The sequence below is a fragment of the Salvia splendens genome, unplaced genomic scaffold, assembly GCF_004379255.2.
Source record: "Salvia splendens isolate huo1 unplaced genomic scaffold, SspV2 ctg806, whole genome shotgun sequence".
Classification (NCBI taxonomy): domain Eukaryota; kingdom Viridiplantae; phylum Streptophyta; class Magnoliopsida; order Lamiales; family Lamiaceae; genus Salvia; species Salvia splendens.
This window is the reverse complement of record NW_024599483.1, coordinates 1-71,263: the sequence shown is the minus strand read 5'-3', so window position 1 is coordinate 71,263 and position 71,263 is coordinate 1. Positions and strand designations below refer to the sequence as shown.

The 71,263-nt window shown below is 38.6% G+C and overlaps 5 protein-coding genes, 2 long non-coding RNA genes, 1 other non-coding gene and 2 pseudogenes across 11 annotated transcripts; 5 read left to right on the top strand and 5 right to left on the bottom strand.

Annotated features, from left to right (window-relative positions):
• The first annotated feature begins 7,812 nt into the window (after nt 1-7,812).
• On the top strand, nt 7,813-12,806 carry LOC121791418 (homeobox-leucine zipper protein MERISTEM L1-like). Of its 2 annotated transcripts, XM_042189372.1 has the most exons (11): nt 7,813-8,116; nt 8,295-8,403; nt 9,683-9,957; nt 10,039-10,345; nt 10,432-10,875; nt 10,965-11,066; nt 11,152-11,352; nt 11,440-11,614; nt 11,691-11,962; nt 12,042-12,137; nt 12,223-12,806. In XM_042189372.1, the coding sequence occupies exons 3-11, from the start codon at nt 9,737-9,739 to the stop codon at nt 12,592-12,594; spliced, it is 2,190 nt and encodes a 729-aa protein (XP_042045306.1). In that variant the 5' UTR covers nt 7,813-8,116; nt 8,295-8,403; nt 9,683-9,736; the 3' UTR covers nt 12,595-12,806. The 2 variants fall into 2 exon arrangements, with proteins under 2 accessions (XP_042045306.1, XP_042045307.1); XM_042189373.1 differs by lacking the exon at nt 8,295-8,403.
• Nucleotides 12,807-23,519: 10,713 nt separating this feature from the next.
• Nucleotides 23,520-25,049, bottom strand: LOC121791415. The gene is made up of 3 exons (XR_006048562.1): nt 24,762-25,049; nt 24,607-24,680; nt 23,520-23,588 (listed from the first exon to the last, which is right to left on the bottom strand). It is a non-coding gene; the product is annotated as an uncharacterized LOC121791415 (long non-coding RNA).
• A 4,849-nt stretch (nt 25,050-29,898) lies between these two features.
• Nucleotides 29,899-31,859, top strand: LOC121791413 (tryptophan synthase beta chain 1-like). The gene is made up of 5 exons (XM_042189368.1): nt 29,899-30,235; nt 30,320-30,676; nt 30,766-31,199; nt 31,285-31,379; nt 31,460-31,859. Exons 1-5 carry the CDS (start codon nt 29,921-29,923, stop codon nt 31,663-31,665), a joined length of 1,407 nt encoding a protein of 468 aa, XP_042045302.1. The 5' UTR covers nt 29,899-29,920; the 3' UTR covers nt 31,666-31,859.
• Nucleotides 31,860-34,977: 3,118 nt separating this feature from the next.
• Nucleotides 34,978-36,504, bottom strand: LOC121791410 (vacuolar protein sorting-associated protein 28 homolog 2-like). 3 transcript variants are annotated; one of them, XR_006048561.1, is made up of 2 exons: nt 35,147-36,332; nt 34,978-35,031 (listed from the first exon to the last, which is right to left on the bottom strand). XR_006048561.1 is itself a non-coding variant. In XM_042189366.1 (2 exons), exon 2 carries the CDS (start codon nt 35,827-35,829, stop codon nt 35,200-35,202), a length of 630 nt encoding a protein of 209 aa, XP_042045300.1. In that variant the 5' UTR covers nt 35,830-35,905; nt 36,375-36,504; the 3' UTR covers nt 34,978-35,199. The 3 variants fall into 3 exon arrangements, 2 of the variants coding, with proteins under 2 accessions (XP_042045300.1, XP_042045301.1); XM_042189366.1 differs by adding an exon at nt 36,375-36,504 and having other exon boundaries at nt 34,978-35,905; XM_042189367.1 differs by having other exon boundaries at nt 35,152-36,332.
• Nucleotides 36,505-39,430: 2,926 nt separating this feature from the next.
• Nucleotides 39,431-39,889, top strand: LOC121791416. The gene is made up of 3 exons (XR_006048563.1): nt 39,431-39,460; nt 39,556-39,651; nt 39,805-39,889. It is a non-coding gene; the product is annotated as an uncharacterized LOC121791416 (long non-coding RNA).
• A 3,566-nt stretch (nt 39,890-43,455) lies between these two features.
• On the top strand, nt 43,456-48,697 carry LOC121791408 (annotated as a pseudogene).
• Nucleotides 48,698-48,791: 94 nt separating this feature from the next.
• Nucleotides 48,792-48,863, bottom strand: TRNAW-CCA. Its single transcript has one exon. It is a non-coding gene; the product is annotated as a tRNA-Trp (tRNA).
• A 4,528-nt stretch (nt 48,864-53,391) lies between these two features.
• LOC121791409 lies at nt 53,392-58,677 on the top strand (annotated as a pseudogene).
• A 637-nt stretch (nt 58,678-59,314) lies between these two features.
• On the bottom strand, nt 59,315-62,064 carry LOC121791417 (derlin-2.2). Its single transcript, XM_042189371.1, has 6 exons — nt 61,672-62,064; nt 61,259-61,358; nt 60,519-60,733; nt 60,342-60,425; nt 59,863-59,916; nt 59,315-59,554 (listed from the first exon to the last, which is right to left on the bottom strand). Exons 1-6 carry the CDS (start codon nt 61,768-61,770, stop codon nt 59,372-59,374), a joined length of 735 nt encoding a protein of 244 aa, XP_042045305.1. The 5' UTR covers nt 61,771-62,064; the 3' UTR covers nt 59,315-59,371.
• Nucleotides 62,065-67,116: 5,052 nt separating this feature from the next.
• On the bottom strand, nt 67,117-67,873 carry LOC121791414 (15.4 kDa class V heat shock protein-like). Its single transcript, XM_042189370.1, has 2 exons — nt 67,597-67,873; nt 67,117-67,518 (listed from the first exon to the last, which is right to left on the bottom strand). The coding sequence occupies exons 1-2, from the start codon at nt 67,709-67,711 to the stop codon at nt 67,274-67,276; spliced, it is 360 nt and encodes a 119-aa protein (XP_042045304.1). The 5' UTR covers nt 67,712-67,873; the 3' UTR covers nt 67,117-67,273.
• Between the last annotated feature and the right edge of the window lie 3,390 nt (nt 67,874-71,263).

Genomic DNA, 71,263 nt, shown 5'->3' with positions numbered 1-71,263 from the left:
TAGTTGTCTTACCACAGCCAATGTGTTATGTATTGCTCGTTATTTATGGACCTCACCCCTTCTATTGGTTTGCCGCCCTATTCACACCCCACATCACTTCGCTCGTCGCTTCCTTCTCTTGCACGCTTGTTGCCTTACCCATGATCGTCGCCCTCCTCATATTGTAGCAGATGATATCCTCATTTTCACTTGTGACAACTCCTCTCTGTCATCATATATTTGTAAAAAAAGGATACTATGATGTGTTGAATCATATCCTGTGAGAGTGTGTTTTGATAATATCTCAAGATGTGTTTGAAAAAGGTTTTATAATTCATAAAACTGCTCAGTTGAAATTTATTCCACAAATAACAAATACTAGTAATGTTTTTTTTAACTAAACCACTCTTTGGAAAAAATGTAACTCTTAATTAAGTTATTTAGTAGCGGACATAAATTAATAAGGAACATAGTTAAATTTAAAGAGGAATCTCGGATGACTCTAATTTGGAATTGGACAGATAGTCAAAATTATTTACCGTAGTGGCTTGAATAATATTCATGTTTTGGCTTGTATTAAATTTCGGTTTGAATTTAATTAGAGAGAGCTCAACAAATATGGTCTAGTACAACCTTCATGGATCCCTAATTTGGCACAGCATAACTTTATACTTCCTCCATCCCATAAAAATGTGGGCGGATGATATGGCACGGGAATAAAGACAAAATTGGTAAAGTAGGAATAAAGACAAAATTGGTAAAGTAGGAAAGATGAGAAGAGTAGTTAAAGTAGTGTTAGTGGATAGATAGTGAGACCTACATTATTATTAGTATTTTGATGGTATAAGTTGTAAATAACTTAATGTATAGGAATAATATATTGGGATAAGGCTGCGTTATATTGCAAACTTTTTAAATTACTAACTCTGTTAACTCATCAACATAGTGTGTTAAAAATGTCAACTCGATGACATTAAAATATCAACATATAATGTCAACGCAATATATTGAAATGTCAACAAAATTATATGTTGACATCTTAATATCATCGTGTTGACATTTTTAAAATAATGCGTTGATTAGTTAGCAAAGTTAGCAACTAAAGAAAGTTAGCAATTGCTCACACAACTATTGGGATAACTTTCCATAAATGGAATGCCCATCATCACACAGAGATCTTGTAGGCTGAATTCGGTATTTCCCTCGTGTTGTTCGACCAATTGCAACACTACTTCTGGATTTGAAGATAAACACCTAGTTGAGGTTCTAGGTTCTAGGGGTCGGTCGTTTCCACCTGTATGAGGAATGAGAAAAAAAACTTTTAAGTTTATATTTTTCAATGAATAAGATCTACTTACATTTCCGTATACTAACTAATGACCGGATAATGATAGGGATTGCAAAGATATGCTAAATCAAATAAAATTAAGCAGATATTGTTGTGATGTGATCTTGGGAGAGATTTTGATGGGATCTTGTGCGATATTTGCTGGCTCGAGGGCACTATCCAAGGAGTCATTGTTGCCAACTCCAACGCAACGAACCTCCCTTTTCTCAAAGCCGAGCGACCCCATCTCCCCGATCCATGGCAGCATCCCGCTCAATACCATTAACGGCATGATCAACAACAACTACCCGTTCCACGTTGTCCTCACTGGCTCCTCCTCAAGAACCCTCATAAAAAGTAATGGCAGCGACAACCAACAAGCCTGCATGACAGCGGAGCAACTGTCACATGGCATTGGCAAGATACGAATAATGTTCTCTCTAGCAGAGTTTGTGTAAATGATTAAGTTTATCTTCATTGAGTTACTGCATAGTTTATTAATTGAACTAATGAAATGAAATGCCATTATTAAATACAACTAATGATATAATCATTTTGCATTAGAATATTTATTTCATGCATCTGGTCCAAGGTTTGAGTCGCTTACGAAATGCATAAAACATTGTCAAAGAAAACTTTTGATGTGAGCTCCGGTGGTCTTGGAGATTCATGATCCAAGATATGGTCCGTTGCTCGTTGGAAATTCGACTCGCGGAGGTTGTTGGAACGCGGCATGGCTATCAAATGTTAGGGGCGCCTATGCGGACTGAGATCAGCAGCTTCCATACCTTCGAGAGTTGATTGCTCGAAGCACTGGTGTGATGGAAGTTGGCAGGGAGTAACCATTTGAGTCGAGCACTTGATCAAACAGTTGGCAGCTCCTGTCATGAATTCTGTATAATTCAATTTTAAGACTTTGTTGGTGGAATTGGGAGGTCGTCATTTGTGGACAATGGTGACGTCACAATCGAATATGAACGCTTCGATTGTAAGTCGATAACTATTCGAAAACAAACACTTTGCTACAAGAATTCGAATAGGAAAATCAAGCGTTAAACTCAAGAAACAGAATCTTCAATACTAAAAAAAACCGTGTGTTCTATCACTTTGATGCAGCCTTATATAGGCGATAAAATAACTACAAAGGAGAAAATCTAGCTAAACATAATCTAAACCTATCTTTAATCCCAAGGAACTAATATAATAATACTAATCCAAAAGAAAGAAATAAAATAATATATTAACACAAATTTGAGTATATCCCTTCTGCAGCTGGCGAGGAATATTACTCCTTCAATTCTTGTTCCCAAAATCTCGGTTAATCAAACAACAAACGGGCTGCAAGTTTTGCTCATATCCACGTGTGTTACACATCCTATATACGAGCCCTTGTGCAACTTCTCGAAATAGCTGGGCTTGTCGACGTGTAACGAGCCCCTCGGCCATTTGGAGCTCGCCCGACTCTGAAGTTGTATCTTCACTGCTTTGATTCACATCAAGTTTCATCTGTCAAATATTAATGTGAGACAAATCTTTTTGTTGGAAAATAGAATTGAAATACGGAAATGCAAATACCAAAATCAAAGAACGAGAATATCCTAAGGACTACTACATTTTTGCAGACTTGAATTGCTCTTATTCAATAATATGCCACCCTTTAAATTGAGCATTGCAAAATATGTACATATGGTAAAACTTGGGCTTCAAGTATTCTTGACCTCCAAGTATTCTTTAACTCCAAGTTTATTAGTGAGTATTTGATTATTTTTTTTTCTTTCTAACACTACACATGTGAAGACTTTGTTTTGCTTCAATTTCAGGGGTGTTTGACCGGCTTATAAGCTTGTTAACACTATTTATAAATTGTTTTGAAGCTTATAAGCTTTTGCAAATTGTTCAGTAAAATAACTTTTGAAAAATATATTACTACAAATAATAAAAATATGCTTACCAAACACAACTTTCTCAAACCCGATTTATTTGTTTTAATGTTTATACATCTCGCACTATGGTTAATAAGTGAAATCCTGTCAAAAATCAAAGCAAATCTCAGTCATTGGATCCTTGGATTGGAAGCAAATCTCAGTCATTGAATCCTTGGATTGGATGGTTGTGATAATCTACATTATTAGCCTAAGATGCTACATTATTAGCTGAGCTACATTATTAGACTAAATTGCTACATTATTTTACTAAAATGGTACATTATTAGCTAAGTTACATTATTAGACTAATAATCTACATTATTAAATAACACGTGACATTAATCTAACCATTAGATCACAAGATCCAATGTACTACAAGTATTTTGATTTTGAACCCTATTTAACTTATGAATCTAAATACTATCCTTATACATCTCTATTCAAAATACTCTATTAACTTTTAAATGCATACGCACTTTGAATTTCATCTCTCTTGCCTTTTGTTTTCTTTATCTAATTTATGATTCTTTCTCATACTTATATTCACACACTTTTATTACTTATAAACTTTACAAGACATTGACTGTTTACTATCTAGTTTATGATTCTTTCTCGTAACTTATATTCACACACTTTTATTTGCGCCTTATAAGCTCTTGAAACATGTTACAAGCTCATTAAAATAAACTGTCAAACATCCCCTTAATTAGACATGTTATGCTGTTTAGCATGAATCATTACTGCCTGTCTCATAAACATTGATTGATAAGTAGTACATACTAATTAATACTACATTTTATGCTAATTAACAGTGGTACATCCCACGTGCATGTTATACATATAGTTGAGTAAAACACTAATTAACACCATATATATGTTGGGTGTGTTACATGCACACCAATTTCATGCATACTATCCAACATTGTATTTATAAATGAATTATTAGAATGCGAGATTAATGAAAGCGCGGAGCAACATGATTAGATTTTGCATTGCAATCATCTACTAGTATTAATTTCATACACCTCTGATCCGACTCAATTTTTGGTTCCTTGCTATCTTTCATTATTTTCTTACATCCACATTGCACATTTTACTAATGAAACAGAATGCTCTGGAGACCGTCCAACATGATTTTATTTTGTTTTACACACATTCATTCATTCATTCATTTCCCACACCCAATCCCGAATTCTATAGTATTTCTTACTATACTGGAAATACTGCATTTTTTATTTTATCGTAAGTAATTCCGTATGTATAGTAAATTCTTAATTACGCGGATACTAATAAAATGAAACACGAGATTTGAATTAATGCGCATGGGGACAATTATATTAGACTTGAGCATCCGTTTAATCGTGCATATAATTATCTGGAGAAGTGTGCGTAATTACAAATCACAAAACCCAAAAGAAAATTAAAAATAAACGGATCCAGTAAGAATGTCCACAATGGTGACCCTCAAGGGCCACCAAAGTTGGCCCGACCACCAAATGTGGCTTTCCTGGGCTCGCCACAATGGTAAATAACAAGGGCCACGAAATGTGGACCGCTCCAAAATAAAAATTAATTTGTTTGCTTTTTTTAATGATATTTTTTAATTTAACTACAATAAATTTTATTAGACTATAATTTATGATATTTATACAACAAAAATTTTCTAGTTTAAAAACAACAACCCGAAAACTCATATCACTCTGCGGCGCTCCCTCTACGGTTGCGGCGCTCCCTCTACGATTCCAGACCTCTTCAACCAAATCAGTCTGCAGTGTTGTATGCGATATTTGGCTCCGCATATCGGTGTACCGCTGGATCAAGTATTCATTAGTACGTGGTACACCCATCTGCAGGGGCTCCATGACAAAACCCGAGCTCGAACTAGCACCATCTTCCGGTGCCCATCGCTCTGCAGCAAATCCTTCGTCAGCTATTATCATATTGTGCAATATGATACATGTAGTCATGATGTCTGAGACATCATTTTCGTGCCATTGTCGAACCGGGCACCATATAATGGGCCATCGCGCTTGGAGGACACCAAAAGCTCTCTCAATATCCTTCCTAGCACCCTCTTGTTTTTTCACGAAGTAGGTTTGCCTCTGCCCAACGGGTTGTCGGATCGACTTCACAAACACGGCCAGCTAGGGTATATCTCATCTGCCAAATAGTATCTCATGTTGTACTACGTGCCGTTGGCCATGAATCTAACTTGCGGACCCTCACCCCGGCACTCGTCATTGAACGGGTGGGACGATCGTAGAACGTTGATGTCGTTGTTCGACCCAGCGACACCAAAATACGCATGCCAGATTCGCAAGAGGTAGTCAGCAACGGCTTCCATGATCATCGTGAGATGTCGGCCTTTGAAACCAGAAGTGAACTGCCCCTTCCAAGCCACCGGGCAGTTCCTCCACTCCCAGTGCATGCAATCGATGCTCTCCAACATCCTTGGGAAATGATGTGCAGTCCCGTGCATATCAATCAGTCTCTGGCAATCATCGGCCGTTGGCTTCCGTAGATACTCCCCTTTGAAGATATCCTTAATGCCCCTACAAAACTGCCTCAACATCTGTAGGGCAGTTGTTTCGCCCATCTGAAGGTATTCGTCAAACATGTCAGCGGGCTCGGCATAGGCAAGCTGCCTAATTGCCATCGTACATTTCTGATATGTCGACAAGCCGGGTCGACCGGTGGCATCATATCGCAAGTTGAAGCACTTGAACCGCTGCGCCAAACACGTCGCTATATGGACGAAGAGTTGTTGCGATATTCTGAATCGCCGACGGAAAATCTCTGGCGGATAACTGGCGTTCTCGCTGAAGTAGTCTTCCATCAACCGGCGGTCAGCCCCGGCATGGTCACGGTCGATATACCGCCGATGATAGAACGACCGAGGGACTGCCACCGCCGCCGCCGCCTCGGCCTCGTCAGCTTCACGTTGCACCGCTGCAACCAGGTTTTGGAACTCCAGATCTACCGCTTCTTGGTACCGTTTATCGTCAGAATCCATATTTCAGAAGTTGAATTGAAATAGATTGGAAAGAGTGGTGTTTGAATTGGGGTAGAAAAATTGAGGGAAAATGGTGTGTATTTATTAAAAAAAAGAAGCAAAAAAAATATACATATTTTTCGGTGGTCGGGCCGCGGCTCTCAGCCCGCTGCAGTGGTGGGCCGCGGCTCCCTCTCAGCTCCCAGCCGCCCGTCGTGGCTCTCTGCCAGCGGCGGATCTAGGTGGGGTCGGATGGGGTCGGCCGACCCCACCACCATCGTCGTAGAATTGCCGGATATTACCCTCCCTCAACTGCCGACCCCGCGGCGCCAACTCCCCTGCCCCAAGTCTCTGGCTGACTGGCTCGCTCCTGTGAGCTAAATCTGCTGCGGAGAATAAGATAGAAACAATTGATTCTTACCAAGTAATTGGGCTTCATAAAATGGGCCTACCTCACATACTAATTAAGGTGGCACAAGTTCCAATATATTTTATATAGCAGGAGTAGTACTAATTAAGTTGGCACAAAATGGGCCTATCACCCATTTGTTTAACGCCTAATAAGTATTCATAAAGCATTTAAATTTTAAATTATTGATTTAATTGTTTTATTTGCCTTATCCTTAATGAGATTAAATTCAAAATGTTATAGAATGTGATTAATTAGTACTCCATCCGTCTCATAGTAGATGTTACACTTTCCTTTTTAATTTGTTTCACAAAAGATGTCACATTTTCTATTTTGGAAAAAGTTCCTTCTCACATCAATTATAAAATTATATATTCTCTCACCACTTAACACACAAAATAACATCTCATAAAATCTCGTGCCATCTCTCAAGTGTGACATCTACTATGGGACGAAGGGAGTATTAAAGAGAGAATATAAATTATAATTTTTTTAGAGGATTGATCGTGTTATCTTACTTTTAGTAATCCCCATTGGTTTGTCGAAGGATTAAAATGATCTTACTTCAGTAACGAAAAAATAACACAATATATGTTGAAAGAGTGTTTTCAATAATAAAATTTGTGAAGTCAGAGCTACAAAATAAGATAAAAGATGATTGGTTGAATGCCATTTTAATGGAATAGAATGAGAAGGAGGGCGTTTGCAACTATTCCCAATGAAAAAATTTGAATCGATTTCAAAATATTGATATTCGTAAAAGTAAACTATACCGCATAACAAAAGATTGTGATATTTATATTTTATGTATTTTTACATAAATATATCTAATATTATATTTATTATCTTATTTAATTCTACCCACGATTATTAAATCCTGAATCCGCCAGTGCTCTCTGCAGTGGGGGCCGCGCACCCGAGCCACGGGCCGCGGCTCCCCCATTGTGGACACTTTAAGAATTGAGTTGTATGGAGAGTGAGAGGCGTAAGAATTGAGTTGTATGGAGAGTAAGAGGCGTGAGAAATAAAAGGAAAATAAAAAAAAAGGTAATTAAGTGGATTTCACCATTGCGGCAGAGGAAATTTAAACATCATATACCAACCCAAAGGGCCTTGCCATAAAACCACCCCCGCCCGCCCCCGCCATAAATGCTATCGCACCCTCTCTATACGCTCTGCAATTACTCCATTCCTGCCTCATCTTCTTCTCCATCATCTCTCCTTCTTCTTCATCATCGCCTTCATGCCTTTTTCTATCTCCTTTTCCTTTCTCTCCCTTTCATCAACAATTCTTCTTAAATTCCCTTCACAAGAAAGCCTCCATCTGCAATCAAACTAGAAAACACTTCACTGCCTGCCCAAAACTGCTTTTCTCCAATCCCTTTAATCTCCCAAATCAGTAGATCTCTACCTTCAATATTTCGCCAAACCCTAATTCAGGATTAGGGTTTTCTTCTCCTTTGTTCTACAAAGTTTCAACAAAAGTAAGTCTACTCTCATATTTTGCATATATTCTTATAGCAAGTTCTATGCTTGTGCGCTCTCTAAAACCTCAATTCTCTCTCTTTCAAAAGAAAGGAAAAAACACCGTAATTCTCGCTTTTCTTCTCACATTCTTGTATTCCTAATTATGTTTTTATTTTAATTTTATTTCTTGGACAGAGTGAAAAGATTTGAATTTGGACACCGCCGAAGATCTCATGGGCGTTATATGAAAAGCCGTTTTAAGAAACTAAGATACAGCTAGAACGTCAAGAGACCAGTTCACAATGTAAACCCCTTCTCTGCAATTTCTTTTAGAATAATGCTATGCGGCCACATTATGGCCAGCCATAAATTAATTAAATATAAAAAAAAATTGATTTTTTTTCAAATTTTTGGTTTAATACTACTTGATTTTACTTTTATATCATCTTCATTATATGTTGCTCAACATGTTAGTGTTGCTCTTTCGTAGTTTTTGCTCAACTTATTACTACTGTCATTTCTTGATTATTGCTCAACGTATACAGTAATTCGTGATATTAATGTGTTTTACGTAATGGAATTCAAGGATAAGTATCAACTCACAAGTCCATTCACACACATATAAGTTTATATCGGTAATTCTAATTTTTTTTATACGTGTAAATGGGCTAAATTAACTCTTTATGGCCGGCCACATTATGGTCATTTAGCATCACTCTTTCTTTTACTCGTTTTAGTCCTTTGGCACGTCACGACAGTGGAGATGAAAAGTCTTGTTTTTAATCCAAAAACCAAGAAACAAAAAGTCCACAAAACCTTAAAAGAAACAACAAAACAAAAGTCCATCCCTCTGCCATAGAATCTACTAACTTTTAGAAACCCAATAAAACTTTATATATAAACCCCCATTTCGCCGGAATTAGAGAGAAAAGTTTCTAGGGTTTATATGGTCCTTCAAATGCTCGGACCAAAACAATAGTGGGTGAGTTTTAAGAGTTTTCTTTCAAATTGGTTCAGGATTACAAGAATCTTTTCTTTTTTTACCATCTTATTTAGAAATATTTTGTGACGCAATACACTCTTACCGGTGATTTCGTTGTACAATCTTTATTTCTTAATGTAGATCTGATTAGGACTTGAGCTAAGTTTAATTGCATCGTAATATATGTAGACCGGTCTTTGCCATTCTATCTTCTTCACCGGGGAGAGTAAAGATAGATCTGAAGACCTGACGGCATCATTAACACTATAATCACATCCTATTCTAAATTGGTTTTATGTTTCTATTTTTAATCGAATATTCTACACGCTTAAATGAATGCAGCTGACCCCCGTTTTCTCGCTAGTAAATGAGATTCAATTCCATTTGCTTAGTTACATTTTTCAGTCTCGCGTATTAATTTGCCTCCAAATTAATGCCTCCCTTCTTCGAAAGAATTGCGTGTATACATAAGCGTGTAAACAACGGGAAACTGTACAACTACAACACGCAGTTTTAAAGCAAAATTCATTCCATTTGGTATTGCAACTTTTCAATTCCTAGCTCCAATTCATAAATCCTAACATCATTATTTGTTTGGCAGATCTTGATTCGAAACAACGGCGACTTTAATAGCAGAAAAGCAGCAGGTTGTAAGATGTTTCAGCCAAACATGTTCGATAGCCACCATCACCTGCTGGATATGGCGCATAAAACACTGGAAAATGAGATGGACTTGATTAGAGACGACGAATACGAGAGCAAGTCCGGGACTGATATTATGGAGGCACCATCTGGCGATGATCAAGATCCCAATCAACGCCCAAAGAAGAAGAGATATCATCGCCACACACAGCATCAGATCCAGGAAATGGAATCGTAAGCTCACTACTACTACTACTACTACTTTCCATCTCTTGTTATCTCCCTTTTCTATGCTTAAATGAGTATTTTTGACAGGTTCTTCAATGAATGCCCCCACCCAGACGACAAACAGAGGAAAGAGCTCGGCCGACGACTTGGATTGGAGCCTTTGCAAGTTAAGTTTTGGTTTCAGAATAAACGTACCCAAATGAAGGCCCAACATGAGCGTCACGAGAACACTCAACTAAGAAACGAAAACGACAAGCTTCGAGAAGATAACATACGGTACAAAGAGGCTCTCACCAATGCTACTTGTCCTAGCTGTGGAGGCCCAGCTGCGATTGGCGAGATGTCGTTCGATGAGCAGCATCTCAGAATCGAAAATGCCCGCTTAAGGGAAGAGGCGAGTAATATATAGTATATGATTCATTTTTTTGGTTCACTATCTAAATAATTAGGTCTATGTATATGATGTTTGTTAATATGCAGATTGATAGGATATCTGGTATTGCTTCGAAATATGCTGGGAAACCAATGCTGTCATATCCTCATTTATCCCCGGGAGAAGGAGCATCGCGGTCGCTTGATCTTGGAGTGGGGAGTTTCGGGGGTCAGGTGGGTATAGGTAGGGAAGTTTTTGGAGCTGCAGATTTTCTCAGGTCAGTATCAGGGCCTACTGAGGCTGATAAGCCAGTGATAATCGAGCTGGCCGTTGCAGCAATGGAGGAACTCATCAGAATGGCTCAAGCTGGAGAACCCTTGTGGATTCCAAGCATCAGCAATGGTGCAGAGATGTTGAGTGAGGAGGAATATGGAACAACCTTCCCCCGCGGAATTGGTCCCAAGCCTTTAGGATTGATATCCGAGGCATCAAGGGAGTCGGCTGTAGTCATCATGAACCATATAAACCTGGTCGAGATCTTGATGGATGTGGTAGGATGAGCCACCGTTTCATTTTTCAATTAGTACATAGATAAATTAAATGCCTAGTCTCTGATGCTTGGTTTGAATTGTGATTTCAGAACCAATGGTCGAGTGTGTTTGCCAGCATTGTTTCGAGAGCAGTGACTGTGGAGGTGTTGTCTACTGGTGTTGCAGGCAACCACAACGGAGCTTTACAAGTGGTATGTCTGCTACCATGATTACTTTGTTCATTAGTTATATGTTTATATAGATTTGGCTGAGTGATGTGGTTGGTTCTTTAATTAGATGACTGCTGAATTCCAAGTGCCCTCTCCTTTGGTCCCAACGCGGGAGAATTACTTCGTGAGATACTGCAAGCAACACCACGACGGGACATGGGCCGTGGTTGATGTTTCTTTAGACAACTTGAGGCCTGCTTCCATTTCAAGATGCAGGCGACGGCCGTCTGGTTGTTTGATTCAGGAATTGCCTAATGGTTACTCTAAGGTATGACTAATTGATCAATGTAGGTAGGCATATGATCTAATCAGCAGAATCACATGGTTTAATGTACATATATGTTTAATTTGGTAGGTGACATGGGTTGAACATGTAGAGATAGACGACAGAGCAGTCCACAGCATTTACAAGCCATTGGTTAATTCGGGACTAGCATTTGGGGCTAAGCGCTGGGTTGCAACTCTTGACAGACAATGCGAGCGCCTAGCCAGCGTGATGGCGAATAACATCTCCGCAGGCGATGTTGGAGGTACAATTCCACCTTTTTTTTAACTTACTTTCAACAATTATTCATTGAAGTAATCCTAATTATGCATGTGTTGCAGTGATTTCATCTCCAGAAGGTAGAAAGAGCATGCTGAAGCTAGCGGAGAGGATGGTGATGAGTTTCTGCAGCGGCGTGGGAGCTTCGACCGCTCACACATGGACGACACTCTCAGGGAGTGGCGCGGATGATGTTAGGGTGATGACCAGAAAGAGCATGGACGATCCAGGCAGGCCGCCTGGCTTTGTGCTCAGCGCTGCTACTTCCTTCTGGCTCCCCGTCTCCCCCAAAAGAGTTTTCGATTTCCTGCGCGACGAGAATTCCAGAAGCCAGGTATTTCATCTGCTTATGCAATTCTGTTCTCATTCATTACAATCTGCAAGTGATTCTAATCAACCTACTTGGATCAAAGTGGGACATTCTCTCAAACGGCGGCCTCGTTCAAGAAATGGCACACATTGCAAATGGACGTGATCCAGGAAATTCGGTCTCACTTCTGCGCGTCAACGTAAGATTAACAAATAACAATCCATACTTCTAAATCGCTCTGTTTATAGTGGGGAACTAAAACATGAAGGTGTTCATATTTTCAGAGCGCGAATTCGAGCCAAAGCAACATGCTCATACTTCAGGAGAGCAGCACGGACGCAACGGGATCGTACGTGATGTACGCTCCGGTAGATATCCGCGCTATGAACGTGGTCCTAAGTGGCGGCGACCCGGACTACTTGGCCCTCCTCCCCTCGGGTTTCGCCATACTCCCCGACGGGCCCAGCAACGAAGCCGGGGGAGTTCCTGAGGTGGTGGGATCAGGCGGGTCGCTGCTAACGGTGGCCTTCCAGATACTAGTGGACTCGGTTCCGACGGCGAAGCTTTCGTTGGCATCGGTAACAACCGTTAATAGCCTCATCAAATGCACCGTTGAGAGGATTAAGGGCGCTGTCCTCTGCGACACTGTGGTGTAACATTGGAGCGAAGGGGAGAAGTCAAGAACGCACCTCGCGTGATCCTTGCAGAGCAAGGGGTTTGGGTTCGGGTATTGACTCTTGAGATCAAAGACCTGCTTTTATTTGATGTGTATGCAAAAACTGCTGCTGCTATGTATTATCTCTGTTCTTCGCCAACTAATTCCTTTTATTTCCTTACAAGGTTTTAATTACCCCTAAATTCTTGCTTCTTTTTAACTAGCTATATGTAGTAGTAGTAGTACTAATTTATTAGTTGCATTTTGCTTTATCAACATGTGCGCCTCTTTATGTGTTCAGTACTGTTTCGAAAAGGCAACGGAAGTGTTTAGGCCATTCACAATAGGGGACGATACAAATTGTCGATCGATCGACGGTTTTGCATGATATCTGCGATCAACAGTGCCCCCCAAACTGCCGCTCTATACTCTGCGCCGAACGCTACCGGCGCCTATTGCAGGCCTTACAGCCGATAAAGTGACGATCGCAGTTTTTTTTTTTTTAATTATTTCTTAAATTCACACTATAAATACCACTTGTCATCTCATTTCATTCATACCTATACTCCAATTTTTACACATCTCTCTCTTTTTCACTCTCCACTCGAATGGATCCTTATGATGACGACGAGATTGTGGGTGCCTTAGAGCGAGCCATGTTGGAGTGCGGTATGCGCATGGAGCGACAACAAAGGCAGCAACAATTACAAACTTACAACAGCAGGTCCCTAAGCCAATCAGTCATTGGGTGCAGGTCTTCCAAGAGCATGACTTAGCTGCCGTACGGCTGTACTTGGACTACTTTGTGGCTGAACCACGGTGGGGTCCAACTAGTAGTAATTGTACTCACTTATATTGTCGTTGAATAAATATGATTGTTAGCCGGGTCAGCTCCATCAGATTCTGGTTAATTAGGTATACTCAAGTTACAAGCTAATAGGACTAGAAATTTCTCTTTGCCTTTTTATGGGATAAATTATTTGAGCAATGCCCTACAAGGGATCACGCGTGTCCATGGTCTGTGTACCTAAATCTATCGCTAAGCCCATTAAGGGCTAAAATTATTTGTTTTAATTGTGATAAACTCCATCCGTAAAATAGTCTCATTTATAGTCAATTTGATCAACGCTTTCTGTACCCCGATAGCGGCTTCAGTGGTAACGCCCCACTTTTCGAACCCTAAAGTACATGTATTTAATGCTTTTGATATTGCGAGGTCTGCGAATTAATTATCGAGTAAAATTGTTGAATATGTGACGTGGCTGCTCGAATAACTGGATACGGGGATAAATTAAAGGTTTTCGAAGAATTGATTATTTGTTATGAGAGCTAGAAATTATGAAATAAATTTCAATGCGAATTTAAATAATTTCCTTTCCGTGAGGAATATTTATTGGACTCAATTCCATGTTGGATCCGATAAATTAAATAAATAATATGAAAGTCCAGTCCGTGATAAATAAATTGTGTACAGATTTATTTAAATAAATTAAATAAATAAAATGAAAGTCCAGTCCGTAAGAATCTGCACAGATTTTCCTCCTCCGTGAAAAGATATTCCTCTTCCGTAATCTGCAAATAAAATACCAAAAACCAATATAATTTCAGCTAAATCACGTTTAACCAAAAAAAGGAAGAATTTGAAATTATATTCCCTAATCCCACGTTGAAACCGCTCCCACCTATCCCACAAATCTCTCCAACTTCTCAACCAAATCTTCTTCCTCTAAATTTATGCTCCTCTATAATAATTGCTGCATCAACATCCCTGCAGCAAACAGAGGAAAGTCTTCAAATTCCTACTCAAGGTATTGTTTAAACTCCATCACTATTACACGTTTTTGGCTTTCTAAACCAACTCGTCAAACTCATTCGATCTTTTCCGACAGAGACCGAGAACCCAACTCGACGCAGGGGAAACTACCGTTCATTCGCTCACAATTTGCTCAAAATCCGTTCAAGGTATATGATGGTTCCGCGAGTTTTTGATGTTAGTAAATGCTGGTAGAGAATAAAGACTACGACGCAACGAATTTACGTGGTTCGATTTACTGAAGTAAATCTACGTCCACGGGAAGAAGGGAGGGCAAGATTGTATTGCTTGATCTGGGATTACAGCTTACAACACAGACTTGCTATATGATATTTTATCTCTAGAGAGCTTAACCTTTTTCTATCTGATCTAAGTTCTATTTATACATTGAACTAAGATCGTGGCTTGCATCACCACTAATGATGGTTGTGGATGTCGTGGAGGTCATGGAGGTCTTGCATGTAGCGTAGGTCATGGCCTACGATCGTGGCCTGAGTTGACACCACGTGGTAGTGGGTGTGTTGGAAGTTGTGGAAATCCTGTATGGGTCCACTAACTCCTTGTTCGGTCGAAGACTGAGACCGAACTGCATTGGTTGCCGATCTGAGAGTAGAGCTTGATGCCGACCTGAGAGCAGAGCTTGATTGGTTGGCTTTTACCGAGCTGTAGGCTGAGGCCGAACTCTTACTGAGACCGAACTGCTTTGGTTGCCGATCTGAGAGTAGAGCTTGATGCCGACCTGAGAGCAGAGTTTGATTGGTTGGCTTTTACCGAGCTGTAGGCTGAGGCCGAACTCTTACTGAGACCGAACTGCTTTGGTTGCCGATCTGAGAGTAGAGCTTGATGCCGACCTGAGAGCAGAGCTTGATTGGTTGGCTTTTACCGAGCTGTAGGCTGAGGCCGAACTCTTACTGAGACCGAACTGCTTTGGTTGCCGATCTGAGAGTAGAGCTTGATGCCGACCTGAGAGCAGAGTTTGATTGGTTGGCTTTTACCGAGCTGTAGGCTGGGGCCGAACTCTTTAGTCGTGCCGGACTGATACTCTTTAGTCATGCGTCCACTAACTCCTTCTTGGGCTTTAGGCTGATGGGCCGTCATTGCTGTTGGGCTTGTTTAGTACGCACCCCATCACTACCCCCCCCGAAGGGCGAAGTGAATCACTTCGGCGAAGTGAGTCACTTCGGCATTCTGGATAAAGGCAAGGGGGAGGCTGATGTCAGGGGACGTGCCTTGCATTAAATGCGACAGTAAAATCCGGCCGTTGAATCCTGAAAAGGTGGGATTCGAAACGGTGCGACGATTTTGAAATCTTCGCCGAATCTGATAAATACCTCCTTTCTTCATCATTGAAGCACTTTTGCGACTGCTTCTTCTGCACTCTCTCTTTTTTGCGAAAATTCTCTCTCCGCTTTCAAGAATTTCTTCAGACTTTCTTCACCTTCAAAAAGTAAGAAAAATGTCTTCTTCTTCTTCTTCGGAGTCGGGTAGCGGTAGGAGAGGCGGTAAGGGGTCTTCTGGCCGGAAAGAGTCCGGGGAGAAGACCGTAGAGTATTTCCATAGTATTTTGAGTAAGGATACTGTGATATCCCTACCCGAAAAATACTTTTTTCCTGGGGGGAAGGTGGTGGTACCTGACGGTGATCATAGGGCTGACTCCCCGCCGGAGGGTTACGCCACCGTGTACGAGGCCTGCTTAGAATGCGGGCTTCGTTTCCCCCTCCCTTCTGCTTTTATAGATTTACTAGATTTTTTTCAGCTTCCTTTAGGCCAGGTGACTCCGAACTCTTGGAGGCACTTGTCGGCCTTCGCTGCCGAACTCCGTAATTTAGGAAGGGATTTGTCTTTGAAGGCGATCCTTAAATTCTTTCAATTTAAGAGGAAGGGGTCTTGGTTTTACTTGATCCCTGTACAGCCCTTTAGGGCCTTTTGTAAAACGAAGTGGCCGAAGTGGCAAAACCGCTTCTTCTACTATGATAGGACCGCGGCTCCTAGTTTTCCCTGGAGAGGGCCGAAGTCCGTTATCCGTCATCCTCGGCCTGAACCGTTGGACGAGCTCGATGGCGAGCTCAACAAGATTCCCATAGTTAGGAAACAATACACGGAGTCTGAGCTCGTCAAGGGCGACGTCGTGTTCGACATCTCGTCTTCGGACGAAGAGGCCGAGGGTGAGGATTTCTCTTTATCTTTATGCTCTGCTGCTTTAACGAAGAAAACTAACCTTGTTTTCTTGCTTTTTGGCAGTGTACATGCTGAATAAGGCTATCCGAAAGTCCTCCGAGCTTGTGGAGCCGGAGAGGCAGAGAGCCCCTCGCTCGGCGTCTGAAGCCGAGAAGGATCCGAAGAGGCAAAAAACCTCTTCTTCGGATCCGAAAGAGCCGGAGTCGTGTTCGGCTAAAGGGAAGGGGAAATTTCATGAGTCCCCAAGAGTGCCGGGGAAAGACCTGGTCATCTCCGAGGTGGTTGCAGACATCCCGGAACACGTCCCTGAGCCTTTTCAATGGCCGACGAATTTTGTGGAGGTAAGCTTTCTGACTTGGCTTCTTTTCCACATTTTTTGATGGCCATTCTGTTGAGTTTTTTCCTTGTTCATCTTCAGAGAGCCAAGCTCGTCTCCGTGGAGCTCTCCAAAGCATCCCACGACTACGAGGAGATGCAGAAGAAGTTGCATCTTGCTCGTAGTCTGGCCGAACAGGCTGAGGCCAAATTTGAGAGGGCCTGAGCTGCTAGGATCTCGGCTCAGGATGAAGCCCGGTCAGCCAAAAACCAGCTCATCATCCTGCAAGAGCAGACGAAGCACCGGGAGGCTCAGAAGGAGGCTGCCGCCGTGGCTGCCCAGGGGGAGGCTCTCCGTGTTTACACGGAGAGACTCTTTTTGAGCAGCCAGTTCTCGGCCTTTGTCGGTAGTCTGGTAAGGCTAATTACCGATAAGGGCGAGCAGGGGGCCGACGTCGTGTTGCCTCTGTACAGCCGAGAGATAGCAGCTCGGCTTCAGAATCTGCCGCTCCTTGAGGAGCTCGCTTCATCCTCGGTCCTGCTTTCTGCAGACCGAGTCCGGAGTTGTCGAGCTGATCGGGACGAGAACCTGGAGGCTATCTTTGCCTCCGTGGGACCCGTTTCACCCGCTTCGACTTACAACGGAGAGGGTGAGGCCGAGCCGCTGGAGCTGGAGGCCGAAGTCGAGCGGGCCGGGCATCCGGAGAAGGAAGCCGATCAGGAGGCGGAGGCGAGGCCGGCAGGATGCGAGGCCGAGGCTGAGGTAGCTCAGGAGAAAGAAGCTGAACCAGACCGAGGATCCGGAGACGAAGCTGGCGGAGTATGATTTCGTCTCCCTTCTCTTAGTCTAGTTTCTTCCTTGTAAAATGGCCTTGAAGCCCTCCTAGTGTAAAAAATTTTCCTTGTGAATGAAAAATTCTCTACACTTGTCTTCGTATAGCTTTTCGTACTCGCCTTTATTCCTGTTGTATTTTACTATCTGCTCGGTACAGCTGCCGAACTAATATAGCTGCTTTGTACTCAAGGAGATGGAGATACTTCACTGGAAACGGCTGTACTCTTCGGCTTTAGACGAAGCTGAGAAAAGAGCTATAGCCGATCAGACGAAGAATGACGAGCTTCTGGCTCGTTTAGTGAAGCTGGAGGCCGATAATAAGGACTTAGAGTCCGATAAGAAGGATCTGGAGGCCGAGCTGAATACGACCATTGCTGAGAGGACTGCGTACGAGGATTACATCCGTGTGCGCGGGGGAGTGACCATATCAGATGTTCAGAGTCGAGTTGACGAACTGTGGGAGGAATATCATGTACTCCGGAGGAACAATGCGCTGGAGAGCTTGGCTTGCCAACAAGTTGTGAAATCATTACGGCGCTGGGCTTCTCGGTACGACATCATTCTTTCCCGGCGTCCCGCAATCGAGAGATTCCTTAGGCATTTCCCGCCAACAGATGCTCGCACTCCAGATCAAGCCTCTGGTTCCCTTGTTCAAAATCCTACTCCAAGTCAACAACGAACTCCGGAACAGCCGGAAACGTCAAGACGAGAACGGGCTCAGGAGCAACCGGAATCGTCAAGACAGGGACGGACTGAAATTCGCCGAGGAGTTGTGACTATGAGCGAGCAAGATCAGCAAATGCTTATTGCAGAGACTCTTCATCGCCGAGGGGTTAGAGCTTCTGGGGCTCGCGGAAGAGGTGTTGGGTCGAGGATAGCGTCTCGTCGACCTGCTTATTCTTCATCTGCTCGGAACAACCGAACTCGGCTTCCAGAGGATTTTGCAGATAGGTGGCTTAACTTCAGCAACCCTGGACAGTAGAATAGTCCTTTGTAATAGCGTAACGCCATTTTGTAGGGTAGCTGAGTTGTATGCCGAACAAGATTTGAAAAATGAAATTTTGTTTTCGCTTCTAACACTGTATTTACAGCTTAGCGAAAAAATTTCATCGTACTCGTCCTCGGTCTTATGAAGTAAACTTCTTTGACCGGACTTGGTCCTTGGTCTTATGAAGTAAACTTCTTTGACCGGACTTGGTCCTTGGTCTGATGAAATAAACATCTTTGACCGGACTCGTCTTTGGTCTGATGAAATAAACATCTTTGACCGGACTCGTCTTTGGTCTGATGAAATAAACATCTTTTACCGGACTCGTCTTTGGTCTGATGAAATAAACATCTTTGACCGGACTCGTCTTTGGTCTGATGAAATAAACATCTTTTACCGGACTCGTCTTTGGTCTGATGAAATAAACATCTTTGACCGGACTCGTCTTTGGTCTGATGAAATAAACATCTTTGACCGGACTCGTCTTTGGTCTGATGAAATAAACATCTTTGACCGGACTCGTCTTTGGTCTGATGAAATAAACATCTTTGATCGGACTCGTCTTTGGTCTGATGAAATAAACATCTTTTACCGGACTCGTCTTTGGTCTGATGAAATAAACATCTTTGACCGGACTCGTCTTTGGTCTGATGAAATAAACATCTTTACCGGACTCGTCTTTGGTCTGATGAAATAAACATCTTTGACCGGACTCGTCTTTGGTCTGATGAAATAAACATCTTTGACCGGACTCGTCTTTGGTCTGATGAAATAAACATCTTTGACCGGACTTGGTTTGTGTTCTAATTTGGCGATTTTTGTCGCCGGGATCGAACTTTCCCTTGTCCTAATTCGGCGAGTTTTATCGCGTGGATCGGACTTTCCCAGTTAACCGAAGTGGTCTTATGCAGTAAACCTCTTTGACTAGACATGGTCGTCCTCGGTCTTATGAGGTAAACTTCTTTGACCGAACTTGGTCGTCCTAATTCGGCGAGGTTTATCGCGTGGATCGGACTTTCCCTTATTGCAGTTCGTTTCAGACGAAGTGCTTATTTCTTAAGCCGAATTGTGGTCTTGTATCTTCCTTGGAAGCTTGGACTCACAGTCGTTGGCTTGTTGCAGTTCGTTTCAGACGGACTGCTTGTTAAGCTGAATTGTGGTCTTGTATCCTCCTTAGAAGCTTGGACTCACAATCGTTGGCTTATTGCAGTTCGTTTCAGACGAACTGCTTGTTTAAGCTGAATTGTGGTCTTGTATCCTCTTTAGAAGCTTTGACATCATTGCTGAATTGTGGTCTTGTATCCTCTTTAAGCTGAATTGCCGTCATTGCTGTTGGGCTTGTTTAGTACGCACCCCATCAGTATATGATCCCTTGTTCCTTCAATTTCAGTCACATTCTTTGCATATCGTGTAAACAATGCAACATACAACAACGATAACTAAATCGAACTGATAACTCGAACCAAACCGAGTCAGAGAAACGAACTTTAATTTCACGAAATCAACGTAAGAACTTAACTTGCGGGGTGGTTCGGGTTGGTTTCGGGGCTGCGCGGTGTCGCTTCGGAGGCTGCCGAAGAGTGAGTGACGGTGGACGAATTGGCCGCACCGTGAACCTCCTCCAGGCCAACGGACAGCAGCGACGGCAGCGGCTGGCGAAGCTGGCGAAGGCTGACCGGCGAGACAGCAGGACCGTCGTGACAGCAGCGGCGACGTCGAGCGACGTCGGCGGCGAACCGGCTGACTGACGAGCAGCAGCGGCGTCGCGATTTCCGACCCAGCAGCAGCCGCATCATAATTTCGACGGTGAGTCGGAGGAGGCGTCGAGCATCTGCAATTTTGGGCGAGAGAGAAAGAAGAAGAGGGAGAGGGGAGAGAGAGAACCGAGAGTGAGAATGTGAGGATTTGATTTTGGGCCTTTGTGTTTTCAAAAGGGATTTGGGCCTTATAATTAATTTGGAGGATTTAAATAAGTTTGGGCACCACTTATTTGGGTTTGGGGCTTTAAAATTTAATTTAAGAGATAAGGTGGAGAATTTGGGTTTTGTAAATAAATCTTTGGGTTTAATTAAGTTAATTTTGGGGATTAGATAATAAATTCACGGAGTAAATAGATGTACGAATAATTTACCCCAAGTATAGAAATAAATAGTTTTGGCGAAGGAAAATTTTCCGTTGATTAATTCATGTGCTTGGGTAATCTTGAGATTTTAATTAGATATCAAGAGGGAAATTACGAGGAGCTAACGGAGGAATTAAGGGTGTAAGCGGCCGCCGAATAATCGAAAACCGAGATAAATAACTTCGCTTAGGACGCATGCATTTTATTGATCTAATTGGAAAGTATGTTGATATATGTATTATTTAAATTCTAAAGGTGAGACTTCGCAAGGGAATCGAGATACCAAAGGGAATGAAGTGTAGAGAATTAATCAATTGAGGTGGGCTTTCTTTTAAATAAGGACAACGTCCTAAATATTTTATCGATGGAAATGAAACTGTATTTATCATGCTATGATTTGATTTTTACGTGCCTATCTGATGTGGCATTATGCCACTATTATATAAATCGAATTCGGGTCCTTGTAGGGCCGCAAACCCTACTTGGGCTAGTGTACACCTATGGTAGATCGTGTGCTAGCGTACGGCCTGGCCGGTCTAGTGGCTTGGTTTGTGGCCACATTCCAAGTCATGTATTGGCAGATATGGTAAACGTCTATGGGAAAATGACTGATCAGTCGATGTTTGAAATGGAAATGATTTTGAGTGCCTCGGGCATTTCTAAAGCTAAACCCCAAGGGTTACTTGTGAATGGCATGATAAATTACTCTTTATTGAAAATGTTTCCGGCATGAGCCACTGGGTATTCTTATAGTACTCAACCCTGCATGTGTTTTCCCTATGTGCAGGTTGAACGGCGACGAGGACGTGGTGGTGTTGAGCAAGTGAATTTAATATTTTAATGTTGTCTTTGAACCATGAGTGTCGTTATGTCTTCACACATGACGTCACTCCTTCTCTTGGTCGTTTTCGCTGTGACTTTTCGTTTATTCATGTTTTATTTGGGCCGACAACTTTAATTGTTAGGATAATGGATATTCCGAATTTCTTGTTGGATAATGCTAACCTTTTGGTTATTTAATTAGATATTAATAGCTGGTCCAACTTGTGTTGAAATCCTAATCTTTTTCGTCTGTTTATTAAATTCTTTTAATCACGATCGCCCGTATTTATTAACCCTAAAGGGCTGTCGTGACAGTTTGGTACACCTGCAAAAGTAAACACTATACATATATAACACACACACACACACAAATCAAACAAACTATACATGTACATAGACACTAGTTAAACATGCACATCGCACACACATGCACATTCAAAAAATACCAACAACAAACAAACTATACATGTACATAGACACTAGTTAAACATGCACATCGCACACACATGCACATTCAAAAAATACCAACAACAATCACAAAATACATGATATACAAAAACTCAAAAATGTACAAACACACAATTAATATTAAGTTGACACAAACTAAATGTATTATGCACATCATACACACACAACAAGAACTAAAACTGATGTAAGCAGTGCACACATTCTAAGGCCAATCATTTGGTATTATATTCTTAAGCACAGCATACAGCCACACTAGCATGTACAATTGAAAGGCTAACCATCATTGTCACTAGCCAACACATGTAGAATGATGCATAAATACACACAGTATACTCAAAATATTTAGGTTAACAACAATTTAGTTTGTGCAGAAACGTGTTGCTTTACACCCACACATCACGCATAGCTGCACAACTATGTACACTGATATATACGGTAGTTACTGTCTCAAGTTAACACACAATTTTTGGCATACAACAATAGCACAGCATCTTATAATAACTCTGCACATTTTAACGTATCAGCACACATTGAAGTGCCACAGTTAAATGTGCACATAGCATTTCACACGTTACACGCAGGACATACAAACACACATAACAAAGATAACTACAAACACACCAAAACAGACAAGTAATAGCACACTAGGCACTATGCCAACTAATGAACACAAACAACAACACAACACTTGGCTACCAGACAACCAAACGATCAGCAGGGCAAGCAGTACATGTCAACACACTTTTATCACATTGAACAATTACACATCAATGCAGGCACACCACAGTAAATCGCAACAACACACACCAGAAGACACAAGTCATGGTACAAGAGACACACAATACAAGTATCACACATGCAAAGTAAGGCAAAATGCAAAGTTACACACAAAAGGCAGACACCAGATCAAAACACAACTCAACAAACTTGCACATAGGGAAAACACATGCATGACTGAGTACTATAAGAATACCCAGTGGCTCATGCCGAAAACATTTTCAATAAAGAGTAATTTATCATGTCATTCACAAGTAACCCTCGGGGTTTAGCTTTAGAAATGCCCGAGGCACTCAAAATAATTTCCATTTCAAACATCGACTGATCAGTCATTTCCCATAGACGTTTACCATATCTGCCAATACATGACTTGGAATGTGGCCACAAACCAAACCACTAGACCGGCTAGCCCGTACGCTAGCACACGATCTACCATAGGTGTACACTAGCCCAAGTAGGGTTTGCGGCCCTACAAGGACCCGAATTTGATTTATATAATAGTGGCATAATGTCACATTATGCACGTAAAAATCAAATCATAGCATGATAAATACAGTTTCATTTCCATCGATAAAATATTTAGGACGTTGTCCTTATTTAAAAGAAAGTCCACCTCAATTGATTAATTCTCTACACTTCCTTCCCTTTGGTATCTCGATTCCCTTGCGAAGTCTCACCTTTAGAATTTAAATAATACATATATCAACATACTTTCCAATTAGATCAATAAAATGCATGCGTCCTAAGCGAAGTTATTTATCTCGATTTTCGATTATTCGGCAGCCGCTTACACCCTTAATTCCTCCGTTAGCTCCTCGTAATTTCCCTCTTGATATCTAATTAAAATCTCAAGATTACCCAAGCACATGAATTAATCAACGGAAAATTTTCCTTCGCCAAAACTATTTATTTCTATACTTGGGGTAAATTATTCGTACGTCTATTTACTCCGTGAATTTATTATCTAATCCCCAAAATTAACTTAATTAAACCCAAAGATTTATTTACAAAACTCAAATTCTCCACCTTATCTCTTAAATTAAATTTTAAAGCCCCAAACCCAAAAAAGTGGAGCCCAAACTTATTTAAATCCTCCAAATTAATTATAAAGCCCAAATCCCTTTTGAAAACACAAAGGCCCAAAATCAAATCCTCACATTCTCACTCTCGGTTCTCTCTCTTCTCTCTCCCTCTTCTTCGTTCTCTCTCGCCCAAAATTGCAGATGCTCGACGCCTCCTCCGACTCACCGTCGAAATTACGATGCGGCTGCTGCTGGGTCGGAAATCGCGACGCCGCTGCTGTTCGTCAGTCAGCCGGTTCGCCGCCGACGTCGCTCGACGTCGCCGCTGCTGTCACGACGGTCCTGCTGTCTCGCCGGTCAGCCTTCGCCAGCTTCGCCAGCCGCTGCCGTCGCTGCTGTCCGTTGGCCTGGAGGAGGTTCACGGTGCGGCCAATTCGTCCACCGTCACTCACTCTTCGGGCAGCGTCCGAAGCGACACCGCGCAGCCCCGAAACCAACCCGAACCACCCCGCAAGTTAAGTTCTTACGTTGATTTCGTGAAATTAAAGTTCGTTTCTCTGACTCGGTTTGGTTCGAGTTATCAGTTCGATTTAGTTATCGTTGTTGTATGTTGCATTGGTTACACGATATGCAAAGAATGTGACTGAAATTGAAGGAACAAGAGATCATATACCTTGAACGGATTTTGAGCAAATTGTGAGCGAATGAACGGTAGTTTCCCCCTCCGTCGAGTTGGGTTCTCGGTCTCTGCCGGAAAAGATCGAATGAGTTTGACGAGTTGGTTTAGAAAGCCAAAAACGTGTAACAGTGATGGAGTTTAAACAATACCTTGAGTAGGAATTTGAAGACTTTCCTCTGTTTGCTGCAGGGATGGGAGGAACGAATTGATGCAGCAATTATTATAGAGGAGCAGAAATTTAGAGGAAGAAGATTTGGTTGAGAAGTTGGAGAGATTTGTGGGATAGGTGGGAGCGGTTTCAACGTGGGATTAGGGAATATAATTTCAAATTCTTCCTCTTTTTTTTTGTTAAACGTGATTTAGCTGAAATTATATTGGTTTTTGGTATTTTATTTGCAGATTACGGAAGAGGAATATCTTTTCACGGAGGAGGAAAATCTGCGCAGATTCTTTAATTAAAAATTGGAATCAAAGATGTTTTATTTAATTAGTTTAGTTTAATTCATAGCCCATTGTATTTTATTTTAAATTGTGCAGTACACAATTTATTTATCACGGACTGGACTTTCATATTATTTATTTAATTTATCGGATCCAACATGGAATTGAGTCCAATAAATATTCCTCACGGAAAGGAAATTATTTAAATTCGCATTGAAATTTATTTCATAATTTCTAGCTCTCATAACAATAATCAATTCTTCGAAAACCTTTAATTTATCCCCGTATCCAGTTATTCGAGCAGCCACGTCACATATTCAACAATTTTACTCGATAATTAATTCGCGGACCGCGCAATATCAAAAGCATTAAATACATGTACTTAGGGTTCGAAAAGTGGGGCGTTACATCAGTTCTTCGGCTCTAGAAGCAGAGCTCCTTGCTCTAGGACGTGGAATTGAACTGGCGAAGTCGACGCTGCAGTTGCAGTTGCAGTTGCAGTTGTTGTTGGATGGATCAACTCAGGTAAACACATCCAGGCACATCTGCGACACATTTTGGCCAAATCACAAATTTCCGAATTGTTTCGGTGGCTGAGTTCAATATTCTCGGCCCAGAGTCGGCACCTCCATTCCTAAAAGTTGTGATACGCATGGACATATCGCCCATTTCTTTGAACACGGCGGGACTCTGTCCAAGTTAGTCTAATTTTAGTGGACAATCCGAAATGATAAAGAAAGGTTATACTCCATATGTGATTAATGATACCTAGAATAAGACGAATTATGAATGAAATGAAAAAAATGAGTATTATTTCCTCAGAAATATGAATAATGATTTCAATTGGAATGATAACTCTTAAAAGATAGTACTAGTATATCAAACTAATGAATAAATTGAAATTAGTGATCATATTATATACTCCAACATTCTATTATTTTCTTCACTTTGTTATTTAAAAATGGCCTTAAATAGTTCAATCCTCATTTTCTCATTTCCACGAGACCACGACTGAACAAATAAATAAACACTCCTACGATTTTGTATTCTTAGATTCATAGTGTCAAGTACGACCCCTTTTCACTAAAATTGGTGTGATGGGCTGAGCTATATAATACGGAGTACAATCATGGAAAAATATTTATCTATAATTATCATTGGAATCTGATACTAATTATAGTACTACTAAATTATTAAGAGCATTCATGATAGTGGACTAGCGCCCGCCCTAGCCGCTGAGCTATATAATACGGAGTACAATTATGGAAAAATGTTTATCTATAATTTAGTTGTGGCAGCCCAATATAATTATCATAGGAATCCAATACTCCTTCCGTTTCCTTGTAGTTGAGTCATTTTTCCATTTCGGAAAGTTTCCTTGTAGTTGAGTCATTTCCATATGTATTAACTTTTTTCTTTCTTATTTTACTTTCTCTTACTCTATTCTCTTTACTTTATTCACTTTTTACTTTATTCTCTCTATATTTTTTCTTTCTTACTTTTTTTTATCTATTTATTTAACACACTCAACATTCATTTCTAAAACTCTGTGCTGCAAAGTTTCGCCTCAACTATGAGTGAACGGAGGGAGTACTAATTATACTGATTACTAAGAGCACCCACAATATGGACTAGCGCTCGCCCTAGCGGTTAGGGCGGGCGGTTTGTCCACTATTGCAATCGGCTAACGTTAAGGATGAGTGCGGAGCGGACGAGAGGTCGGACGTGGACTAACCGGCTAGCCGATCCCTGGCCGCCTATTGTGCGACGGGCGATCTGCTAGCCGAATTTTATTTTTATTTTTAAATTTTGTTTATTTATACTCTATATTTACAACTCATTGCACTGCATTTTTTAATATTTGATAAACACCAACAATTAAAATGAAGTAAATCGTATTTGTTAATTTATTTATTGGACTAGGGCATTGGCTAGGCTATTGCTAGGGCAATGGCTAGGCTATGGGAAGGACATAATGATGTGGCAGGAATAGTTTTTTGCTAGACTATTGCTAGTCCATGCTATTCATGTGATGCTCAAATTATTAATTAAACTACGTCCATTTCCGGGAAGAATGGACTTTTCACTTCAAATAAAGCCACCTTAGAGCATCCTCATCCATGCTCTTAGGCGAGAGCATGGAAGTGGGCCGGACCCACTTTTATTCATTTTTTATTCTCTGCTCTTCCCCAAGAGCACAACACCCACATCCATGCTCTTCCGCAAAGACATGCTCAAGGGTCCCACCATTCTATTATTCAATTTAAAAAAAAAAACATTTCCACAATATTAAAATGCATTAAAAATACCCGGAATACTATTGCAAATTACAAAAAAAATAAAAAAAAGTACATAATTAAAATCCTAAAAATTAAAAAATACATAATTAAAGTCCTAAAAATTAAAAATTACATAATTAAAATTTTAAAAAATAAAAATTACATAATTAAAATCCTATAAATTAAAAATTACATAATTAAAAATACCCCCGTGGAAGACTAGTCCTCTGGCCTTATTCCCAATATTTTTCGGAGACCCCGTATCATTGTCAAATGTGAATCAAGTTGCTCGGGAGTCATCCGAGACCTATCGGCCAAATTGAGTTGAGCCAAAAGGGTCCACAGCGAGTTGGTGGGGGGTTGAGGTGGCACAAAGGGAGCGGGAGCGTGAGCGGGGACGGATGGAGTCTCGGCGCGACGGCGGTTGGCCGTCGCCTTCTTCCTTCCTTGCGGTCGGCGTTGGGAACTGCTCGTGCCGGCGTCGAGGCTACCCAAGTTAGCTCCGGCAAGCTGGCTAGCCACCTCATCGGAGCCGTCGTCGGATAGGGATAACGACCTATACCGTTTGCTAGAGGAGCTGGAGGAGGATGATAAGCCCCCTATACTTCGGATTTCTACGCACCTGCTGCCAAGCGCCGAGGTGCTTGAATGGTTTGTAATGCTTGGAATGGTAGGTCGACATGGTGGCCGTGATGATGTCGGCCTCGCTCATGCCGCTCCCCGCCGACCGCTGTTCCTGGAGGTAATACCCCTGGAACTTTTGGATTTCTTCGTTGGCTCTGAAGATGGCATTGCGCACCATACTCTCGTTGCGCTCGATGGTTCCCTCCAGTCGGTTGGCATTGTACCGGCGACAGACGCGCCACCAAAACCTCTCCCCGGTTTGGTTCGTGCCGGTTTCCGGATCTTCGGATATTTCGAAATAGGCTGTGAACATCTTCTCCATCTCAGGCAGAGTGTACGCAGTGCGGACGTGAACGTAACCGCCACGACTATGAGTAGGAACACTACGAGTACGAGGAGGAGGAGTGCTGGGGTTGTCCTCCGGAGTTTGGGAGCCGCTGATCCACCTGTATCGCCCATCGGTGGCATCTTGCTCGTCCACCGGATAAGGCCGATAACCACCCGGAATTTGAGAACCTTGAGTTTGAGGAGGGGCCGAGAATTTCGTATCTGGATGAGAGAATGGTGTTAAGTTGAACCATTCGTGGTTCTATCTGCTGCAGTCGGAGGAGTGATCGCCGGAGCAGGACATTTTTTTGCAAGAGTGAAAAGATTGGAATTGATGAGAGAATTTAGATGATAATTGTATAGTGTGGTGTGAAATTTTTTGTGTGGAAATTGGGGTATTTATAGATGAAAAATGTGAATTTTGGGAGAAAAAAAAATGAAAAAAAGTAAAAGTGGAGAGAAAACGGATATAATTTATTGGGAAGTGGGAAAATATTTTTTTATTTAAAAATGATTTTTTAAATTAAAATTTTAAAAAATATAGAAAAAGCCAACGGCATTGCCGTTGGCCAATAGGAGGCTACCAAGTCGACCTGCTCAGCGGCACGGACGTGCTCTTTTTATTGAGCAGCGCCGTGCCGTCGGCGCGAGCACATAGGCGAACACGAGTGTGTCGCGCCGTTGGCACGGACGCCGTCCGCCCCATCTCGCAGCGATGGGGATGCTCTTATACACGTTTCCAACATGAGCAATAGACTATAAATTAAATTAATTATAGTTAAGCTACAAGTTGATAAAAGTGACATGCTTTATGTCTGACGGGACGTGTGTTGACAACGTTAAGAATGTTTTATGACATGCTTTAAAGATTGAGAAATTCTACCTAATTTAATTGACCAAAGTCTAAATTTTGTGTTGTTTGTAATCTTTTGGTCCCAAATAATATGTTTTGATTCAAAGTTAACCTTTTATTTTAACGGTGAAATGTTAATTAGTCAAATTAGTGATTTAACTATCAGTCTAATTAATCAGACTAATTTAATTAATTCAGTATGATAATAATTTTTCTGGTATGTTCAATATGTGTGGTGTGTGGTGTGGGGCCCCTTTCATGCAATTATTAAACCTTTCTTAAAAAATACTCCCTCCGTCCCACATAATTTAACCTAGTTTTCTATTTTGGGTCGTCCCACATAATTTGACTCATTTCACTTTTACCATTTTTGTTAGTGGACCTCACATTCCACTAACTCATTCCTACTCACATTTAATTATAAAACTAATATATAAAAGTGGGACCCACATTCCACTAACTTTTTCAACTCACTTTTCATTATATTTCTTAAAACTCGTGCCCGGTCAAAGTGTCCCAAATTATGTGGGACGGAGGGAGTAATCGTGATTGCAGTATGTGGCTATGCGAACCCTGTGATATGTTATCCTTTTTCACTATTCCCACGTTTTAATTTTTCATGCTGTTACTAACTCGTCTACACCACATGCCTTAAACGATAAGTTCAACACATGCAGATATATGTCACTTTAGCTGTAGCTAATCATCCTCTATAAATTAAACAGCCATATTTCCATGGAACCATAACAATTTACAGCTGAACACATTTCATACTAGTAAAACCATGAATCTTCAAGCTCTCTCTCTTCACCACGCCATCTCTCTTCCCTCTCTAAACCCAAATAATTCAACTACACTCGGTTTTAGATTGCCATCACACAGAGGTTTCAAGGTAACCTCAGTGATGAGCCCGCAGCATACGTGGACTCAAACATGGAAAACAGATGTTCTCCGTCTAATAGATGAAACAGAAGAGTCCTTGTTTAAGACAGGCAAATTTGGCAGGTTTGGAGGCGTCTTTGTGCCTGAAACACTAATCACCTGTCTCAACATGCTGCTGTCTGAGTTCAGTTTTTGCCTGAATGATCCCCACTTTCAGGTTCATATATATGCTCACCTTTTTTCTAGTTCGATACATGTTATACATATTTTTGGTTAGTAAAAAACTATGTTGATTATATAGGGCGAGCTTGCGACTGCACTGAGAGATTACGTTGGCCGCGAAACGCCACTATACTTCGCTCAAAGGCTCACCGATCATTACAAGAACAGCCGCGGAGAAGGCCCTGAGATTTACCTCAAGAGAGAAGACCTCAACCACGGCGGAGCTCACAAAATCAACAACGCCATTGCTCAGGCCATGCTCGCCAAGCGCATGGGCCGGCGCAGCATCGTTGCTGCCACAGGCGCTGGCCAGCACGGCGTCGCCACGGCCGCCGCCTGCGCCAAGCTCGATATGGAGTGTACCATAATTATGGGAGACGTTGATGTGGCGAGGCAGTCCCACAACGTTCGCTTGATGAAGCTTCTTGGAGCGCAGGTGCTAATCTAATAGTACTATAATAATGCACTTCACTTGTATGTATATATATATATACAAATATTTATGGTAAATACATATGATTACAGGTGAAATCTATTAAAGGCTCGTTCAAGGACGCGACGTCGGAGGCGATACGTGAGTGGGTAGGAGATTTGGAGAGGAAGTACTACTTAGCCGGGACGGCGGTGGGGCCACACCCGTGCCCGGCCATGGTACGGGAGTTCCAGTCGGTTATTGGAAAAGAGACGAGGAAACAGGCTATGGAGAAGTGGGGTGGGAAGCCTGATGTATTGGTGGCTTGTGTGGGGAGTGGTTCGAATGCTCTCGGATTGTTTCACGAGTTTGTGAGGGACGAGGATGTCCGGTTGATCGGAGTGGAGGCGGCCGGGACTAACATAGATGGAGGGACACACTCTGCTACTCTTGCTAAAGGAGAGATAGGAGTGTATCATGGGGCCATGACCTATTTGTTGCAAGATGATGACGGCCAGATTGTTGGCCCACATTCCGTTGGTGTTGGGTAAGTAATCATTCATTTGAATATATCAAAATGAATGGTTTTATGAATGCATAATCTTATAGTAATTGGATTTTTGTAAGTGCAGGTTAGAATATCCCGGAGTCAGCCCGGAGCTAAGCTTTCTGAGAGACATCGGACGTGCAGAGATTCACACCGCTACAGATGAAGAAGCTCTTGATGGTGATTGCCTATTTTTGCAGTATATATTTTAACTTTAAGTAGAGTTTGACGATACATCTGTGTAACTGTGTGTATTGCAGCGTATGCATTATTGTGCCGATTAGAAGGTATATGTCCAGCGCTGGAGGCATCGCACGCACTCGCACATCTTGGAAAACTGTGCTCCACCTTGCCGAGTGGCACCAAGGTAGTAGTTAACTGCAGCGGCCGTGGCGATAAGGATATAGAGACTGTCTTTAAGCATCAACAGCAAAAATCTGGTGGGGAGCTTACCACTTTCTTATAGGATATGTACCGTTTGTAAATACTTGGGGCCTGTAGCTATGTTAGGCTAGATAAGAGAATTAATCTGGGCTTATTTGTGCGTTTGGTAGCTATGTTACCAATCTTAATAGCCCGTGTTTTGTATTCGGCCCGCACGATACCCACTGAAAAACCTATGTTTCAATAATATATGTAACCACCCATTTTGCTATGTTACATATAGGCCTGTCAAATCAGGTACCCATGGATACCCGATCCAAAAATTTCGGGTACCCGATCCCAAATTTTCCAAAATCTAATACCCGATCCGAAAATGATTTTGGGTACTCTGATACCCGACTCGGGTATCCAATCCCAAAAAATAGGGTATCCAATCCCGATTTTGGATTTTTATTCTATTTAATTTAATTATTTCATTAAGAAAATTAGCTACAAACTTTTAAAAATACAAACTTGTAGTTCGAATTTGATACAAACTTAAAGTAATTCGAATTTTAGAGAAAAAAACTACTACAAATTTTTAGAAATAAAAACTTCATAAGTTATAACACCCCTTATTCATCCATAATAAACATCACAATTCATACATTAACCCAAAATATGACTTAAGAGTGAAGGATTTTGGGAGTACATTTAATTATTTAATTTTTAAATATTAGAATAAATACATTATTTATTAAATTTAAAAAATAAAATATAAAAAATTGGATAATTCGGGTAATTTGGATATACCCGATCGGGTATCGGGTTATCCGATACCCGATAATCCAAAAATCATATACCCGAACCTGATCCCGAAACTCAAAAAATCGGGTATCCAATTACCCGATATTTCTGGTTCGGATATTGGGTATCCAATTCCCGATATCCATTTTGACACCCCTAGTTACATATATGGGATACCTAGTTAATTTTTGCAAGAACAATTTTACCCGTCAAATTTTCTAACCTAGAACAAACTTAAACGCCTCCATCATTTTATGGTTTTTGTTAAGGTGAATTTGTTGTTCTCACTTTCTTTACATTATATTATATTATACATATAATTTCATAATTATCTTCTACTTATAATTACATAATACTTGAAAAAAATTACTTTTGGAAGACCGTCCTTTTTTATTAAAAAATTTACAATTTATTCAATCCTCAAACGATTTAAACTTCAAAAAATTAGCACATACAAAATTTGGCGCTTTGATAAAATATGCACATACAAAAAATAGTCCAAACTAATCAATGCTTATACATAGAATTTCATATGGAGTACTTATTATACGTATGTTTTTTTCTTTATTAAAGAGCGTGCATTTGGTAAAGAGTTTTTATAATTTATAAGGCAAACTTTTTAAAAATTTTAGTGCAGAATTAATATTTGGGATAATGAACAAAAACATGTAAATAATATGCTGCAACATTGTCAACCTACAACTACTTATCGTCCAAAAGCACAATCCATGAGTGAACACTTTTCACATAGAATCGACAGAGTAGTAATTCAAGATTGAAATTATTAGGGCAAAATAAGGATAGTTTAGTAATTAAATGAACTTAAGTAAGGATAATTTTGAAAATCATAATTTTAATTCTTGTCTGTGTCTTATTGCACTAAACACTTAAATAAACACTTAAATAAGATAACTCACAATTATCTTAATCTGCCAAACACCCAAAATGTATAAATTAACTAATTGAAACTATGACAACTATCATGAATTGTATCATGACTAGTCGAAACATGACATAGCTATCAAACGATCCCAAAAGTCAGATAGCTTGGGTACCTTAAAGACGCATACGTAGATAAAATCAATTTCACACAAAATATTTCTTGTATTCTCTAAAGAAATGTGCAAACAAACAAATGCAGAAATGCCTCCTCTATGTTTCAAACTCATGCTAGTCACAGAATTGCATGTCCAAAATCACTTCAAATAACTGCCACCTAACAGATTAAAGTTCGTACAAATTTTGAACATGCGATGTCACAGACTAAGGCCATCCACTACGATGTCTCTATACCGTTCCTTAACCGTCCCTTAAACTACTATTTGAGGGCCACCACTGTACTTTTTTACTTCATCCCTTAACTAAGAGATGGAACCTGCAATGCTTCATCCCTTAACCGTCCCTTAAATTACTATTCATTCAATTTCATTTTTTATTTTTTTTCTCCAACAAATTTAATTCATAAAAACCACACTTCATTAAAAATAAAATAACATTACAACTTGAAATTCAAAAAAATAGAAAAAGACATAATTAAAATCCTAAAAAAAATAAAAATGACATAATTTAAAATACAATTTTATAGAGACAACCAAGAATGAGTTTGTCTCACATCGAGAGTGGAACATAAAACATTCAAGGATGTCTCTATAAAAGAGAGACACCCAAGAATGAGTTTGTCCCACATCGAAAGTGGAAAATAAAACATTCAAGGATGTCTCAATAAAACAGAGACAACCAAGAATGAATTTGTTCCACATCGAAAATGGAACATAAAACATTCAAGGATGTCTCTATAAAAGATAAACAACCAAGAATGAATTTGTCCCACATCGAAAGTGGAACATAAAACATTCAAGGATGTCTCTATAAAAGAGAAACAACCAAGAATGAGTTTGTCCCACATCGAAAGTGGAAAATAAAATATTCAAGGATGTCTCTATAAAACAGAGACAATCAAGAATGAGTTTGTCTCACATCGAAAGTGGAACATAAAACATTCAAGGATGTCTCTATAAAAGAGAGACAACCAAGAACGAGTTGTCCCACATTAAAAGTGGAACATAAAACATTCAAGAATGTCTCTATAAAAGAGAGACACCCAAGAATGAGTTTGTCCCATATTGAAAGTGGAACATAAAACATTCAAGGATGTCTCTATAAAAGAGAGACAACCAAGAATGAGTTTCATAAATTCGCAAGCCCATCAAATATATATGGGTTAATACGAATTTATTGTATTCATTTATTTGTAAAAATTGTTTTTAAATATAAAAAACAATTTTTATAAATAAAAAATATTTTTTAAAAAAATTCATTTTTTTGTGTCAGCATGACGACGCCCACTCGCGGGCCGGCGAGTGGGCGTCACGCATGCCCTGGGAGCTCGCCTCGGCGCGTGGCGAGACGTCGTGTCCCGCGTCGCGTGGTCGCGGGCTACGGGACGGCATGGAGACGGGCTGGGGACGGAACGCCTCGCTGCAACGCGTCCCGTGGCGGTTCCGTCCCTCCAGAACGAAACGCGGGACAGTCGCGGGACGCGTAGTGGTTGCTCTAAGATTTCTTCAAGATAGAATACAACTTTACCAGAAACAAACAACACAACATCAATTCAAAAGGTTTAGGACCATTCAAGCAATTTCAGCAGGTACAACCTTCATACCTAGTCACACAAGAAACAAACATCATTAAATGGTTTAGGACCACTCAAGAAATTACAGCACTTACATCGTTTCCATGAAACTAACACAAAAAATGGTGAAATCTGAATAGCTTACATTACCCTGCCTACAAGTGTATCCATTCTGTACAACCTTGTCCAGCAAAACAACTATGTCCCTGCAGTTGGCAGTGCCGCCATGAATGAGTTGTAAGATGATTCCAGGTCGAAGTGCAGCTGCCGAGCCTGCTGCTCAGTAAGCTCATCTGCTGCACCCATTTTCGATAACCTGGCAATCCAATCCCGCATCTCTGTCTTCCCCTCAAAATTATGTGGCAATATAGAAAGCTTATTGAGAGAAGCAGAGAGATCAGACAACAGCGGGTGGACCTGATCAACAGCAACCATGTTTAGTTTCAAGGAGTCCATAGCAGTGATAAAATTCTGCACGCATTCAGCCACAATGGCAGCCGATGTAGAATGTGTTGTGGCAGCAGCCGCCCTGTGCTCAACGGTTGCAGGAACACCAGATGTCACGAGGCGGTTTATGGCTGCAGGACAATCCATCTTGTAAGTATCGTGAAACCTCTCAATGCTAGGCACAATGTCTTTCAACGTGGAAGACAGCGTTTTGAAATGGGCGATCAACTTTTGGCATTCAACCTCATACTCCGCTGGAGATATCACGTCCCGCACATAAGCTTTCTCAAGCTTCTCGGTTGCCTTTATAATCGCAAAGAGCTCAGCGAAATTGTCATACATCTCCCTTTCGCGCTTGTCGTTCCATAGCTTAACCTCCATATAGTATAGATATGTATGTCAATATCGGACTGGAGAAGAGAACGGGACACGCGCAAAAAGAAGCACACTTTTACCACTGCAAGCTCAAAAACCAAACATCAGATTCTTAATCCTCAATACAATGCCAATTATTCCCAGAAGAATAGAATTACACGCTCGAAACAGTAGGAAGAAATCCCCAATTTGCAGGTGGCAACTTAAAAATAAACGAATAAACAGGGGCAGGTTTCTACAAATTTAAAATTCGTTACAATTTATATCAGATCAATGAAAAAATACTGTGCACTCAAAACCTATAGTATTAAAGAGGTCAGTAAATTCCGAAACCCTATATTCATCGCAAGGATGGAGCTTCATAGCCCCGGATTCATCTAGGATCGAGGAAAAAACAAATCATCGCCCAGAAGCGACATAATACTCTTCCACAAGACTAATTAAAATATAAACAGATCAAATTCATCTCAGAACGTAGGTTACACCGGAAGAGCCATAACAAAGAAAGAAATCCAACAAATTAAAATCTAGAGAGAGATAAAAGAACTTACAGGGAAAGAAACGCGGTTTGAATTATGGGAAGAGTGTTGCAGATGGGAGGGCAGGTTGTATGCCAGTCTGAGATTGCGTGTGGGTTTTAATCATTAGTATTTCAGAATAAATTATTCATAGTCGTCTTCCTTCTTTTGCTTCTACTTCGTTTTTCGCTGTTGTACTAAAATAGCTATTCATAAATTGCCGGTCGAAAAATCGTGATTCAAAATTGTCAGTCGAGACTCGAGAAACGCTAGTCCACAGTGGGCCACGGACTAGCCATGCGCAAGTAATAGGCTAGCCAAAAACTCTTCCTACAATATCACTATGGACTTCCCACATATTAGTCATATGCAAACCAAACAACAACCCAGCAATAGGCTAATCAACGCCCTAGCCTAGCAAATAAATTGACAAATATGATTAATTCATTTTAATTGTTGGTGTTTATCAAATATTAAAAAAAATGAAGTGCAATGAGTTGTAAATATAAAATATAAATAAAAAAATTTAAAAAAATTAAAAATCGGATAGCCTACGCGGCCAGCGATGGGCTAGCAATCGACTAACGCCTATTGTCCGTGAATGACCGCTCGCCCGTCTTCCAGACGTCCGTCGCGTTAGTCAAACGCAATAGCGAATGTCCGCCACACCCTTCCCGCTAGCCTATGGCTAGTCCGTGCTGACGTCCCTTATTGTGAATGCTAATAGTCAGCATGGGCAAGATGTTGAAATTGCAATCAATGCATTATCTACAAAGGTACTCCATCTGTTCCTCTATAGCTAAATTGTACTCCCTCCGTCCCCTAATAGGAGTCGCTCTTTGACCGGGCACGAGTTTTAAAAAATGTAGAGAAAAGTTGGTTGAAAAAGTTAGTGGAATGTGGGACCCACATTTTTATATTGGTTTTATAATAAAATATGAGTGGAGTGAGTTAGTGGAATGTGAGACCTACTACCATTTATGGTAAAAATGAAGAGTGACTCCTAATGGGGGACAACCCAAAATGGAAATTAGCGACTCTTATTCGGAGGCGGATGGAGTAATTCTTTTTAGATTGTCTCACTGTGGCTGAGCCATTTTTACTTTGGCCAAAAGAATATATTTCTCTGCTATTACTTTGATTTCTCTCCATCTCTCTACATTTTTCTTTTTCTGTTTTATTCTCTCTTTACTTAACTCACTTTTTAACACAATTTTTAAAATCTCATGCAAAAAAAGAAACTTCTTTATTACAGATGTACGGATGGAGTAATATTGATTATAGCCAGCCCGGGCAAAACGGGTACAAGCGGATACCCACACCCAACTTCGCCCTCATGGCCTCATTATCTCACTTGATACTTTTCCCATGAACAAATCGGGTATGCCTGATGCCTATGTTGGATATTAATCCCAGCACCCAATGCTTGTGGTATCCTCACCCAATTGTAGTTCAATAAAATTGATTAAAAAACATCTTCAATCTGTCAAAAAAAACATGTAGTTGGAATCTGATTGTGTGTCAGTCGTCAAATAGGCTGCGGTTGGTGAGGTGTGGCGTCGAGCGGGAGGCGGTGACAGCGAGCCGTCTACGAGTGAGCGCAATGGGAGAGGTCGACCTTCAATGCTTGGCGTTGAGCAAAGAGAGGTTGTCGTCCGGTGGTGATGAGTGAATGCGGATGAAACAATAGGGTTTGCCAACTCATTTGTGTAAAATTAAAAAGTGAGGTGAAATTGAAATTACAAAACCTTAATCTATTTATTTGTCAACTCATTTTGTAATTAATTGTCTCTTTCGAGTACAAACGATATCTGACAATCACCAAAAGGCACTACCCCATACCCGCCCCGTTTCCGATTTTGTCAACTAGCGAATACCCGATACCTGTCAACTATCGGCTATTGGGTCGGGAAATACCCCATTCTCGCTATCCGTTTTGCTAGGCCTAATTATTGATATTATTTTTCTTATTTGGATCATTTGATGTATTATCAATTCCTACTAATAATGTTGAATCAGTTTTGATTAAATCAACCAGATCCACTCTTAAAGTGTGTGGATTGTGTGGTTAATTAGCTTTTTCTATCCGGTCCAAACCGTAAATATCACCGATCTAACCATATTTATACACACTAATATACACCGCATAATATGTTTGGTCTTATTTTTTCTTTCTTGAATAAAATTATGATTCATGAAATAATTGTTCCTTCAAGTATAATTGAAAGTATAAAATATTACGGGTCTTGGGCTCGTGGACAACCTAATATATTTAAAGCATCCACATTGGTGCTCGATGCTAAGAGCAGGCCCGTACCGACGGTGCGACGAGTACCCTGCTTGCCGTTGTGCTCTTGCCGACGGCACGGCCCTGCTCTTAGCATCGAGCACCACCGTACCGAAGAGCAGGTTGACGTGGCGGGCTCTAATTTGCCAATAGCAATGCCGTTGGATATTTTCTTTTTTCTTTTTTTTTGAAAAATATATAAAAATCAGATTTAAATTAATATATATATATATATATAGGGTTTTAATCTATAAAAAAATCCCTCTAAGTAACAACATACAGCCCAAATATCAACCATCAGATTTAGTAATTAAGGGCCACGATTTAGTCTATAATTCATTTCGCTTGTGTCATGACAAATGAAATTTCGGTCATAAGAAGGGCATTTTCGGTACAACAAATAAGTGGAACCGTCAACTGCCGTTTTAGTGGGCGGATTTTATGGGATTTATTAATATTGACAACAAAATGCATTTTCATTTCCTACGCTAGATATAAGGTGAGAGAGAGAAAAAGTTTATCATTTCTTCAAAGCAAACAACACAAAATCATTCACTCCTAAACCAAAAAACCCTATAAATTTATTTCACACGCTTCAGCGAAATCGGCGATATCTCTCAACAGCGACGCTTCTTTAGCGCCGACGACCACTCGCTCTGCCGGAGCAGGGATCGTGGACCATAAAGGTTAATAAAACTTTCTAATAACTTCTATTTTTATTTTTTGGGTCAAAATTGATTCACGATTTCTGGCATTTTTATTCGCTATCCACAAGTTCATGAAAGGATGAAGGTGAGCAAGAAAGAAGCACAAAACCAACCTCCGAAAAATGGTATTTGGCTGCCTAGATTTGGGTCATTTCGGTGTCAATTGTTTGGATTTTTAAATTTTGTCCTAATTTTCTAACCTTGGTTGTGTTTCGAATAGCCGCTCAATCTGGTTGGCGAACTTTGAAGAACAATTCCGAGGGAATCATTGATGGCAAAGGCGAGGCCTAAGCAAATATGAATGGTTCTGAAAAAGGTACTTACCGAGATGTCTTTTTCAGTAATGGAGAAATGTGAACTGAACTTTAATATTTTTTGTTGAAAATGGGTAACATGACCTTAAATGTGGGTTTAGTTAAATTTTTGGAAAAATAATTTTTATTAATAACTGCTGGCATTTAATCTACAGCACAATCGGAAACGAAATGGCAACACCAGAAATTGGAAAGGAATCTACTAAGGCTCCCACAATTGATGGATCCAATGCTTTAAAAGGTAATAGATTTCCAGAAAAAACTAAGAATGTCTCTTAGAATTTCATTTCATATACCAGAAATGTATTAGGTCATATATGTAACAGTTTTGTGTCATGTTTACAAATTATTATTGTTTCTATAAGTTGCATTCAATCTGGAATCACCTAAAATAAATGTAATGGTCACTGATTAGCATTGGAATAGTTTTATGGGTTATGTAGTAACAATATATGAATTAGGTCATGTTTGTATCACTTTTATGTCATAAGTGAAATATATGAATTAGGTCATGTTTGTATCACTTTTATGTCATAAGTGACTACAGTGATTATTTTCTTAGATGGAAGTCAACATGGGTGAGAAGCCATTGGAATTGTGGACTATCGACTACATATAAGGGTGTGCTTCAGTATTTAAGAGCTAAAAACTATTGTGTTGAAGTTGACCGAAAATAATCACAGCTCCATTTCCAATAAAACATCGACAGCCAAACATTATGCAACAGACAACAAGAAGATGAAGATCGACGTTAAAAAGATGATAGCAAGCTACAGAGCTTCTGTAATGGCCACGTCATAAATTTTGGATTTAAAGTATGTTTCATTGATATAATTATGTGCGTATTTAACGTATGGATTTTCAAACATTTTATTTTTATCAAAGGGTGATACTTTAAAATGACATTGGATTTTATTGTTTCTTCAAATTAGATTTTAATATGAATTATTTTTCTGACTCTATGACCAAGGTAAATTATGATGGTTGTTTGATCTCTTCTGAAAAGTAAAAACACAGTATAAGATGACTCTATGTCATACTTCATACATGTTAGAGTCATTTTGAGCAAAAAAGATAAAAATAAAATTATTAATTTGTTGCGGGAATTTTTGTACTGTAACTAAGCAACTTGTGAGAAAAAATTGATTAAGTAAATTAGCAGTTCATGTCATAATATATGCAGGTAAGAGTCATTATGAGCATAATTAGGCAAAAAAATAATAGTATCTGAGAATTCATACATTGAGTCATAATAAATGAATATTTGGGTCATAGCATCATATGGTTAATATGTGTCATAATAAATAAACATTAGGGTCATTATATAACACTGAGGAGTACAAATCTGATTGAAATGTTCGTATCAAACAAACTGAAGTAAAATACATGATTATTCTCGTGTTTTTGACATATTAAAAAACCCAATATTAATACGGCCGAAGATTACACAAACAATAACCCAAACATCATCCATTCTTTGGGTCATACTAAACGAATATTTGGGTCATGTCAACTTATGGGTAAATTGGGTCATAATAATCCGATATTCGAGTCATTACATAAAACTACCGAGTACTAGGATGCCTAATACAAATCTGAACGAAGGGAGTTTCAAACAACCTGACAATGCAAATAAAATGGAGTCCAATAAAAAACTTAAACTGACGTTACTTCAATAAAGAGAATACATGGTATCAAACTTCAGAATTTCTTCTAGACCGCCGCTTTTCTTTCTCTTTAATTTATCGCAATTCCCAACAAAGCCCAGCAGAAAGGACGAAAACTGTAACGAAAATAATTAAAAACATAACCTATATTCTCTAAAACATCATCGGAGGATGATTAATTGTAACCAAGCGAAGTAGTATGCGTTAAGGTTTCCATTAAGAAAGTGAATTTAACAGATTTACAGAAATCTATGGGAAAAAAACCAACAAATGTAAGTTACGAAATCATGAAACATAATTAGAGGAAATTAAGAAAGTGAATTTACAGGTTTAATAATGATAACGACTGAGGAAGTTAATTACAAAATGAGAGAATGATAAGAACAGAAATTACCGATGAAAGAAACGCCGACGGAGTGTACAACGATATTAACAACACTGATTAATCAGAAAACTAATTGATTGAATATAATAAATCTTCATGAAAAGAAGTATACTGGAATATTAATGGGAGATTGGCTGAAGAAGATGGAAAATACGCAGGAGTTGAAGATGATGAATGTTAACTCCAAAATCACGCTAACATTTGTTAATGGAAGAGAAAGGTGCATGATTATAGGGATTGCAATAACAGTCGGATGGAAGAGAATGACATTAGTAACCCCTTAGTATTTGAAGTGATTAAAATAATAATACTTGAAAAATAATTAAAGCCATAAGATCTTCTAATCATAAGATTAACTCACCTAATCCAATGGTCTAAATGCGGTCTGTATTTCTTGATTTAATGGGATACTTGTTTTGATCAAAATCCTATATATATATATATATATATATTCTAACTTTCAATAAAATATATCCGTTTTTCATTTTTAATTTATTTTTCAGTATTTTTACCCCAAAATTCACATTTTCATCTATAAATACCCATATTTTAACACATAAAATTACACCACAGTACACCAAACAATTCTCTCATCAATATACTTCTCTCTAAATTCTCACTCTTTCTCGCTTGCAAAAATGTCCGGCTCCGGCGATCACCCCTCCAACTCTCGCGGATGGAACCACGAATGGTTCTGCAGGGAGCGGCACGAGCGAGGTCGACATCATCACGGCCGCCATGTCGACCTACCAATCAATGCATTACAAACCATTCAAGCATCTCAACACTTGGCAGGAGGTGCGTCTTCATCCGAAGTATAAGGGAGACGTTTGATCCTCCTCCAGCTCATCCAGCAAACGGTCGAGGACGTTATCCCTATCCCACGCCGGCGAGGACGAGGTGGCAAGCCGACGCCGGCCGCGAGGAAGGAAACAACCGATGGCCAGCCGTCGGCGCGCCGCGACCCAGCCGAACCGCAGGCTCCCGCTCCCTTTGTGCCGCCTCCACCCCCAATAACAGTTTGCAGGTCATTTTGTATCAAGCCACTAAAGCCGATGCGTCTCGGATGACTCCCGAGCAATTTGATGCGCATCATGCAATGATACGAGCTCTCCGAAAACAGTTGGGGATACCGCCATCGGACTAATCTTCTTTAAATTTCCACGAATGTATTTTTTAGGATTTAATTATATAATTTTTAATTTGTAAGATTTTAATTATGTAATTTTTAATTTTTAGGATTTTAAGCGTGTGATTTTTAATTTTTAGAATTTTAATTATGTAATTTTTATTTTTTTGTAATTTGTAATAGTAGTTCGGGTATTTTTAATGCATTTTTATATTGTGGAAATGTTTTTGTTTAAATTAAATAATAGAATGATGAGACCCTTGAATATTCTCTTGTGGAAGAATATAAATGTTGGTGTTGTGCTCTTGTAAAAGAGGAGAGAGTAAAAATGAATAAATGTGAGTCTGGAATCACATCCATACTCTTATCTAAGAGGCTCCATTCTCTTAGTGATTAAGAAATAGTTGACTACATTAAAAAATATATTGATGTCATTAATACATATCATGTGCAAATTCTCAGTATTCAGAAAACTTGAATTAGTCTCTGGACCAAGTTAAACTGCTGGGCTTTAGTTTTATAAATTTAATTTAAAGATGGTTTTTTTTGCTGGATATTAGCTGTATCTTTGAAATATTATGAAGCCCAAATCCAGAAATTCTGTTATTTTGCGGTTTACATAGTACTCGTACTACTTCACCAGAAACCACACTCTGTAGCTTCCCCAAATTTTCAACTCAAACAACTACGCCAAGTTTATCATAGCAAGTTTCTGCTGGCAGTTTTCCTACAAGTTTCAGTCGGTAATTTCTCAACTCAAGTTTTAAGCCTATTTACACTCTGGAAATTCTGCTATTCATCTCCTTTAATTTTGTCATGAACAAGAACCTCATCACTCAAAAATCATATTATCTTGCAGTAAATCAATAACCACAGCAACCTATATTCTCAATCAATTTTGATGTGCAATTTCACTCAGATAAAATTCCATCTAGTTGTTTTGGCATAATCACATTCACCAAAACCATTTCACTTATATTTCCATGATCTGCCTACACTAGTTTTATGTATAGAAAAGAAAATTTTAAACAATAATAACATATGATATATAGATTGAAAAGAATTAGATTTTAGAGAGAGAAAAAAGGTATGGATTTTTTTATCCTTTTTGTTGTTGACTGAATTTGGACCCTGGGGATTTGGGGAGGAATGGCGCCAGGAGAGCTGGCTTTGGGGGGGAATTATAGGCTGTTGTCCAAGTTAGAGGCGAGAGGGGTGGCGCTGTGGCTGGTTGTGTCCGAGAAGAGGGCAGCGGTTGTATGTTGTTTCACTGGAATTTTCAAGGAAGTAGATGTGCTTTTTCCGTTGTAATGGTGTTCGGCGGAGGTGGTGGTTGAACAGAAAATTTCCTGGGCAATCTATCAGAGAAGAAGAAGTTTGAGAGGAAGAATTTTCAGTTTTGTTAATGGGGAGGGAGACACAATCTGCAGAGTTGGGAGAGTTGGGACTTTCTTGGTGAGCAATATTGAGCTGGAAGTGTTGATTACAGTTCGGCCCAAATTTTGGAGTTGATTTAATTTGAAAAGCGTTTCGCTGTTGCGTCTTAGTAAATAAAAGAATAAAAAGATCACCTGGACCAGAATGAAGAAAATGAATAAGAATTTCTTTATGTTTTCAAAAATTCTGTTACATTCTTAGAAGTTTACCTTATGATAGGAAGTGTTTGATGAATCAAGAATGACGCTAGATGTTTAAGTAAATTAATTCTTTTAAGTCCAATTAAGTTAAAAGGGTTCTATGGTGCATACATCTGCAATGAGTGTGGATGGAACTTCGGTGCGCCCCTCTGCCACCTTAATATAAATGAGATTTTCTTGAGAATGAATGAGACGTTAAAAAAATAAATGAAATTACACTTACAAAGCAGGATTAATATTAATTGGATATATGAGATTTCAAATGAAACTTAAAAAATGAAATTATGCACACAAAGTAGAAGCTGAAACTTTTGTTAGCTATTGGTTTCATCAATTTGTGAGCTGGTTGGGTGACTTGGGTCTGTGTACAGAGCTTCATTGTACGCATGCATGCAGCATGAGAGTCTTTGCGATTTAAATATTCCTAGTTTAGGTAGCTACTGCCTTACAAGTTGTTCTTCTGCTTTGACATAATTAGTGCGGTGTGATTAAGATCATAAGTTGATTTTGTTTGCTTGACTTAGCTCTCAGTTCAAGTTGTGGAATTGAGATCGAATTTCATGTACAATGTCATTAATATTGTGTTATAGATTGTGTTGCAAGTGGAGAGACATGGAGTGGTGTGTGTCAATGCCTAAAATTGAACTTCACGCGCATCTCAATGGCTCAATAAGAGACTCCACATTGCTGTACGCCGAACTCTCAAATCTCGCTGTTTCATTTCACTCATTTTCTGCTAATACTACTGAATCTACATTCTCCTGGTATTTAAATAATCTTTGACCTGTTTTTTCTTTTAAACGGAAAATCATCATGTGCAGGGAGCTTGCTAGGGAACTAGGGGAGAAGGGTTCTATCGTTTTCTCAGATGTCGAGCATGTTATTCTGAAAAGTCTGGCAATCCTCTTCTGTTATAATCATGTTCAGTTTCATATTACTCGACTTTTTTTAAAATCATCAAGTAAATTCTCGTTTAGTTTTAATCCCAATAGTTGCAAGTTTAGATTAAGACCTCCTTTTGTTTGGCATTGATGGATTAAGGCAAGATGAACATAAAATTTTGATGTTGACCTAGAAGTGAATTGAACGTTGTGTGTTTCCAGGCGATCGAGCTCTGAATGAAGTATTCAAGATGTTTGATTTGATTCATATTATTACAACAGACCACAAAACTGTTGCTAGGATAACAAAAGAGGTGGGAGTGCACAAACTTTTCAGGTGGCTATTGTTCTGTATCCCACGCTTTTCACCCTCTTATTTCAACTTCATGTGGACAGGTTATTGAGGATTTTGCTGCAGACAATGTCGTCTATCTGGAATTAAGAACGACTCCGAAGGTATATCTTATATTGCTTGAAGACTTCTTGATACATTCCTGAGTAAGATAGTCTTGTTATTATGCAGTGGCCGATTTAGGGGGCATGTGGGGGCGGCCGACCCCCGACCGTCCGGAGAGTCTAATTGTTTTTGCCAGTGTATTATTTTAAATTTACAATTCTGACACTTTTGAAATGCAGAGGAATGATTCTAAAGCTATGAGCAAGCGCTCATACGTGGAAGCAGTTCTAGAGGGGATAAGATCTGTCAATTCAGTTGAGGTAGATCTTTCTGGTGAACTGAAGACAGATGCTTTTGCGCATTCTCATTCCGTGGATGGTTTACGCAATGGCATTGGAAGCAAGAAGATATATGTGAGGCTACTTCTAAGTATTGACAGTCATGAGACAACTGAAGCTGCTATGGAAACTGTAAGCTAGTCTATGACCAGAAGAAGCTCCAGGTTTTAAATTGTTTGGATCTAGAGACCTTATGGTATGTTACCTATTTTTGAAGGTGGAGCTTGCGGTGGAACTGAAAGATTTTGGGGTAGTGGGCATAGATCTTTGTGGCAACCCTAATGTTGGTCAATGGTAGCTTACACTACTTGTCATACATGATACACCAACACTCTGTTTGCGTGGAGATGATGAATATCTGATTCTTCTTTGTATAGGCTGACGTTTTTACCAGCATTAGAATTTGCTAAAAAGCAAGGCCTTCCAATACCCTACATTGTGGAGAGGTGTATTTGATCTATCCCTTCTATAATTTCATTTCTCATGGTGCCAAAATTGTTGTTATTCTAAGCATTTTTTCTACAACCTAGTGTTTATAGGTACCCAATCCGGTTGAAATTCGTGCAATGCTAGATTTTCTTCCCAAGAGAATCGGGCATGCCTGTTGCCTTGAAGATGAAGACTGGAAGCTTTTGAAAAGACTTGAAATTCCAGTAAAGTTTTCTTTTCTTCTGTGCTTCTCTTTATTTTCTTTCTCCATCATCTTCTTCTAATTTGGTGACTTGTGGCAGCAATTTTTTTGTTGTGGAAGGCATGCTTAATACTATTACTGTACACGATTTATGCTCGTTACAATCACCCCACTCATTTTTTTGTATGTATTCCTAAATTGTTTTAAAAAATGAACATAGATTACAGGGTTATGCTCATTACAAATACCCCAACCATGTTTTAACAATATTGCAAAAATAGTCTTTGAATATAAATATAGATCGCCATTGCCTGTTGCATCATGTGTCGTATTTTCGCTTATTTAATATTTATGCTCCTGATTAACTGTTCATTCCAACTAACAGGTGGAGATTTGTTTGACCTCCAATATTAAAACTGAAACTATTGCTTCTGCGGATGTTCACCACTTTGGTTAGATTCCACAACCCTCTCTTAATATGGTTTAGAGGTTCCATGCTAGTATGTTTTGAATGTTGATAATCTCAAATGTGCTATAATAATTTCCACATTGATGAAAAGAAAAGAAAAAAATGCTAAATACGGAGTTTGTAAGAGCTTAATGTTTCTTGCAGCTGATCTATACAAACCAAACCATCCTCTGATTTTGTGCACTGATGATACTGGGGTCCTCTCCACCAGTCTGTCTGCTGAGTATGCCCTTGCCTCATCTGCCTTTGGTAGGTCTACCATTTTGTATTTTGGGTATGTGAATTTGATTCTACGCCCTGATTTAGCATCATGAATATTTTTTCTGTTTTCTTCTCGTTTTTCTGGTATCAAGGTCTTGGAAAGAGGGAGATGTTTCAGCTTGCGCAAAAAGCCGTAGACTTCATTTTCGCAAGTGGGAGAGTAAAGGAAGATTTGAAGGCAATATTTGCCTCAGCTCACACCAAACTCAACTTGTAATCTGCTCAGTGAATTGAACTCTCTTAAACAAACAATTTGTTTAGCTAATGTTGTAGGTTACCTGTGTGCAAAATGAGCAAAGTTTTAACCGCTCCATGTCTAATAGTATTATGTTATGCACTGCAAGGGGAAGATTTAATGATTACAAATTAAACTAGGCCATAGTTATCTGGTTCAGATTATTAAATTATCCACTACTTTAACTAAAGTCATTCCCTTCAATTGCACTCTTGAGATATCATCATTTTGAGCACTACCTCTCAAGTGAGATAAGGGCATGTAAATTTATGCTCTTTCGATTTGCATCTTTTTTAGGTGGACAAGGTAAGTGGCAATGCATGCGTATTATGGCCTGATTCTAAACTTAAGAGGGGTGTGCTGTGCTGTGCTGTGCTGATATAACCCCTTGCAATAGCAGCATTATCATTCCATCCTTGCTGTAAAACGGCAGATGATGTAGATGCTTCTGTGTCCAGCAGAAGTCTCATGCTCTCCGATTTAAGTAGATTTGAAGGCAGGAAGACGAGGAGATCGACAAGACCAAAAACCAAGGGCTCAAGCTCAATCGTACACACTTGATCTTTGATCATGAGCGGTGGGAGAGTGCCATTGGAGGTGGGCACGCGAGGCACCATGGGATCACTTGTGAAGAGGGAGATCGACTACTTCAGAAAAGTCGAATTGGAGCGTGCTGAGACCCTCTCTCAAGAGAGGCCTTCTAGATGGGTTGGCTTCAGATTTTCAATGTCGAATTGGAAAAGGAAGGAGAGGAGGAGGAGCAATGGGATCTGCTCCGTCGTTGAAGTTGTTCACGGAGACCGTCTGAATGATATTCCTGGTTTTGGTTATCTGAACCTTAAAGTTGATTCTCAGAGATATGATGTGTAATGTTTGGCTTATATATAGAGTAAGTAGCAAGGATATGTTCATCAATTATATACTATCAGTCATATTTTTAAGTTTCAAATCATGTTTAGTTCAAAGACAAGATAGAAACCCATGTCGAAAAATATAGTGTGTTCACACTAGCCTTCAACCTGGTCTTACATTGGATTCATAGCTGCAATCTTTGATTTAGGTTTCACGAATTAAAAATACCAAAATTTGGAACCTTTTAAGATCGGGGAATTTGAACCCGACGTGAATCGAACACGCAACCTTCTGATCTGGAGTCAGACGCGCTACCATTGCGCCACGGATCCTCGGTGTTAATTCACCATCAAATTTTTACTTATTTACTTATATTAAACATCAATACGCATTTCTTATCTTATTTATCCTATTTCAACTAATATTACTTGTCTTATGTGTGTATATAATGAGACTCTGGAATGCAATTCTCTTTAAACTTGTGTCGAATTAGTCCAAATGTTTTAAAGAAGAGGGAACGTCTTTTTTTATTCCACGAACTCTGTCAAACTATCATTTAGGTCCGTAAACTTTGAAAATAAATTTGAGTTCCGTCAACTATGAGTTACTATCAATTGAATTACTCTTTTTTTATTATTTTCAAGTTTTTCTGGACGAAAATACCATCAATACCTTGAAAGATACATATTTTTAATAAACTTATCACATACTCATATTTTTTATAAATATCTTTACTATATATTTTTGACGAATTTTCTAAATATAATTTGACCTTCAATATTATCACTTAATTTTGTGACATGCAAGAAAAGTTCATTCTTCAATATTTTACAATTAAAGAATTCTAAAATATTTTTGAAATATTTCAGTATCATCGTATTGACATTTTTAATTCACTGTGTTGATAAATTAGCAAGTTAACACTTAAGAAGAGTTAGCAAATGATCACACCCCACACAGAATTATACTATATCAATTCATAAATCTATTAATATCAGTTAATATTATAGATCATACTATCAACTATTAACTTCATATGAGTTTGTTATTTTATGAATATCAGTTTGTTACTCTAAATATGTTTGTGACTAAATATCAGTTGTTGATATGTTTTGTGATACCAACTCATATTAATGTATCAGAAAACTACTATGATTTTCAGTTCTCATTTTAAAAAAAGAGTGAACTGCACCAAATGACCATAACTTTTGCACTTGTTACAACCAGTGACCCTAACAAAAAAAAATAGCACCAGAGGGGCCTAACGTTAAATATAATCACGAATGGAGTTTTTTTAGGCCACTTTTCGGACGAAATGCCCAAATAGCTTGAAGGGCATTTTTGGTAATCTCTAAATTTGGCTGACATATGAATTATGTCACATTTCTGTCAGCAGCTTCTTAAGTGATTTCCTAATAAGTTCTAATACTTCATACGTGATTAAAGTTTTGTCAATATTTATACAAAAAAATTCTTATGTCCCTCTAGTTATATCATGTAGGAAATTCATTGAGAGACAAAAATATGAAAAAGTGAAGCTATTTATGCAATAAAATCCCAATCAATAATACACAGAATAAAAAATATTTCACATTTAATTAAATGATACAATCATTATTTTATTGAAAACATTGACATTTAAAATATTATTTCATTATATATCATCGAAATAATTTGTTACTCTAAGCCTAACTTTAAGATGATTTTTTATGATTGATATTTTATTGATGTAATTTTAATTTAGCTCAAACTGAAATTTTTAACATCATATGAACATTCAATCTTTAGATATAAATTTGCATAGTTCTTGTCATTCATGATAAAATTGAAACGTGAGTAATATTTTGAAAAAAATTCAAGTACGTGATATTAGCTATTTAATCCTTCAAGATTTTTTTATTAATAATAGTATTTGAAATAAGACAATGTAAATTTATAAATTAATACTGCAAAATTAGGATGTTTTCATAATAAATAAAATTGATCCATAAATCAATGTAAATAAAATAAATTACGGGAAATAAAAACACGGAAAAATACCAGAAAATGAGTTTTATAGGAAGAAATGGCCTCATTTTATTATGTTCATATTAATTAATGCAGATAATGATAAATATGTTATTATAAAAAAATTAGAAAGTGTAAATAATGATAACATTTTAATTACGTATTAACTACAAAAACTTACATAAGAAGTTGCTGACAAAAATGTGGCATAAATCACATGTCAGCAATATAATGGAGTGACAAAAATGCCCTTTAGGGCCTGAGGGTGTTTTGGTCCGAAAAACTTCATTCTGATTATATTTAACGTTGGGCCCCTCTGGTGCTATTTTTTTTGTTAGGGGTCACTGGTGCAACTAGTGCAAAAGTTAGGGTCATTTGATGGCAGTTGACTCTTAAAAAAAAATTCTCACTAGAGCCATTCCCTATTACTATAAGATACTCCCTCCCCCTCGATCCACTATTAGGAGTTTCATTTTTTGTCGACACAAAATTTAAGCAAATGTTTTTCATTTCTTTTCGACACAAGTTTTAAGCATTGTTAAAAAAAAGTAGGTGAAAAAGTTAGTAAAATATAAGTCTCACTTATATATAGTATTAGTTTTAAATAAAATGTGAATGAAATGAGTTAGTGGAATGTTAGGGCCCTATTATCAATTATACTAAAAATGAATTAAGACTCATATTCATGGTTAGAATAAATGAAACTACTAATCTTGACGGAGGTAATATGATCTATAATCCTACTCGGGATGGGAAATCTAATTTGATTGTACCATCTAAACTTATTTATAAATACATTGGGATGAAAGACGAATTAATCTACTTAACGCCAATTTTCAAAGATAAATTGAATGCCAAAATGTATTCTAAGAATAGAGATACTAGTAGTAGAATATTGTATTCTTCTCTTCTTTTATTTTCACGGTATTGTTAAATCTAGTTCTCATTAATTTCATATGTTCCATTTTCAAAATAAAATCTCGAAACACCATTGCCTGCACTTTTACTTAATTTTCATCGGCTGAAAGGAAATTAACAAAAATAAGAAAAGTAATATAAGGTTATTTGAAAAAAATGATACTATCATGTACTACTAGTACAATATTTGAAGGGGATAGCCTTACGAATCAAGTTAATTTACTATAAATTGCTATCCACAAAAATTACAAAATTATACATATTCTTAAAGTATAAATGCTGCAAATACTCTATATTTAATTCTCATAATTTTCCTCATTAACTAGTACTACTATTATTTTGTATCGTATTCTTTTCAAAAGAACAACTAAGTCTTAATTATATAGACAAGTTATAATTAAAGAAAAAAATTATATTGACTTAGTCCAAAAATCAATATTTAATGGTGACGTTCGATTATAAAGACCAATTATCAATATTTAATGGTGACGTTCGATTATAAAGACCAATTAAAAATCTATTTTAGTTTGAAATGATTATGACTAATTATCCATATAATATTAAGTCAAATATAAATAAATTATATAATTTTGTAAACCAGACTGCCCAATATATATAATTTCTAAACTGCACAATATATTAAGAGTGAACTACATAAATAGTACCTGATCTTTCACTTTCGCACATAAATGGTACCTGATCTTCACTTTCGCGACATAAATGGTACATGATCTTTATTTTATATCATTTTGGTACATATAAATCACATTTTTGGTACCCTGGTGCAATTTTCACCCAAAAATACCCTCTAAACAAATTCATTTTCCAATTGTGTCATAAAAGGTATTTTGGGCATTGACAAAACTAGTACCAGAAGTGATATTATAATATCTTCTCTCATTCTCCTCACTCTTATACTATTATTAATCAATATTAATATTATTATGTTTATGTTATAAATTAATAAGTAATTTTATTTTTTAATATCATTTAATATACTTAATCATAATTATAGTTATAATTATATTTAATTGTAATAATAGTTATTATTGTTTATAATAGTAAAAACTAGTAGTATTAATAAATAATAGTTATTAGTTTATATTAAATTACTAACTAATTAATATAGTCTTAATCAATTTTAAAATTGTGCATTGTATTCATAATGATAAAAAGGTTGAATATTTTAGTTAGGTGTTTCAACCCTAAAATGAGTAGAAATAATTAATTAAAATATTCAATTGATTTAATTACTTTAAATAATTAATTTAATTAGGTGTTTTGTTATTGATTTATATTATGAATGCAATTAGATGTATGTATAAAACACAAAAAAGAAAGAAGAATAAGAAGAGAAGAAAGAAAAAAGAGGAAACATAAACTAAGGAGAAAAAAGAAGGACGAAAGGAAGATACAAATACTAAAATGAAAGAAGAAATGAAGAAAAAAGAAAGAAGAATAAACTAAAGAAAAAAAAGAATAAGAAATGAAGAAAAAAAGTCACATATTGATTCTATTTAATTGAAATTTCCAAAAATATCCTCCATAATAAAAAAAAATTCACATATTTGATACATAAGGGTTATTTTTGTATGGGGTAAAAAAATGATATAAATTAAAAGATCATTACCATATATCATATATATACAAAAAGTGAAAGATCATATAAAATTTATGTAGTTTACTCATATATTAAAACAATCTAATATATTCTACAAATTTGTTCAAATTTAACCATGATTTTGTGATGATAAGTAAGTATTAAGTGAATCTTTAAAAACACCGAAGGCAACTATTTAGTTTTTTTGTTATAAAAATCCTACTGCACGTTTGATTCCTATCTTTTTCGAGTTTTAAGCTTCTTATTATGATTTGATCTCTTCTTCCTCTTATTGGAATATATTATTCAAGTAGCAACAGCTAATCAAGTTTGACCTACTCTTCTCAAGTAGAGAGAGGAGAGAGAAGAGAGCACAATGACCAGAATGCTAATGAGCTCTCCGGCCATCGACGCCGTGGCCAACTGGTGGGATGAGATCAACGAGTCCGTTGTATGGCAAGACGGAATATTTTACTCTCTCTGCGCTGCCTATGCCCTTGTTTCCTCCGTTGCACTTGTTAGTCTACAATATTATTTCATATCTACCATATAGATTTTGTTGGAGTATTTACTTGTGTTGGGATTCTAGTTAGTGATTTTGCTTTGCCAAACCTGTCTTACGCCAGCTTAGGAATATATGAGCTTCTTAATCTGAGCTAAATAGCTTTGATGCAATTTGTTGTCGTAGCTAGTTTTCTTATCCGTTGAATTCGCGTTTATTCCTCTCCGATATCGGGGCGTATGAAACTGATGGTTTTGGGGCTAATTTAGCTGCGTTAATTTCGATGTATTTAATCACTACTTAATTGATACATGGCATATACTGTTTTCTCACAAAGTTATTGCCCTATGTCTTCTCCTTCTGATCCATGGTAAGGTCACTATTGAGAGGGGAGTCCAAGAGGGTTTAGTTGTTGATATTATAGGGAACTCTTTTCACGTGTTCTTTATTCTAATTTGATTTTTCGATTACATACCTACTTTTAATTAGTTTAGCCCCCAATCACACTAATTCTCAGCCTCCGCCCCTGGATGGATCTCGTCCCCAAGGGGAATTAGTATAGTGTTTCCTCTTGGTCAACTCTTTTGGAATCTTGTCGAATTAGATCCATGTCCTGGAAATTTTTGAATGTTCTTAAGACTAATGTGGTTAACTGGATAGTTAAATTTTCTTGATAATCTAAGTTCTTAATTCCATTGGGACATTATAAGTTTGTGATAGTTGCTAGTTGCAGAGTTTAGTGTCTAAAAACACTGTAGGTTTCTGGTGTGCGTTATAATGCTAACTTTTCTTAAATTGCTAACTTGCTAACTCATCAACGTAGTGTATTAAAAATGTCAACACGATCATGTTAAAATGTCAACACATATTTGTGTTGATATTTTAATAAACTATGTTGACGTTTAAATATTAATGTCAACACAAAGTATTAAAATATCAACTTAAGTTTATGTTGACATTTCAGTATCATCGTATTGAAATTTTTAATACACTACGTTGATGAGTTAGCAAGTTAGCAATTTAAGAAAAGTTAGCAACGTATCACACCCCGTAGGTTTCTAATCTCAATTACATACGGTTATTGCTTCAGATATAACTGTTGAACTGTTGACTCTCTGGTAGAGATCATGTTGGGATTTGGCAATTGGCATATCTTATGGTCATAGTTTAAATATTTCAGAGTGAAAAGAGAACTTACTCAGGTTACCTGTCCTCCTGTATATGGGGACAAGCTTTTTCTTATCTACACGACCACCTCTAAGTTATTATAGCTGTCGCGATTGACGAATGCAATATAAGTTTATAGTTGATTTTGAGATAAATTAATTTTGTTATCTTCACCTTTATCAGTTTGATTTGCAAACAAGTGTAAATAGAATATACTATCATATACCCCACTTTTGCTATGATCGTAATGATACATATATATTTTTATTATTCGGATCACGTTTTTTTGTAGTTTATGATTTGGAACCACTCTCTCCACCTTTTCCAAATGGTGTTTTTTATTATCACAGTTATAAGAAGTCATTTTCCATTCCTTCAAGTTTTGTCATATGATTCTTGTAATTTAATATTGTATGATATTTCTTGTGTTTATTTAGTGTTTCTTCATGTGGGTTTCTCAGTTAAATTTTTTTCAGCTTATAGAATTGTTGATTATGTAATACGAGCATGATTGTATGTCTGATTTGTGAGGACTTCATTGCAAGAAAATGTTATTCCTAAAATGGTATGGATTTACTTTATTGCAGATTCAATTGATAAGAATTGAACTTAGGGTGCCCGAATATGGTTGGAGGACCACGCAAAAAGTGTTCCACCTCATGAACTTCATAGTAATGGAGGTATAAAATTATAGTTTTATGTCAGACATAGTTCTACTACCTGTTTGTCTAATCATTTAATTATTCATTGCAGTGCGTGCTATCGTATTTGGATTTCATAAGAATGTTTTCTTCTACATCCTAAGGTAAGATCCCTAAAGTACTGTTTACTGTTTTGTTTGATGTGATCTTCCCTGTGTCATCCATGCTTTGAGTTACTGCCCTATTAGATTCTGCGCTATGTGGAAGTAAGAATTTTGAACAGCATTACAACGCCTATCTAGATCACTAAAGGAACTGGGCTAGACCAACAAAATCCATTGATATAGCTAATAACGTTCATGGATGAATTTGTACTATACAGTCTCCGTTTTTGATATGCATCAGCCTATCACTAGATAAATTGAGCCGACAAACAGCAATGAGTGTAGTTGGGGTTGGGAGGAACTCCTTGTCATAACATGTTTTTTACCGTTATCTTACTGAGTGTTTGATTCAGTTAAAAGATGTCGCTTCTAGATGTCAGAAATTTGTTTTAGGGTCTCCTTTTACTGGATTCTCCATTGAAATCATATTTTATGACGTACAGCATAGCCCTTTAGCAATGAAGTGTTTTGGTGACTCTAGCTAACATGATCTGTGCTTCATTATTATACCTCCATTGTAAACTTAATTTCCCCATTTCAGGCTCTCTCTTTGGTTTTGCTGGAGTCTCCTGGCTTGCTCTTCTTCTTCCACATATACTCTTCTAGTTCTTTTTTGGGCAGAGATATATCATCAGGTATACAGTTATTTTTCAGGTCAAATTCTTATAATTAAAGATTGAAATCTAGTGTAACAATATCCCAAACACCTAGACCCTGATTAGACCCCTGCTGGTATTTTATTGCTTATGACATGTAAATACAGTTGTCACATAAGGAGACACTAACATTTCTATCCCTATCATTTTTCAGGCCAGATGTCTGCCATCAGATAAACTAAGAATCTTTTACTTCGCCATCAACAGTGGAGTATATTTTGTGCAGGTGCATTGCAGCACTCTTGGTTTACTGCTATTATTTCTTGAATCACGTTGTTGCCTATTTGTGGAACAATATACTATATTATATCTTGCAGAGATTAGTTATAGATATGTATCTCTTGAATCCACATAATGATTGGCCTATTATTCTCCACTATATCCATGGGCCTTTTTTTATTCAACTCATTACTATACATCAGCTTTTTTGCAAATCAGTTTGGTGATACTTGTAATCTGGCTTCTCTCTTCAGGCTTGTATCTGGGTGTACCTTTGGATAGATGACAACAGCACTGCAGAATTTATTGGAAAGATATTTGTTGCAGGTATACATTCCTAGTCCTATTTTTCTCATTTCAATATATGCAAAAGTTTAAAGCCTTTGCCTTTCTTAGTTCGCCTGTGATATCCATATGCCAGCAGTCTGACCTTCCTTCAATATTTTGGTCTCTGCAGTGGTGTCATTTGCAGCTGCATTAGGATTTTTGCTGTATGGAGGAAGGTGAATGTCAAGAGGCAGTTTTTCTTTCAAAAGGAATTTTTTTTACTCCTTTGCTTTCTTCAGACCTTAAGTTTATTTCTTTACACTTTTCTGTGTCATACTTGTCGTTTGTCTTGTGCAGGTTGTTCATCATGCTAAGACGCTTCCCTATTGAATCTAAAGGGAGGAGAAGAAACTTTATGAGGTTTGTGTCTATATATCTGTTGACTGGAAATACTGTTAGATGGAATTAACTGGAAATTGTATTTTTATATCAGAAAAAGATTTCAGGGTTCACAGTAGCATCTCTACTTACACCGAGTTTTTTTCTTCTAAAAAGGATCATTAATGCTCCCTGTTTACCTTTAATGTGATTCTAAACCCCCAACCTATTGGTTTTAAGGGAAGTGTATCACCAGCTAAGCTGCTCTCCATTTTCTAGCCATGAAGTTTCATTGATAATGTGAACCTTAAATCAATTTATATTCATGACAGTGGCTAATTGAATTGGTTAATGAGTTTTTAAGTGAAGCTATCAAAGTTTCTTCTAATAACCACCTTTTGTTATTTATTGCTTAAATCAAAATCCTTCTGTGCATCATTTATTTAACTGTTGAAAGTCTCTGTCCAATCCCGACAATCATGCAATTGAAGGTTTTTGATGTGACAATTTGAAATATTGATTTGATTACTATGGGATGTACTTTGAGCATCTATCTGTGCTTTTGATATCATCTTCTTTTGTTGTTAGTTGAGTTATGTGTACTTACTATTAGTATCCATTTTACAGGTTGGATCTGTACTGCTATATGCTTCACTTGTTTCCTTATAAGGTGCTTCGTGGTAAGGTTTCAAACTTTCAATGTCCTTCTCCTTGTTATTTCAAAATTAAATTTATATAATTAGTTTTGCTTGGATTTCGGTACTTGTCATTTAGGCAACCGCTATGTACCCTTTATTCTTGAACACAAAAGTATTGAATTCAGTCTATGAGAAAAATCTATAGTTGTGAGATTCTGCTTTCAAGATGGAAAAACCTCATCATCCACAAAGGGAAGAAGCATTTAGCAATATGAATTAGTGAAACATTATTCATCTTATCCCCACCCACCCAAATAAAATATCTTTGAAGTCCAAGTTCTTGAATATTCCAGATTTCAATTGTCCAAAGTGAGTCTGTGTGAACAGTCCTGAGTGAGAATCCAGCATTAGTACAGGTTTGGAAATTTGATGTTGCCTAAATACCCAAGTTCAAATGGGGCCTTAAATGATATGGATTTTACTTCACCTGTTGCTCAACTTACCTCAATGTTGCGATGCTTTGTTACTTTTTTATTGAGCTTCTTATCTTTCTTTGTTGATCCCTATTATTTGCTTTCCATATAGGTTATGCTCTCAGCCTTTGATTCAGATGCATCACTTGATGTATTGGACCATCCAGTTTTGAATGTAATCTACTATATGGTATGGACATCCTCTCTTAAGGGTTGGGCTAAATTTATGTAAAATAGTTCATATTTCTGATATGCGTTGCCGTCTTGCAAAAACAGCTGGTTGAGATTCTTCCTTCAGCTCTTGTTCTGTACATCTTGCGCAAGCTGCCTCCAAAAAGAGTACCATCAGCACAGTATCACCCTATACGGTAGCGAATGCATGAAAAAGGCCATATATACATAAATTTGTTGGCATTCTTGGCAAGACTGAAATTGGAACCTGCAACCAACCAGATTTATTATCACTCTGGGTTGGCTCTGGTCATGAGATTTCATTTTGCGTGTATTTTGTGGGAGTCCGATTGTCAACGATGCCGATCTATTAAATTCTGGTGTTAGAAGTTAGCCATTTTATTCATCTCAGTCTGCTTTGTATTGTGCAGAATTTGGCCATTCTGTCAGCATAGTTTGTAGTTGCTTTTATGGTTATAAATAATTGTCAGATTTAGAATTCTATGCTTAAGTTAAAATGTCATAAAAATGTGTTAGTTTCAGTTTCTCAAACATACTCCCTCTGTCCCTTCAAATTAGACAATTATAAATTAGAAAATTTATTATTTTATTTACAACATAGTACTCATAATATTAGAATTAACAATTAATATTTTATGGACTCTACTATCCACTAATGTTTCGTAAATAAACACTACTAATAAAATCAAATCATTATTTGATGTGATACACTGATACTTAAACGTAAATGATTGGAGATGTTCCAATACCATTATATACGCACAAAATGCAAGTAAATTCATAAATTATAGTAATTCCCGAAAACTCGATTGTTTTGATAACAGAGTATCCTTAAAAACTCAAACATCTTTATACAGCCAGGGCTAGTTTGCTAACTGAGAAGGGTCACCAATGTAATTAACACGCAAACTGTGAGAGAACCAATTGTCCTTAACACTATTGACAAGGAATCCGAAAATTGATCCTCGAGCAAGGTTGATACATTGATCAACATTAGACATCCCATAACGCCAGAATTTCATCGAGGTGGAGCTTCTTCCATTGCTGGAGCAGCAAATCTCACAGCTGCAGGCCTGACCGCTACCACAGGTTCATCAGCAAATAACGAACGTATAATTGCAGGAGTTCTCAGGGGTCGTCGGCCTGTCATTCTTGGGTATACATCTTCAAGAAAGTAGTAAGCATGGCCTGCTATCATTCCCTGAGGCAAAGAAACCTCCGTAAATGACACGAGTATACCTTGCAACCAGCACATTCTCTGACATGCATCACTAAATAAATTATTTCCTGAAAACCTAGGCAAGACTCGAGACACTTATCTACAGTGTGAAAGGAAATATCAGATAAATCCGAAGAAATGCGCTTTTAGCCCCAGATGAAATATGCAGAACCTAGTTGATAAACGCTCAGTTGATGGTATGTGGTCCATATTAATATTGCCATAAAAAAACATTCCCCCAAATGCCAAGCAATCATGTGAAGGAAACTCATCGCAATAGTAAGACGTACCAGAAGATCCACCCAAGCACTAGCACCAACAAGGACAGAAAATCCAAGAAGCACCTGTTGAGGTCAACATCAGAAGTCACACATCACTACAAAATGTATACAAGTAAAAGAATACATAAATAATCAGACAATGTTAAAGCATGCAATGGTCAGATATTGGAGTATGTCCTTTTGCATATAATGCAGCTCATCTAAGGTGTATAGCAGATGAGATGAAATTACAGCCAAAGTCTCGACACAATCAATAGTGATTAGAAAACTAGGAACAGGAACTGAAGCATCACAACAGTAAACACATAACTTGACCCACTCAAAATACCAACATATACAAACCGAGACAGCAGTCGAATTTCTGCCCACATTATTAATTAAGTGGAGCATAAGACATGGACATTTCATTACAGGAACATGATATGTGGACTTGAGTATTGTATTGGGTAGCACCACAAACAATGGCCAATGAATGTAAAGCCACTTACCCATGGCAGATAGGCAGCTGTGAAAGTAAAAAGGCCAAGAAAGCTCATATGAATGAATGGGTTCTGCTTGCTCCAAACGTATACCTATAATAACAGGGTATACAATATCATAGGGAAGCCATGACAATTGTTAAGTTATAACTTAAAACGCCCAAGTCCTAAAGACAAGCAACTAACCATCATAAAGGTTAAGGAATTGCTAAGGAATATTATCTTAGCAAATGATGCTGAGACATAAGGGATCATTCCTCCAAGAAGTACTATCCCAGTTAAAACAGTCGCACCAAACAACAACATGTAGAAGAAATCAGCAGTCCTCCCCCGAAAGGAGTTCTCTTCAAGAAGCTTGCAGTATCGAGCTAGAAAGAACATGTGAAACAAGAAGTCCAGATCTGTAGAGATTATAGAAAGAGGTTAGATTGTGTTATATAGGAGAAATGATCTGCACAGAAAAAAAAAACATCATCTCCGGCTTGAAAGTTTTCCATCTAGAGTTACCAATCAAAATATCATGTCCAAAACCTGAATTTTCAGTCACATAAGCAGTACACAGAGAACTCCTTGATAAGTTAAATTATAATGACGATGCTTTACCAATTAACTCTGTTATATCATCAAACAAATAACACATGGATCATGTACATACTTCCAAGTTCCATGTGTGTGCACAATCAAGCAACATAGGGTTGCATCAAAAACATGTAGCCACTTATAAGAAAAGGTTCCCTGAAACATGCAAACTCATATTTTTCTCTTATGTGTATATATTGGGGCGGGGGGGGGGGGTTCTGCAGTGGAAATTTGACAATAAATTGTAACCGTGCCTTCAGTATCAATTCATCAACAGAGCAACTCTTAATCCATTCACCAATCAGTCAAAGTAAGCCCTAACTTTTAGAGGACAGATAGAGAATTACCCATCTTACGGAAATACAGGAAATTGGTAATGACGCGCCAGATTTGGTATTGCTTCACCACAAGCTTCGGGTTCAAATAAAGATCATATGGTGATATTATCTGCAAATCACCAGAAACCCAACCTCAAATAAGAAGAACTACTGGTCAAGTGGTAGAGAGGTAAGGTCTCAGGTTCGAGTTTAAAACCGAAATAACCCAAAAATTTTGCATTGGCTTTGCACAATTGGCAATTAGCAAGAAAAAATTTGATTCAGTAATCCCGACAACCCCAGTACAGAAAATCAGAGAACAATGACAGTTATACACTTCACCGCATAAACCTCATGCTCGCTCTCATCAATAAATCACGCCCTCGATACAAATTAATCCGCCACACAATAATTCAATAGAGGGGGAAAGAATTAAGTATTACATCGAGAGAGCAACCGATGGTGGTGACGATGGCAGCTGTGAGGTACGAACGCGTAATGATCGGCATCTGCTTGTACCACTCTTCCACTGCTTGCGCCATTCTTTATATCTTCGCAATTAACCAATCCCAAAAAGCAGAACAATAAACCCTAGCCCGATCTACCCCGGCCAAATTGGAGGGATATAAATTCCGGGAGAATGTTAAAAACCAGATAAGCAGTCCGATTAAAACGAAAGGGATTGATCAACACCCTAAATTTTGAATCCGAAATTCAATTATACATGTCTAATGCATATCTGCTTGTGTGTATGTATAGAAATACAGGTTGTGTGGGGTGTATAGGTGCGAAACAAAGAACAAACAGACGATGGTAATTTTCTCTCTCTGCTTTCGTTGTTTGATTCTTCTTCTCCGCCTTGGATATAAGAGCCAAAAACTTTGCCTGTATCGCGTGGAGATTGTTAACACGCGCACGAGTCTCGAGTGTGGGACACGGACCAATAGGATGCAAGCTCGAGTGGCGCTGGCCAATAAGATGCAAATAAGTGATGCCACTAGCATAGTCGGTCGGTGAGTAACGCTTTTAATTTGGTAGTGCGACTTTTATCCTGATCCCCCTTAGACCATCCACAACGCGTCTCGCGCCGGGCTCCGCGTCTCGTCTCGGAGAGACGAGACCCCCGCGAGACGCATTGCAGCGCCCATCTCGTCTCCAGCTCGCGACCGTCTCGTCGCGTAGCTCGTCTCGGAGGACGAGCTGTCTCGCCAACGCGCCAGGGACACGTGGCACGTCCCCATGCGTGCGTGACGCCCACTCGCTGGCCCGCGAGTGGGCGTCGTCACTGATGACGCAATAATTCATTTTTTTTTAAAAAAAATCGATTTTTAATAAAAAAAAAGTTTTTTTTTTTCAAACGGTAATATTACCGTTAAATATTTATTTTCATTTTTTAAATTTTAATTTTTTTACTCTATAAATAATTCTATTCCATACTCATTTCAAACACAAACACACATCTATTCCTCTCAAATCCTCTCTATCACTCCAATTTCCATCTTCAATCAACTCAACAAATGGATCCTTTTGAGCAAATGCGCCAATTAATGGAACAATCACTCGAAGAAGATCGACGACGAGAGGCGGAGGAAGCCGCACCACCCCCACGACGCTCCCGGAAGTACATCAATCGGAACCGGGAGGAAGCCGCCGCACGGTTAGTACGCGACTACTTCTGCGATAACCCGATTTGGGGAGATACCTATTTCCGTCGCCGTTTCCGCATGCGGAAACCGCTATTTCTCCACATAGGCGAATACTTTGGCGGCCAGGGAGGAGTTCTTCCGAGAAGGGTTCGACGCGGTCGGTCGTCCCAGCCACACGACGCTGCAGAAATGTACTGCAGCCATCCGGCAGCTTGCGACTGGACAAACGGCCGACATATTCGACGAATACCTGCACATCGGAGACAGCACTGGGCGCTTGTGCTTGCTCAACTTCTGCAGAGGCGTCCGGGCAGCCTTTAGTGACGAATTTCTCCGGAGGCCAACCACGGAGGATTGTCAGTTCCTCCTCAACCTGCACGAACAAGTGCACGGATTCCCCGGGATGCTTGGCAGTGTCGATTGCATGCACTGGCAATGGAAGAATTGCCCGGTGGCTTGGAGGGGTTCCTACACGAGCGGCCACAAAGGCACCCACCCAACCGTTGTACTCGAGGGCCGTTGCCGACTACCGACTTTGGATCTGGTACGCGTACTTCGGGGTCCCTGGCTCGAACAACGACGTAAACGTGCTCCAACAGTCCGACCTCTTTACCGAAGTTTTGATGGTAAAGCGCCGGCCATCAACTTCGTCGGCCAACAACCGGCGGTAATAAAATGGGGTACTATCTCGCCGACGGCATCTACCCGAAGTGGCCGACCTTCGTGAAGACGTGCGGCAGGCCAGGCGAACCCAAAGCAGGCTCTTTTTGCGGCAGAAGCAGGAGGCTGCGCGCAAGGATGTGGAGAGGGCGTTCGGGTTCTCCAAGCGCGCTTCAACATCATCAAAGCCCCGGCTCGTTCGTGGTTCATGGAGAGCATGGTCGACATCATGTATACGTGCATAATCTTGCACAACATGATTGTCCGAGACGAAGGACCCGATGCCGGAAATTGGTTCGACCCCGAATCCCCCGAAGCTCAACCGCAAGTAGTCCGCCGCGAAGTGGAGCGCATCCATCTATACAAGAACGGTTGGCTATTCGGGCAAGGACACGCGACTCTAGCGCCCACACCCAACTCTAAGAGGATCTAATTGAGCACATTTGGGAAAACTTTGGCGGAGAAGATTAAATTATGTCATTTTTATTTTTTTAGAATTTTAATTATGTCTTCGTTTTTTTAATGTTAAGTTGTAATATTGTTTTAATTTTAATAAAGTGTGTTTGTTTAAATTGAATTGGGTTTTAAAAAAATTATAAATTAAATTGAATGAATAGTAATTAAGAGACGGTATAGAGACGGTTAAGAGACGGAGCGTTGCAGGTTCCGTCTCTTAGTTAAGAGATGGAGGAAAAAAAGGACAGTGGGGGGCCCTCAAATAGTGCTCAAAATAGTAGTTAAGAGACGGTATAGAGACAGCGTTGTGGATGGCCTTAGCCATTTTTACATCATTATGACTTGAAGCAATATTTTAAAATAGTGAACTACACAAATATACCGGATCTTTATTTTCGAATATACTCGATACATGATCTTTATTTTATATCGTTTTTTATACATATAAATCACAATTTTGGTACTTAAGGCAATTTTTACCCTAAAATGCCCTCTAAATAAATACATTTTCCCATTTGTGTCATAGAGGATATTTGGACATACACAAAACTAGTACCAAAAGTGATATTATAATATATTCTCTCATTCTCCTCATTCTTTATATTATTAATCAATATTAATATTATTATTTTAATGTTATAAATTAATAATTAATTTATTTTTTAATATCATTGAAATATACTTAATAATAATTATAGTCATAATTATAGTTATAATTATTATTGTAATAATACTGAAAACTAGTAGTAATTAATAAATAATTACAGTATATTATTTAAATTATGAATCATATGTATATAATAATTATTATTATTTATATTAAATTAATAACTAATCAATATAGCCTTAATAAAAATTTAAAATTGTGAATTGCATTCATAATGATATAAAAAGTTGAATATTTTTAGTTAAGTATTTCAACCTAAAATGAGTATAAAATAATTTAATAAAAAATAATTCAATTGATTTAATTACTTTAGTAATTAATTTAATTAGGTGTTTGTTCTTGATTTATATTATGAATGCAATTAGATATATGTATAAAACACAAAAAAGAAAGAGAAAAAGAAGAGAAACATGAAAGGAAGAAAAAAAATACATGTTTGGTACTATTTAATTAAAATTTTCAAAAATGTCCTCCATAACAAAAAAAATCACATGTTTGGTACATAGAGTTATTTTTTTCACGGGGTACCAAAAACGATATAAAATAAAGATCATGTATCATTTGTGTGGCGAAAGTGAAAGATCATGTACCATTTGCGTAGTTCATTCTATTTAAAACCAGAAAACTTGAGAAGTTATTGGTTTGTGATTCAACTGGTCTAATTCGTATGCATTGTATCTCGTGTGTCTGACAAGGTGCATTGTGGTCTTGTGGATAGGGAGGGAGAAAAATACTGTAATATCAGTCTTATCATATTAGAAAAAGACTAAATTTTCGGTATACTATGAATTTCGGTATAGTATGATATCTTAAGTATATATTTGAGTAATATAAATGTATGAATTTTATATACCACGATATACCATGGCATATAAAAATACGGTATATTCTTGCATAGTTGGTAATGTGAAATATTGTTGGTTTGATCAAATTGTCATGTTGCTATGTGACAACTTGCTTTTGAAAGCAAAGATCTTACATATTTTGTGTGATGTACAAGACACCTTATCAAATTTATATTTAATTTTAATATTCAAGTACTTGAGAAAATTACGATTGTAATATCTTATTAATTTTAATATTCAAGTACTTAAGAATTTACGATTGTAATATCTTATAATATTGATATTATATTCAAATTATGTTTTACATAAACAATCAACTATTTGATTGATGTGATAATTTCATTAAATTGGTAGAAATTTATTTTTATTAAATAAGTTCATAATTATCTAATTTTATAATAAAAAATCTCTATAAAAAATATCCCCTCTTCTGTCATTGTCACTAGCTTTCTTTTTAGTTTATCCTTCAATATTTGTCACACATAATTCATCCATCTTCCATTGGACGGAGCTCTGCAGATCCAGGCAAGAGAAGACTGAAGATTGAAGATTCAACCTTGGGTTTTATCAATTTCTTTCATGTCTAGTACTTTATTATTGATTTTACTACTTGTCTATTAGTAGTTAAATATCATTTTTAGATTTTTTGGTGAAGACTATTATGAACATGTTTTGATTTATTGAATTGAACATTTTCCTAGCTCTTGTGATTGTTTTGCTTGTTTTCGTGCTTTTATTGTTCTTTTGTCTGGCCAACTTTAGAACTATGTCCATTTAACTAGATTAATCGAGAGATAGCTATTTTACGTGGTAAAATGACGAGTACAATACATAGGGTTTATCTGCACTCGAGAGAGGGGGACCCTTTGTGAGGACTTGAGTCTTAGGAACTTAAGGAGTTAGAATCTAATCTATTGGAAGGAGATTGTACATGCTCCCCCAATCACCGAGGACATTGTACATGCTCCCCCAATCGCCGAACGCGTTGATGTCGAACCCACCGGAGCCGCCACCGTCAGAGTTTCCGTCGCCGGACATTTTGTGATGAGAGGTTAGATGAAAATTGGAGAGGATTGGAGATGATTTGGGAAGAATAGATGTGTATTTGTGTGTGAAATGAGTGAGAAATAGGAGTAGTTATGGAGTAAAAAAATATAAAACAAAAAATTTTTGAAAAAACGGGTAATATTACCGTTTTTTCTTTTTAATTTTTTTATTTAATTCAATTTTTTTAAAAAATGAATTATTGTATCAGCGTGACAAGGCCCACTCGCGGGCCGACGAGTGGGCGTCACGCATGGCGCCGAAGCGCGCCACGTCACCTCGGCGCGTGGCGAGACGTCTCGCCATTCGTCACGGCGGGACGGAACGCGGAATGGGCTGGGGACGAGACGGGCGCTGGGCAACGCGTCACGCCACCGTCTCGTCCCTTTGTGACGGAATACGGGCCACCCACGTGACGCATTGCGGGTGGCTTTATGTTTATGTTTTCTGTAGGTCCTACTAACAGTTATTCAGTAATCAGCAACTACCAACAGTTATTCATCCACTTGCGCCTTGTTTGGCTGAAACATTAATTTATGCGTATAGACTATAGATTCTATACACCTTGAAAACTCAAAATCCAAACTGCGACCAATTTTCATTCTACTGAACAAAATGGAGAATTTCAACAATGATTCAAATACCAACGATATGATATGCATATTTTAAAGAATTTCATGAGTTTTGAATGCAAGTCCAAGCCACACATACATATGAAATAGCAAAATCAAGCAGCAGTGGCAGTGAGATCCATGGTATGAGGTGGATCAATGAAAAACCCCATCCTGATGTAGGATCTAGGCACCTTCACCGTCAACACTCCGTCCACGTACTCCGCCGAAATGCCCTCCACATCCACCCGCTCCGGCAGCCGGAATTTTCGGCTGAAGCTCCGGTCCGCCACCGCCTCCGTTCTTATGATGAGGTACCTAGAGTCCTCCACCTCCACCTTTATCTCCTCCTTCCGCACACCTGCACCCTCACAAAACGTTATTACTATCTTTTTCATTTCTTAATTAATTTTTTGACCAAAAGAGAGAAGAAAAGAACCTGGTATGTCGGCCGAGTAAAGATGGGATTCAGGGGTCTGAGTCCAGTGCACATAGTTTCGAGGGGGGAATTGATGAGCGGAAGGGAAGAGATACGTGAATGGCGCAACTTCCATACTTTCTGCCTTTCTAAACGAGAACAAGAACAAGAACAAGTACCAGTACCAGAACCAGAATCATTTATAGCTAGCTGCCTGTGATTGAGATGGGGAGACATCAATATATAGCGAAGTCAAGTTGCTAAATTCAAGCTGTCTTGTCTTCACAAAAAGTTGTACTGAACGCTTAAAATATCTTGAGATTCAACTCCCAACGATGAGGATGAAATAAAGAATTTAGAGCATCTCCAGTGGGCGGACATCCCACTAGGACATCCACTAGGACATCCCAAAAACACCTCCTGCCACGTCACTAGGACTTCCCATCCCACTGCCACGTCACTAGGACATCCCCTCCTATGTCCGCCCTTCCCACTAGGACATCCCGCAATAAAAAAAAATCATATATTCACAAATAAAACAATTTACATTTATGGAAATAAAATTGACCGAGAATACGAACGGGAAAAATTAACAACTTCATCGGAAATAAAATTCAACGAGTCGTATATATAGAGTTTTAAAAAAAAAATTTAAAAAACGGGACGTCCGACCGGACGTCCGACTGGACGCCACAATGGCGGACGTCCGCCCGCCCGTCGCCGGGACGTCCAAGGACACCCGACGTCCTCACGGGACGTCCGTATCCGACCCTAAACGCCACAATGGCGGACGTCCCGGTCGCCCGTCGCGACGTCCGACCGGATGTCCGACCGGACGTCCGCCATTGGAGATGCTCTTAGCAGCCACTACTTTAACCAAACCAACCAGCCATTATCCGGCTCATCAACCACACAAGAGGCAAATACAAGACTAAAGTCCTAAAATGATCCTTAACCTATGTCGATTTTTTGATTTTGGTCCAAAACATTATCTTTTGAATTATTCGGTCCATCACATTTGAAAACGGGTCACATTTGGTCCTTTTTGGACGGTTCCGTCAAATTTTTGACGGTTTTAATTACCGGGTCACAAATCCGTCACTAACGCCGTCCTCAACGCCTCCACCACCGGCCGCATGTCCGCCGACGAGCTGAACACCGTTCGGGTCGGGCTCGGGCTGGGCCAAATCAATCGCCTTCACCGGGGAAAAATCTTCACCGCGCACCAAGATTGCAAAATTAGGGTTTGGACAACTCCAATTTCCCCCAAATTGAAAAATCAACAATTGATTTCAATTGTCTATCCACCAAAAACTACGTCAAAATCCGCCGCCACAAGCAGAATTTATGGATCCAGCACGCCGACGCTGTCTCCGGACTAGCCGTCGACGTCGATCGCGGTGAGCTCTACTCAATCTCATGGAATAAGAGCTTCAAAACGTGGAAAACATCTTCTGATATGGCTTGCATCAATTCCGTCGGTTCAGCGCATTCCGACGCCGTGAACGCCGTCGCCTCCTCCAGCGGAATCGTCTACACCGGCTCCGCCGACGGGAAGATTAAGGTGTGGAGAGCCTCCGCCTCCGGCGACAGGAGAAAACGGAGCTTGAAGACGACGTTATCGAAGCACGATTCGAGCGTGAATGCTCTCGCGCTGACGCCAGATGGGGCGGGGTTGGCCTCCGGCGGCGGCAGCAGAGTGATTCTGGTATGGGAGAGGAGAGACGACGGCGGCGACGATGAAGAGATGGATTTCTTCGTTGCTTGCTGCTTGAAAGGGCATAAAGGGGCGGTGTTGAGTTTGGTTTGTGTTAGTGACGGATTTGTGACCTGGTAATTAAAACCATCCAAAATTTGACGGAACCGTCCAAAATGGACCAAATGTGACCCGTTTTTAAATGTGAGGGACTGAATAATTCAAAAGATAATGTTTTGGACCAAAATAAAAAAATCGCAATATGTTAAGGATCATTTTGGGACTTTAGTCCAAATACAATAACAGAACATAGGGCCGACCCATTTCTACCTCTCTCCTTTTTTCAAGTTCGTAATTGTTACCTTTATAAGTTCATTAATTTGCAATTTATGTTTAGTAATCCCCATATTTCATTAAAAAAATGAAATATTTCTTTTTTTAATTATTCTTTAAAAAATTACTAAAATGAAAACAATATTATTCTTACTTTATTTTGTCTCTTTTATTAACTTGTAAAACAATATTACATAAATTCCACGACGAAAACTAAATGTTTCGTGCCATGACAAAGGGAGTATTAGTAAAAATATTAGTAAAAATACCTGTGCCATAGTACTCCTCACTCCGTCCCACAAAGATTGTCTCACTTTGGCTAGGCACGAATACCTCTGCCATAGTACTCACTCCGTCCCACAAAGATTGTCTAACTTTAGCTAGGCACGAGTTTTAAGAAATGTAATGAAAAATTGATTGAAAAAGTTAGTGGAATGTAGATCCTACTTTTATATATTAGTTTTATAATAAAATGTGAGTATGAATGAGTTAGTGGAATATAGGGCCCACTATAAAAATGTAAAAAGTGAAATTGGACAAATTTTATGGGACGGACGGAAATGGAAAAATGAGACAATCTTTGTAGGACGGAGGGAGCATATGCTAACTAATTTAATAAAAAAAACAAATAGCCCACTGTTGCAAGTTCCAATGCTAGTAATTTTAGATGTGGAAATATAGTATATAACGTAGTAGTACTCCTCGTTTTATAGTAGTGGAGTCATTTTGTTATTTTTGTACGTTCTATAATAGTGGAATCATTTTCATTTAAGTAAACGTCAATATATTTCTTCTCATTTACTTTATTCTATCTTATTTACTACTATCTTTTACTTTATTTTCTCTCTTCATCTTTCTACATTTTTTATTTTCTTACTTTTTTTTATTCTTAACACAATTTTTTTAGATCGCGTGCCGAAAAGAAATATCTATACTACCGCAGAACGAGTGAGTACATGATTACTCACTCCATAATGGCCCTGAACGAGTGAGTGTATTACTACAGAGTCAACTTGAACAAGTATAACAATCCCTCCTTGCATGATTCCTACACACGGTCACATAAGGTATGCCATCCAAATTTCAGTAGTTGAAGAAGTGATATTGAAAAATGATATGGGGGGTGGGGTGGTTTGTCTTTGGTGGTTAACTGGCGATTTGCGATTGAGCACCCGCATCGGTGTCTCGATGCGGGCTCGGTCTCGTCCAGGCGAGACGAGACCGCATCGAGACACCGATGGGGTGTTCCGCCGTGTCTCGTAGCCCGGGGGAGGGGTGGTTGGAGGGCTGTCTCGCCACGCGCGTCGGCCACATGGCGAGCAACGGTTGGGGCGTGACGCCCACGCACCTCGCCGGCTCTGCGAGTGAGCGTCGATTTTAGGCTATTTTAATTTTTTTTAATCTGAAAAAAAATTGACCTAATTTTTGCAAGCTTTTTTTTCTTTTTTTTCCCACATTCATCTATAAATAACCCAATTCCCCCCATTTTTTCCACACACAAACACTACACTCTCACAAACACTATCATATCATCTCTCTTTCCTCTCCAATTTCAGCAAAAATGTCCGGTGACGAAAACTCGGCAGCGAGGGCGGCGGCTACGACTTGAACGCTTTTGTCGACTGGGGGGCATGTACAATGTTTTTTGGTGCTTCCAGT

Excerpts from the sequence above, each read along its gene's own strand:
- LOC121791414 (XM_042189370.1), bottom strand. The coding sequence starts at position 67,711 with ATGGAAGTTGCGCCATTCACGTATCTCTTCCCTTCCGCTCATCAATTC. Across the intron at positions 67,519-67,596 it reads TTACTCGGCCGACATACCAG|GTGTGCGGAAGGAGGAGATA; the intron begins GTTCTTTTCTTC and ends GTGAGGGTGCAG.
- LOC121791418 (XM_042189373.1), top strand. The coding sequence starts at position 9,737 with ATGTTTCAGCCAAACATGTTCGATAGCCACCATCACCTGCTGGATATG. Across the intron at positions 10,346-10,431 it reads ATGCCCGCTTAAGGGAAGAG|ATTGATAGGATATCTGGTAT; the intron begins GCGAGTAATATA and ends GTTAATATGCAG. Across the intron at positions 10,876-10,964 it reads TCGAGATCTTGATGGATGTG|AACCAATGGTCGAGTGTGTT; the intron begins GTAGGATGAGCC and ends TTGTGATTTCAG.
- LOC121791413 (XM_042189368.1), top strand. The coding sequence starts at position 29,921 with ATGAATCTTCAAGCTCTCTCTCTTCACCACGCCATCTCTCTTCCCTCT. Across the intron at positions 30,677-30,765 it reads TGAAGCTTCTTGGAGCGCAG|GTGAAATCTATTAAAGGCTC; the intron begins GTGCTAATCTAA and ends ATATGATTACAG. Across the intron at positions 31,200-31,284 it reads CCACATTCCGTTGGTGTTGG|GTTAGAATATCCCGGAGTCA; the intron begins GTAAGTAATCAT and ends TTGTAAGTGCAG.
- LOC121791410 (XM_042189366.1), bottom strand. The coding sequence starts at position 35,829 with ATGGAGGTTAAGCTATGGAACGACAAGCGCGAAAGGGAGATGTATGAC.
- LOC121791417 (XM_042189371.1), bottom strand. The coding sequence starts at position 61,770 with ATGGCGCAAGCAGTGGAAGAGTGGTACAAGCAGATGCCGATCATTACG. Across the intron at positions 60,734-61,258 it reads CCTGTATTTCCGTAAGATGG|ATCTGGACTTCTTGTTTCAC; the intron begins GTAATTCTCTAT and ends TAATCTCTACAG. Across the intron at positions 59,917-60,341 it reads CAGCTGCCTATCTGCCATGG|GTGCTTCTTGGATTTTCTGT; the intron begins GTAAGTGGCTTT and ends TGACCTCAACAG.